Raw genomic sequence first — 72,089 nt, 5'->3', positions numbered from 1 at the left:
GCAGAGTTCAGCAGCCCCCACGGCCATCCTCACAGCTCCAGAAGAAACCACAATCTCCCTTCCCAATTTATTTCTTGCCAGTCAAAGCCTAAGGCCTGTATTTAAATGCTGTACTCTAGATTTCCACACAGATGAAATCCCCCCAACTCCAGAGGCAGCTGCTCCATTGCCAGCTGAAGGAAAACAACCATGGCAGCGGCTGACAGATGATTACTCCATTCCCAGCTGGAAGAAAAAAGGGTCTCTGACTAAACCAAGCTACGAAATGAATCAGAGGAAGGTCAGCTAAGTGGGAAAAGTCAGTTTGATAGGAAAAATGTAACTGATCCTGTCATTAAGAAATGGGGAACATTCCTGATGACAAAGTATTGCCTAGGGCGTCACAAGGGCTTGGTTCAAACCCTGGGTGCATCTTCCTAACATAAGGGCCTCTCCAAATCCTCATCATGGAAGTATGTATCATGGATCAGTATGTATCCATGTTTTCTCAGCTTGGCTTGGATCTTGCTGAGCCTGGAGGAAACTCCAAAACACAGCAGGAAATACTGCCCTAGTACAGAAGCAGTCCAAAGTTGCATTAGATTACAACTAAAGGGTGATTCCACAGCAACACAGGAAATGTTTTATTATATATAAATGTTGAAACCAATAGGCTACAATACTTATTTTTAAATAGAAATCATGTTTCAAAAAATTGTATTTGTTTTAGCATTATTGGAGCACTAAATGTACATCAAGACACTGTTACAAACATAATGCATGCAGTCACACCTGGTTTCACCTACAAGTTTCCTATTTGAGACCCATAAGAAATCCATCCAAAAGCCCACAAGAAAACATTTTATAGTAGAGCTGGAAAATAAGAGAAGTGTAAGAATCACCTAGGCCTTCCTTGGAATCAGCACAATTCAGAGGAGTCAGAAGCAAATCAGATTACAAACTCAAGCCCTGTGCTGGGCCTAGAAACAAATAGTATTGAACAAAAAAAATCCAAAAAAAACCACCACCACCACAAAAAAAAAAATCCACCAGACCAAAACCAAACCAACACACAACCCCTCCCCCAAAAAAACACACCAAAAAACCCCAACAGCTTTGAATATTTATACCTCCAAGATAGAGGATAAAAGGAAAAAGCTCTCCACTTATTTTCTCTACTTTAAAAGATTTAAAAGATCTTAGATGATAAGGTTACACCTGAAATGGCCTGTTATTTATCATTTCCAACAGGTTACACAAATCCTCAGCCTAGTGTTTCTGATGACAATTCTGCTCTGCCACTCAGAAGAAAAGCTAAAGCACCAAAATAACCAGACATTCTATAAGTGTCAAGGAGTGCTCTAAATCAGGAAGAGAGCAAATATTTAGACTTGGTCCACAATCCTCTGCCTCAATAGCAATTTTACTAAGGATGGAGAACAGAAATATTTTTCTCCTCTTTAATAGGAAAGCAAGTAACAGAAATAACTTCTTAAAAGCACACCTTCAAATTTCTTCAACTTTTTAGCTTCCCTCAAAATCCAGCCAGTAGTTCAAGGGAAGAACTCTGTTCCTACAGTGAGCAACACAGCTGAGTGAGACCAAAACAGACCTAAAGAGCTCTGGAGCACTAACTCAAGAAAGTCCTGTTTATTCCTCCTGGAGAGGGTGAGTGTGCTTGTACATTGTGAGGTGATACCAAAGAACTTTTGCAGACTTCTGCAGCATGCTGCTGCTTTCACAGAAGATAAAATGAGTGTAGGGACTGCTCAGGGGTACAGGACCCTCCTGTGGCTCTTTCTGGGCTGGGGCAGGAGGGGAGATATTGCCTCAAGAAGAGTAGGAGACTTAAAAGTGCACCTAGGGATTGTAAAAAACTTGCTATGGAGCATTCAGGTGAAGGGCTCTGGAATCTACCCAGAGGAAAAAGGATACAAACAAGCGAGCTATGAAAAAGCTTCAGGAGGGAAATTCACATCTTATTAGACATCAGAGAGCCATAGAAGAGAACCTCAGGCTGCTGTGGGATCAGCAGAGCTTACCTTAGGTTCTCAGTAGGAAAATTCTGTCAGAAAAATATAGTCTAAAATTTGGCCTGGAAAGTAGTCAAATTGGAGAGAGTAAATAAAAGCATCAAGTGTCACAGTCTGACCTAAAATACCAGGAGTATGAAAATATTTGTTTTATAGAAGAGCTATTATATACTTTAGTTAAGGTTTTCAGAGTTATTTACCTCAAATGCCTTCTTTACATGTACTTAAGTAATAATTAAATCTCAGTACTGTGTAGAAAAATGCAGGTGCCTTACAATTTTCTGTGTGCATAATTACAATTATTTCTAGACCAAAATGGTAGCTGTGGATATGAATGCAATGTTTCAGCATTAAGTTTAATATCAGCAGGCAGGAGAGTAATTAGTTAATGGGCATGCAGAGTTTTACTAAGAGGATGAAAGCATTAATTGTTATTTCTTATATTTTAAATTGCTCTAATAGGCAGGGTCCTCCCAGAGTACATCTAAAGATTTATTTCTATTCAGGTATTGTTTTATACATGGAAATTCAGGCTTGAAATTAGATGTTGCCCAGGGAATTGGTAATGACTATTATTCTCATTTTTCTTTTCCTTGAGAAGTAAATCCCATACTCTTAAGAAGTAACTCACAAAAGGCATTAATGATTCTGCACTAGAGTTGTCAGCAAATGCACAAATTTGCCTAATTCAGCAGCGATTTCCAAGTGAGTCTTTATTAAAATGTCCCTGACCACCATATAAGTAGAAACATTCTGCCTATTACAAATGACAGGAATTTTCTTTTGGTACCAGAAATTTACAGAATTAACCAAATTCAGAGGAAGGTTCCTCAAAAACTTAGTTTCATGCACAGACAGAGCACACAGACTGGCAGCATAGCTTCAGACATGTCACAGGGGGACAAAAAGGGAGCTGGATCTTCTCGATGTCAGAAGCCATTTTCTGTTTCATTAGCCCCATACACTCAGCAGAAATTAAATGGTGCCAATGCAGAGCCAGCAGGAAGAGAGGTTTCCAGAGAATGAAAAGCAGGAAAACTCCCCCATGAGGCATGATGGGATGTCATTCTCATCCACATCACTTTAGGTGAAAGCAGAGCTGCTGGCATTCAGGTTTTGGAGTTATTCTAAATGTCGCAGTGTCCAGCTCATTAGGAGAATATGCTGAGCCTCAGGGGCATTTGTCAGGAGCAGGGATGTCCTTCTCACCCAACAGCATCTTAGAGCCCACAGACAGAGCTCCCTCCAGGCTCTGCAGCTTCCACAGCCCCAGGCTGAGCCCAGCACTCAGCAGGAGCTCTGCTGCTGACACAGCAAGAGTTGGTGCCCAGAGAGAGCTGAAACCAAAGTCAGAGCTCTGCCCCTCACCAAAGTCACTGTTACCACAAGACACCTCCCAGAGAGGAGCCTCAGATGCACCAACCCCTGCCAAGCAAAGAGGTTTTTCTGGGAGCAGCCCAGGTGACCCCTGCCAGGAAATTCAGGTCCCCCCCCTCTGGCCCCAGCTGACCCTGTACAAGGAAAATGATGCTGACTTCCAGAACCCCAGCTGCATTTGGAGTACAAACTGTTTTCCCTGGCATAGCTGCAGTATTCAAGGGGGAAGGTACAATGCTTGTTATCCAGCTGCCAGAACAAGTATTTCCACCAGCAGAGCGTGAAAGGAGTTGTTCAAGACAAGGTACTACATCCATTATTTATGTTTTGCATCACCAGTCTTATTAGTAAATATATACAAACTGAAGGGGTTTTTAATCCTCTCTCAGAGGTTATTAAGTATTCCCTATGATATTTCTCATATGAATCTAGTAAGGTATATAGACAGCTACTGATTCATACTTGCTGAAGACTTCACCATTGTCACCTAATTATTGTTTGTACTAATTAAAATACTGTATGCAGATAATGTCAACACTAAATGACAGCAGATTGAAAGCATCTAAGCAATTCATCACGTCACTAAAATATGCAGGCATGTTTCTCAGCACTAGAACATCTCCTTTCTAATTTAGAGGTGAATTAAGCATTGCTGCAAGTTTGTGACTCAAAGATAATTGCAAGACACTTTTCCTGGCTTCTTGTGTTTTCAATTTGTGATTACTGCAAGAAGTTTAATAGCAGCTGTAATTCTCTGTGCCGCCCCAGAAGTCCCCGAGGGACAGGCCACAACACCAGTTTCTCAGAAGTAACCCATTACACTTGCTTGCTATAAAGATCAGAATGTAAAATAAATTTGAAATAGAATGTAATTAAGAACTCTTTTGCCAAGAACCATTTCCCTTCAGGACATTATTCAGAAAGTCTGAGTGTTTTGATGAAAACAAGACCAATCCCCTGGCCAAGTAGCAAGGGCTACCTCTCATGACAATTACTTTCTTAAAAATTAAGAAGCCCTATCAACTGTCTGCTCACTGTAGGCTAGGCTGAAACACGATGTTTTCAAAGTTGCTTAATGTTGAGTCACATTGCTTAGCTCACAAGAGACAAGTACCTAAATTCCCCATGAGGTAGGTTAAAATAAGCAAAGACAAATAGGCTTTTCAGAACACAGTCCATTGGCCAATTTCTCATACTGAAGGCTAGAAAAAAAATAAAATGGTTTGCTGTTCTGAGGGTTTGTTTTTTCCCCAAGTTGTACCTGCAGTGCTAAACAGACTTGAGCAGGCACGTCCAGTCACTTCAGAAGGGAAAAAAAGCCCTCTATTCAGTGATATGGTTGAGACCCATTAGCAAACAGCAGAAGCAAGACAGTGGTACTGCATTTTTGAACACCTATAACAAACCCATACCACCAGGGTCAAAGCATAGCTGATGTAATTTCATCCTATTGCAATCAAAGCCAGCAAGTAACTTCATCAAAACCAAGGCAGTGTGAGAAAATTGTATCAGAATTCCCTCAGACTCAGAAGTTCCTAATGCAACTTTGTACTGTACACCCAGACCATGGGTCTTAATGTCAATTAAATGTGGGGAGAACATCCACACCATCCCTGAATATGACCAGTACTGAATCCCCTCAGCTTTGAAGCAAGCCAACACAATGTGTTGGAAGTACCTGTGAAGGATCTGTCCCTCTGCCTGCACACCCTACTGACACAAACTGGGCAGTACCCAGTGCTGGACCCAGACTATTCCAGTGGTGATCATCTCTCCTCAGACAGAGAGCTGCATTGTCAGAAGTAGTCAAAGGATTTTAAACATCATCCCTGACCTTCACAGTGAACCTCCAAACAGTCAATGCTGCCAAGTGCTAGGAGAGAATTCCTGATCACCTTCCAACAAGCTCTTCAGTGACCCTTCATCTTATTCCTTCCCACAGAGTCACCCCAGTAGCCTGAAATTCTTTAATTTCTTTAATTTCTTTAAAGTTCATAACTCCCTTAAACACACAGTAAAGTTTTGTCATACATTAAAAACCACATACCCCAGGGCCCTGCCATCAGAGTATCTCAATAACAATAGATCTCTTGTGAATCAGATGAAAGAGACTAAAAAATGAACAAGCAAAAGCTGCTCTCAAAGTCAAGGCAAACACATTTTTAGGGCATGAAAACAAGAATGGGAATACGGAGTCCCCAGCAGAGGACTACAACAGAATTATATATCAAACAGCCCATCAGTGCAGGCAGATCATGAACGTCACTGCCAGCACCACACACTGCCCCAGCTCTGAGCAAACCCCCTAAAGCATACTTGTATTCAAGCAGATTCTGCATCTCCCCAGAACACTATCAGACACAAGAAAGCTGAAGGGCCCCAAAGACACAAATCTAAGCCATAAATCTGAAGCTTGATGTTATACAAGAGCAATTCCAGATGAGAAACAAAATAGCACAGACTCAACAACAAGGAAGGAAGATCAATAGGGCAGGCTGTTTTAAAGTAAAATAAAAACATTACAGAGCACAATGAGTTATTTTCATGTTTCTTCAGCCCAGTCTTCACATCAGCTCAGCAGGTCAGAGCAGAACTCTGAGTCATTTCATGGTCTTTGTCTGACAGGGCACACGATGCATCCTTTACACAGCACCTTTTACAAGGGGAAGGAAATCTGTAACAGTCCTGCAAAGGGCTCCAACAGCTTGCAGGCAACTGTCACATTTGCTTTAAGTATAGGCAAGACCATCTCCCGAAATCAAAACGACTGTTCCAGAGAAAAATAATCCTATCCAGCAATGCTGCACCTTGGAATTCACAGAGAACAGAGGGAACTGACATTTCTTATCACCAAAGCAATGAAGCCAATGTGAGAGTTTGTACTGTCCCAGTCAGATTTGCAAGGCTCCACTTGTCTTTGGAATGGCCTGAATGCCTGCAGGAATACACAACACCCTAAGGAGATTTTTTTAAATTTATTTTTGTATGAGCACTAAGGACAGTTTTTGAAACACTGGAGTTTAATAGTGGTTATTTGGACATGCCTGAGCAGAATTTGTGCCCAGAATTCCACAGCCACTTTGGGGGCACTCAGTTGAGCCTAGCAATCACAAGAAGCACAAGATGCAGGGTGGATACCAGTAAGTCATCATTATGCTGAGTTGTCTAAAGGCATTGGAACAGAGACCCACTGCTGAGCCAAGAGCCAATACTCTGTTTGGAGATACTCTTACAGATTGTCTTCTCCCTGTTCAGCCAGGCCTCATGGGTCACCACCAGTAAGTTTTTCATAGGCCTCTTGATGCCTCACAGCCCTTTAAGGAGGATCATTAAAATACTTCAGAATGCTTTAACCTATATTGTAAGAGTAAAACACTGGGAAAAAAAAAAAAGAAACCACCCCTTCCTCTTTGTGAAAGAGCATAGGTGTCATGTAGATAAACCAGAATAGGCACAGACCCACAGTGTGGGACAAGGGGGAAGAGTTCCAGAGTGATCCTTTATAGAGATATGGGAGGACATGTCCCCCAGCAGCTCTGCAAGCCCCCTCTTGATCAGATGTAAATATCTGCCAAGCTTCCTGTGCAGGTCCAACAGCCACACCCACACACATTCACTTCTTCATGCAGCACACTTGTTTATAGCTATTGCTGAGCATTTACCTGTTTGCTCAACTTTTCAAAGCTGGGTTGCTGAATAAGGTCTTCACCCAGTGAGAGACCATTATTCACACAGCAGTGTTTGTTAGAAACCAAAACAATATATTATTCATACAGTTATTCCATTCAGTCAACCTCACTCTTCCAATAGCTCATTTTTCCTACTTAGTCTAGCACAGCATTTTCCTGAAATTGGGCATAAGGCTGAGATTTTTTGATTTATTTTTTGAGGCTACTTGACACTTACTAGACTAAAAGAAGCCCTACCACATACACACTCACAAAAAAGCCTTATTTCCCTCCACTCTCACTGCATTATCCTCCAACTCTTTGAGGAATAGCCACTCCCTACTGAGTAATAACTCCATTTATCACCACCTGCAGAGAACCCTGCATCAGGATTTGGCTCTGTGATGCAGCAACCCACAGTCTGCTCTGAAGGCTACAGAGGAGTGCAAATACATGTACTGTACCCACTATTTAACATATCACCTTTCACCTGTAAATTGTCTGAAAATTCAAACTGAACTGATACGAAAGATGTTTATTACATTTTCCTAAACTAAAATTTGGGTACTTCTCATATTTCAGTTAAACCAAAACCTCTGGCTGCTGTTATGACCATCATGCCAATAAAACCAAGTGTTCAGTTAGCTATGAATTCCTGATTCAAAAACACATGGACAGGAAAGCAAAGCATCATTTAAAATACACGAGGGAAAAAAACAATTAATAGCATAACATCCAAAATTTGTACCTCTATTACACTGCAGGTTTTCTATCACCAAATAGTCCACCACTAATTAAGCAATCGGCACTAAATGAATTCTACCTTCACTTTTTGAAAAGAAGTCTGAGGCATTCTTTGCTCACCATGTCCTACAAAGCTCAACTTAATCTGTTTTACAACCCTTACTCTGAAATTAGAGTAAATTTCAGCCTGCCAAGTTCAGGGAACAGCACATGACACAAGGAACCGTGTTAACCTCCAGGTGAGAGTTCATCCTGTCTCTTCCAAGCAAAGGTTTCAATCAAAACCAAAGTACAAATCCAACAGTCACACCAAGGATAGAACAACTCTTGCAGTCCCTGTCACAACCCCCAGGCAGAGAGAATAAAAGGATGTGGGAGAGCAAGAAGTTCCTATGACATTCCTACCATGTGCTTTACAAATAGACAATTTTATTCATTACTTTTATTAAAAATCCAACATTTCCTTCCAGAAGCAATGATGCAGCCTCCTAAGAGGAGGATTCAAAACATCTAATCCTGGATGCCAACCCACATAGCTTTGAGAAAAGCTCATAATCTCCTCTGCAGTTGCACTTTACTAAGACTCAGAACTACTTCAGTGAATCTTGGTATAAACACTCTTATTAGAATTAGTTGTTGTTTTTTTTGGTATAAACACTCTTATTAGAATTAGTTGTTGTTTTTTTTTCCAGAGGAAAGCCTTGAGTCACTGCACGTTTTAATCACTATTTTGGAACTGTGCAGAGAGGCAGGCAGTAATGTAACAAGAAAATGCTTACGTTAAACAGACCATGAAGAGCACCTGGAGACAAATAGGTTTTGGTTGCAGAATCTCTTCCACATTAAGAAACAAAATACAATGCTCCAAATCTCTGCCACATTTGCCTAGAGCCCTGTTACAACATCTCCTGCAGGAGAGTTAGCCCCCAGTAAATGTGATGTAAAGCAAGAACCACACCTTCTGCAGAAGTTACTGTTGTAAGGAAAGAAGAAGTGAACTAGATCACCTCTATTCAGCAGGGTAGGAAGCCTGTACCCGTATCTGGAGTTTTGCTGAAGACTATTTTGACACAGAATAAAGAACTCCCAAAGCAGCCCTTTAAAGGGATCCCATGGTAAGAGCTAGTACCTAATTTTCCTCAGGACTAATGATGAATGAGCTGTAGTTCACCACGGTCACCTCACCAAGGCACAGGTCTTAGACACATGCCGTTCAACCAAAGAGCTTCAATACTTTCAGAAATTAGTAGATACTAAGAGCAATCAGAACTACAATATATTTACATACCTAATCTTCAGGCACACTCCAGCCAATTTCTGAATTCCTCTTCTCTTGCCTCAGCAGAATCCTGAAAATGACTTGCCCTTAACAATACCTCGCTGAAAGAGCACCTTCTTCCCACAAAGCCCCAGAAAGAAAACACAACTCCCTCACAACTCCCAGCTCAGCTTCTTCCTTCAGCTTTTATCTTTCTCAGTGAACTGGCTGATTAAGCCTGCAACTCAGCTTCACCTGGAGCAAATGAAGAAGTTCTCATATTGCAAGTGTGAGCAGTGAATCACACAAATCATGCAAAATTGGTAAAACATGTGTCTTTTTACAGAATGAAGGAAAAAATGCACTGGAAGGTGATCTTAGTAGAAAATAACTGGGACAGCCAAAGTTAATGTCTGTAGCACTTAAGATGCATGAGTTAGGTATGGATGTGCCCTTCCTAACAGGTACAGGATTGACTGAGTTTTACTAAAGGGAAAGAAGTTCCCAGAGCAGCCGATCACTCAAAAACTGGCACAAGAAAACTTTGTATGTTCTTTCTCTGCAGGAAAGATGTTATTTTAATGAAGTTAGCAGCTAAATCAGAGCAATGTGACAAAACCAGTTGATCAGATGGAATTTATAAGCTCAATAAGAATAGCTCAGGTCAGGTAGTCTGATGATATTTTTGACATTAAGGTCCAGGCATAAAAGACAGGAGATAAGGAGTGGGGAAGTTCTGATTCAGCCTGTAAATCCTTATTCTCCAGGTTTCCTTCCAACAGCTGGCTATTCACATTTAGCTGCATGTTTCTTTTTATGTGCCATGAACAGGTTTTTTAAGAAGAAACATTTTGGCTGTCCTTCTGAATCCACTGCAGAAAACAAGCTTTTTCACAGACTTTCCTGGATCTTAGTCCAGAATAAAGAAGGAGGATTTCTGAGCTGTCTTTAACTCTCCTTGAAACCCTTTGAAAGTGATTCAGTTTTTCTGGGACCCTTCCCTGAACTCATGCCCCATCTGCTGCCTGTGGCATCTCAGAGTAAAGGTCAGGTTCCCCACCTGTAAAAGTGGCAGTGGGTCTTTTTCTCTCATCTCCTACCTAAAAGATGTTTTCTTTTTTCCTTGCAAATTTATTTATACAGTAAAGAACAGCTCAAGCATTTCCATATTAGACTGAACTTGGTTTTGGTTGGGACTGATCTCCAAGTATTAAGCACAGAAGATCACACTGTAACAATAGAACCCTAAAGTCCCCACTCGCCCCCAAACTACAGTTACCAATTTTGCTCCTCTACACTCAGCCAACACAACTCTTTTTTTCAGCTAACTTCCACTTTAAGTGTTCCCTGTGCTTACGGAGGAGCTTTCCCCTACTTCTTTCATTCAGCTTCATGTGCCTTTGGTTGAGGTTATCTAATGGGGTAGTTAAATGTTTCCTCTTTGTCTCTTAGCCAGAATTAACTCTGTTCCATACAGAGTATTTTCTTGGATTAATTAAAGGGAAAGAGGAAACTACACAGTAATTTTATTGCTGTTTTCTACTGAATAGCATTTCGCATTCCAGATGTTGTCTGACAAATGTGGAGAGACACAAAACAGAATTGATAATAAATATGAATTTGTTTGTATTGCTGCAATACTAACACCAGTGCTGTCAGTTAGGAAAGTCATGACAGACTATGCATTGCTACAGGAATTTGGCTTTGTTTTGTTGTTACTGCTGCTGAAATAAAACAGGGTGCACTGTTTTGACGACGTAACAGAAATGCATCAAGTTGTCCACATGTTGCTTTAAGTATCATGGACAAAGCTTCAGTCACCTTTCCTCCCCACACTATTTTCTAATGGTAACTAAAATGATTGTTTTTTCTTTCCCAGTAAAGTGTGAAATTGTTTTCAAAACTAATTAGCAAAATGTGCAGGGAGTAAGAATTAGTACAACAATTGACATCACAAAACCCCTAGAAGTCCACAAGAGAATGGATTTTGAAACAAATCACCTAAATCTTCATAAGATCTTAAGCCCAAAGAGGCAGAGAAAATTACCACAGAGATTTAGTGTGAGCTCCTATTAAAGTATTGTCATACGTGGGAATATACTGTAATTAAATGAAAAGTAAACAGAATCTTTCTTTGCTTTGCAATGATAATAAATAGCCTGTGGTCACAAAGCTGCGCAGTCTAAACCTCCAGCACCTGGAGATTTCTCCTTCTTAGAAAATAAGAGGAAGCTCAGAGACACTTTCAACACCTGCAGGCAAACAGCAAAAACGTGTATTTCTCCATCCTGCTAATACAGATCTTATCATTTGGGCTTGGAGCAAAGTGGAGCTCTCCAACTGCCCAGGAATTCCAAGGAAGCAACTGGGCAAAGAGATGTTCTGTTAGATGTGCTTTGGCACTAAATAAGCCATAGAAGAAAGAGCTGTATTTTTGATGTGCAATCTCTCACTAAAAATTAAATTGAGTTTTAGTGTGAAAAACAATGAAATAAACAAAAATCCCAAATACATTTCTCTTCCTTTCAATCTTTTGTCCAGCTTTTTTTTTTTTTTTTTTTTTTTTTTTTTTTTTTTTTTTTTTTTAGTGTGGAGCTGTCAGTTTTTTAATTAGTTTACTAGTTTTCTGCTTCATGAGTCAAGTGTTTCTTTGATTATTTCATTTTCTTTCCCTAAGAGACTTCAGAAACTTTCTATTCTTCCCAGGTACTATAGGTGTCCCCAGTACAGAGGCACATGCTTGACTTTCTGCTGTAATTGAAGAGTGCTCCACTGACCCAAATCAGCTTCCCAGAGCCCACCTGAAAATTCAAATACTGCCAAACATTTGGTAAAATCCCATCCTGAAGTGGCTTCATCAAAGCACCCACACTTCACCTTAAAGGAAGAACAGGAGAGCACAAATTACTTGGTCAGGGCAGTTCCCTGCTGTGGGATGTCAGAACTTCCCCTGAGGGATGCTGGAGGCGGCCAGGTGAATGTTTCTTTGGCTAAGAAATGTTCAGCAACTGATTTATTTCCCCAGAGTTTGGAAACCTTGAGAATATCTCTTTCTTTAATCCTGATTCTCAGCTGCTCCATTGTTCACCATTCCGAGGGATCCATAGCAAACTCACAGTGAGGTCCGAGTGCTGGTTGCTGCCTTTCCCTCCACAGTACTCAGGAGCACTTGCTCCACAGCATTTCAGCCCAAAAAGTGAAAAACGGGCAGGAGCAGTCAGCCATCCAAGAAAACACTGGAGAAACTGTTTTGTGGATGACTTCACATCTGGGGCAGGGCAGCAAAGGGCATGTCAGAAAGACTGCACTGGAGACAAAGCCAGGAGATTCTTCCAAGGGTTTGACTCAGGACACAGGCTCCTGACAGGGAGCTGCAGGTGCAGCCAGGGGCCAGGTCACAGTGACAGCCCTGCCTGAGCTGGTGAGGGTCTCCTGGACCATGGGCAGGGTGGGAGCAGCTGGGCAGGGACACACAGGGCCACTGATGCCCTCCCGGGCTGCCAGTGTCACTCATCCTGCATTTGAAGGATTACATTTGCAAATGTTAACTCTGGTAGAAAAGCCAACAAAAAATAAACTTCAGTTTTATGATCTCAGCAGCTTTCTGGGCTCTCCTTCAGCTACATGAACACTTGCTGGATTAAACTTTTTTCAGTTTGTTTTGGTTTTTTCAAAAATATTGCTAGGCAATTATCTTCAGTACCAGATTAGGTGATCCAGCTAACAGTTCTCAAACTCTGGAAGTCTTCCTTGCTCATCATTAGCACTCAATTCATCAGCTGACTCAATTATGGCTTGTAAGTACTTTTGGATGAATTATGTCTTGTGAGGTATTTTGAGCTGTTTGAATCATTGTACATAAATTTCTTGATCTTAAATTGTAAAACATCAGAGAATTGGACCCACAGAAATGCTTTATTCTACCTTTTTTATACTGTTTGTATAATTTACATGGCTTCTTACAATCCCTAGCTGGACTGAAATGCATATTCCAAAGTAACTGTGTCCCATTATCAGGTAATTAAGCCATAATTATATCCCTGACACCTTTAAAATTTTCTCTCAGAAATGGAAGGTCAATCCAAACTATGCTGACTTTCTTTTTCCCTTTCTTACACCAGGGTTCTAGCCAAAAACTTCTTTAAGATTTACAAAGATTTCCTTAGAGCTGGCAGATCTGTATGAGCCAGAGGTTAGAAGCTGGATTTCATTTTTTACCTCTGACTTTCCAGGCATCCTCAGGCCTCTCTACCATCCCTCAAATCACTGACTTCATTTACCAGTCACATGGAGTTACGTTTGCCACTCATATTCATTTCCCATCACATGGGAAAAAGAGATTCAGCAATATTTTGCAAAGATCTGTAGAACATTTTTCAAACCTGAGATACACAAATGAAAGAGGAGATATTATTAATCAGTTTTAATTGTCCTATTCTTGTGCAAAAAAAGAAAGTTGTCAGCTACAGGGATGATTTTGTACAGTTCATCGCAGTCTGTTTGCTTTTTTTAAATTGTTCATCAGTGTTTGGATGGAGAAAATTCCTGTCTATCTCTGTGGCTTTAATACTATAAGATTGCCTAAAAAAAGAGCTACACCAAAGAAAATTCTCTTTGGTATGAGCAGACAAATTTCATGCATCCAAACAACTCACTTTTTTAAATGTCCTATTTGGAGTCTGCCATTGGTGGCATGATCCACGCAAGGGCAGCTGAATTTTTCTGCTCCTAGATTTTCTGGAAGTAGAAAATCTTTATTTTTTATAACTAGCAAAAAGAAACAATTCTATTTTTAAACCCTCAAATGACAGAAGATCAATATGAAATCTGCAGAAGTACAGTCTTTTGCAATTTTGAAAAAAGCTTTTTATCAGAAGAAGTTCAAAGAACGCGTCCTGGACCAGCTATTAGAACATGCTTTAGCTTGGAGAATAAAGTCCATGATATTTGCCAAGTTTTCCTGGGATTTATTCTGCAGTTTGCATTGTGCAACGAGTGATTCTGAGCGTCACATTTCTCATTGCAGCAGCCCCCACCAGTGGGAACCAGACAAGACACAATCTGTTCACTCCCATCTTCAAAGCAGGAGTCACAACAAACATGCAATATTCCCACTTCACATGGAAGGAGCTGGAGCATTTTAATTAACCATTATTGTGGGCATTTAAGTAGATTTCACGAAAGCTACAAGAGAGTTGCCAGTAGGTGCCTAAATACCCCCAAAATGAGTTCTCATTCAAAAGCTTATATGAAATGTGACCCTAATAATTGTCCCACTGATTTTAGGGCATTGATACTCACTGATTTCCCAGCTGGGGCCAGACTTTGCAGATCACAGTCACCCCCACAAACTTTTTGCTCTGTGTAGACACAGCCAGCACTGCAGACAAGGTGGTCTTGGGCTGAAGGAGGTCTCTGAGCACAGCTGATGTTAGAAATAGAATGTTTGGCCCTTGGATAAAATCACATAGCAGCCAACCAAAGGGACGTGTGTAGCCCAGAGCAGCAGAAAAGAGCTATTAAAAGATAATTGACTAATTAATTAATTGAAGGCTTCTGGAACATGAAAGACATGAAATTGAAGACTTGAAGGCTCCACTGAAGATCTGTAAGTGCCGTGTCTTTGCAGCTATGAAAGCAAAGCATTCCATATCCACATGAAGGAGCACCTCCTCCTTCTTGCTGGCTGCTGGAATTCTCCTCTCCCGGGAGATCCTGCCAGTGCTCACCCCTGAGAGCTTGTGATGAGCTCTGGCAGTTTCAATATCAATCAAGCAGGATGTTCAAAGCCACATAAGGCATTTACAGGCCCAAATTCCGTTAATTGTAGAAGGAACTGAGTGCTCCAAAACCTTAGGGACCATTGAGCATTTTACCCTCATTTTCATGTCTAAGATTTCCTTTAAAGGAAAGCTTTTGGTAAGAGATGCCGTGGGGATAGCACTGATTTGCAGCTCTTGCTGAACTGATTACAACAAGCAATGAGTTAATGAGTTTTCTTTGTGGTTTCTTACTCCTGTGTGTAGTGGTGATTTTTTATCACTTCTAAGCTCTCCATTGGAGGTGACAGCTGCAAGGTGGGGTGAAGAAAGACAATCTGTGCAAAATGTGCTTGCAGAAGCTAAGGCATAAAAGTTTAAATCACTTGCTTATGACAAGCAGAAGGACTCTGTGGCTAAGGTTTACTGACTCTCTGACACAGCAGTTTATCACTCCTGGCCATTCTGTCTCTCTGCTTGCTTCTACCAGGGAAAGTGCTACTAGAAATGGGACAAATGACAGCACAAGCTCACACACATATTTTATTACTAAAATAATGGGCCCACGGCACTACTACAACCTTCAGATGTTTATCCTGATGATTCAAGAACACTTTCAAGCCTCAGATTTTATTTCAGCTTGTGCTAAAGATGGGGATTAGCCAGGTAAACATCATTTGCCAGGTCAGTCGTAGGAGATTTCACAGGAATTTAGTCTGTGATACTCTTGTCTGTCCCAGTGCAGATGCAGAGAGATGACTCCTACATAAAGTAGGTCTTTCTGAATTGCTGTACAATCTGGCACACCACAGAGACTCACTGGAGGGCTCCTGAAGTACAGGTCTGTACAAAGAAATCTTAGGTACAAAGCTCTGTTCAGTAGTGCTCTGCCTCCCCTCCAACCCTGTGGTCCCTCTCCAGGGTAACCTTCCCTCTGCCTGCAGGGACAGAGCACATTTTTGGTGCCAGCAGTCACAGAGCTTGCTAAAGAACACAGCTTCTGCAGGATTCAGTTAAGTGGTTTTTAATATTCTACAGGAGACCAAACTCAGGATGGGGTTTGAAGCATTTGTTAACCTTAGCAGATGGGTATTGGAAGGGCAGAAATCTCCTCCTGTCACCTTCCTTGTCCAGGTGACAGGAAATCTGCTCCCATGTCTTTCCTCTCAGGGTCATTTCCCTTGCTGCTTTCAGACAGTTTCATACATGAGCAATACTGAAAGAAAAAAATGTGAAAGTCCTTTCTTAAAACTTCTAAACTGGGATTTACTACAGAACAAGGTAACAAGAAAACTCCATCTTTCTGCCACACAAGCCCTTCCTCAGGGAAAAGGGTTCAGGCACCTTCAGTGTCCTGGGTGGTTTTCAGAGCTCTCCACGTGAAAAATTGCAGTCATTGAACATGTCAGTTCAGTGGTCAAGCCATGAAGGAACCCAAGAGCCTAATTCCTGAATTAGTAGGGAGAAAAGTCTCTTCTAGGCTTTTAGGACAGTGCAAAGATCATGCACTCACAGTGCTGCGGCCTGACACCAGGCAGAGATGGGATCCTGGATCCACACTGACAATCTGCTCTTGGGAAGGAGGACAGGCACTTCTGCAGCCTGTTAGGACAGAGGGAAATAAAAGGAAGAAACAACAACCTGTTTCTAAATTTTAACTTTAATTTTTGAAGGAAAAGTCCTCATTTTGAAAGTCTTAATTTCTTCCCTGAAGCTGGCAGCAGCTTTCTGAAAGCAGAAATGTAACCTAGCCCAGGTCCATGGGGTCAGAGTACACCCTGCCAAGGAGGGGTTAGGAGGGTCTCTCTGCTCCTGCACCAGACAGACACCACACACAGGGCACATCCACACTACCCAAATCTCACCATGGAGCAGGAGCTGATTCCTGTTATGTTTTCTTTGATGGAGTGAGTCTTGCTGCCTACCGCTACCTATATCCTTCTCTGTCATAGAAGTGAGGGGTAATACTGACATTTGCTCAGAAATTATCCCACAGCAGGAAAAATCATCCTGACACAGAGTGTGATGCAGTGCCTCCCAACTAAAAGGCAGCCTGTGAGCACAGTTGACAATCCCAGCTGGTGGATGGGGTCTGCCGCTTGGGACCCAGAGAGCCACAGCTACCCCAAAGGATGTCTCGCTAGAAACAGCTCCTTGGGGGGTCAGGGCTCTCCTCAGCTGGACAGAGGGGCTTCTCAGCATCGGGCAGAGCAGTGATTTTTCAGCTCAGTGATTTCAGCTCAGTGCTCTTAGCTCATGCCCTTGTGAGTTAGCCCCTCTTTTAGCTGGCCGTGGTGAGAGAGAGAGAGGTCTCGTATGGAATTTCCGCAGGTGGTACTTTATTGAGAGGGTACCAGCGAAAGGGATCCAGGGATGAGGAACCTCTGCCGACCAGAGGAAACCCAGGGGTTTTTATGGGACACCAGGGTGGGAGGAAAAGGGTACAGAACCAATCAATTGTAACAGATCTACATAAAATCCCGAGGGGGCTTGTGGGTCTCCAGCCAGGTCGCCGAGGCTAGGAGGTTTGTCTTTGTCTTAGGTGCTCTGGCTGAAGTTGCGAAATTCTTCCTTGACTCCTCAGCTTGGCTCCCTCCAGGGCAGAGCAGCCGGGGCTCCGCCCACCTCCACAGTTGACCATCAGAAAAAATAATCTTTACAACATAATTTGGTATCAGAAACAATAAACAATAAATTATACCTCTATATAGACCACCAAAAGGCCTAGTCCATACTGAATATCTCTTTCACACACACTGATAGATACTCCAGCATCTAATCCAAACCAGCAGCTGCAGAGCAGGAAGAGCAGTTGAAAGAGAACAGGGGGAGATAGAGTTGTAAAATATCAAGTGGATATAGAAGTAGAGCTCTCCTGCACATTCCTTGTGAAAGGAATGAGATAATCTAGTCAATGCGAATTGGAAACCCTCTGCAAGCTGGTCAGAGGAAATGCCTCTCCGTGCAGGAGCAATTAATGCAAACACTAATGAGCCTTTGAAAGTCATTGATGCTGCACCACCGAGGGATACAGACCACACAATAAAAGCTATCCTGCATTTCAGTCCGTGTTCTCAGGCATGAACTTGGAGATCTGGAAATTAATTTGTAAGGGAAGTTATTCAACTGTGAGGATTTTTTGATGTATGTCTTAGCCCATGCCCCAAGCTGCTGTCAGGGGCAGGATGGCACTGACATGGTTTTCTCCCAGCAGGACAAATCCTGTATTTTGACACTCCACAGAAAGAAAAGAGTCATGTTAAGGGTTCCGTTTATTAACTCTACAATATCACAGATAATTCACTTTATTTCAGCTCTGCTGAGTAAATGAAAATCCTAGGTTCTTCCCCTCTGGAAACCTAATTCCCTCAAGTACTTTGGAGAGGTACTCTGCTGAATTAAAATCCTCCCCAGGGAGATTTTGTAAGTAGAGTAACAGTGCTTAAAGATGACTGCCAGGCTGCCCATGCCATCCAAAGTCCTTCTGGAACTATTTAAAACAAGCAGAGTGGAGAGGTTGAAGTGAGGAAAATGTGAGAGTTGTGCAAGTGTGCAAGTATGTGGCAACCTTTCTGAGAGAAAAAGAGGGTGCTGATTACCTGAGTCAAGAATTCATTTCTAACACAGCAGAAACAACAAGCTTGCTTTTTAATGTGTGATAAGAAGAAACAAAGCTATAAGGAAACTCTGATCACAATTTTATGATAGGTTCTGTAAGAAATTCACTAATGAAAGGGCATTGAAAACACATTATTGAAGTTTTGTGGTAGAGATTCAAGAGACTGAATCCAAGAGCTGGAGCAGAATCTAACACAATTTAATGAATTCATAAAATGTTTTACAGGATCTCATGAGCAAGAGCCTGCAAATTTGGAGCCTGAAGCAAATTTTTTTACAGTTCACATATATAAGAACAGAACCAGAGGTTTTTAAAGGCAATGTTGACACATTTTTAACTACATGTGATGCTCAAAATAAAAAAAACAAAGAGGGGAAAGAAATCAAAGAATTTCTGGGGTACTCTGAGTACGTCTGTTTTGTGTTATTTTACCTGGCAGCCAAACCATTAATTGAAACAAAGACAAATTGTAAGTCACTGGCAAAATCCTCCTTCATGTCACTGGAAATTTATAGTGCTCTTCACAAACTCCTTCGGATGAGGACAAAATTATAACCTGACTGAGCTGCTCCCAGCACTCTGTTGTTACCATTTGTTTCTTTGCAATGTACTGACACACTCCTTTTCTCCTGACTGGAAGGGCAAGAGAGTGGTGCTTATTAAGTGTTATTTATTTCAGTATTTTATTGTGGCATTTCTTATAAAAGTAAAAATTATAAACAATGCAAAAGCTAAAAAGAGGCATACAGATTCTATAGAGGAGGAAGACAGAGCAATCTACCTTATAATTAACTTTGTTTTCATTTATTTAGTCAAGTTTCGTTATTTTTCCTTTACAAATATTATATCTAGGAAAACAACTGCTGTAAAATGAAATACATTAAAGTAGTGTCAATCCTCTTGTTTCACAAGACAACCACTATTGGGTTATCGTGCTGAGAAGACGGAGAATTGATTGAACTGGGACCATTTAAATAAAAATAAAATCACTTTCACCTCCTTCATCCTGCATCAGTCTTCATGCATTGTGCCTTGCATGAGCTAATAACAGATTCATTGCAGCCATGCTGTAACTGATTGCTGTAACTTTGCATATTTTCCCCATGTGTATGAAGAAGTAGCACTGAGGCTCTCAGGATTAACAGATCTATGCCTTGAATTACTTCTCATTTCCATTCAAAGTCCATGCAATTTTTAACACTGGCTCTTCAAAAGAAAGCAAGTCAGAAAATTCACAGTAGATTAAAACTCAGAGGGGGTGAATTCATATGTGGTGAAGAAAGGAAATACAATAAGAAAACTGGTTTCACTTTTACATTTTTAAAAACGCAGAGCAATCACGACCTTACAGTGATCATAATTCTCACACCAACACAAAACTAAGTGTCTCAAAGGCTGTCCATGTCCCTTAATTTGTCTGAGGACAGCCTGGAGATCTAAACCAGAGACTCCACAGGTCTGTTCCAGTTCCCAACAGGAGCAAAATAATGGAATCAATTAGGTTGGGAGGGACCACTGGAAGTCAGGTAGCCTGACACTCCCCACCAGCCTTGAGAGAGGGCCAGCTTAGTCCAGGCTGCTCAGACCTTGTCCAGTCTGGTGTTTGACCCCTCCACAGGCAGAGACCCACCAGCCTCTCTGTGTCCTTGCTACAGGATTTCACTGCCCTCACTGGGGATATTTTCCTTGGTATCTGACAGCAATTTTCCTCCTTGCAGCTTGTGTCTGTTGCCTCTGTACTCACTGAAATTTTAGAACATTTCAGGTTGTCTTGGTGTATCTGGCATATCACATAAAGTAATTCCCTGGATTTTCCAATACAATATTTTACACTTTTATCATGGTCTGTTGTTGTCTTCTTAGAAACCATTTATCCAGAGTGGTTGCAGAAGACACAGCTGGAGAAGTCCAGATGTGAAATCCAGAAATCCAGTACCTTTCTCGGGCATTTGAGAAAGAAAGTGAGAATAATTGCAATAGGGTAAGAGAAATTTGAGTAAATATCTGATGCTTCTCTGAATTCATTAAATGCCAGTCTGTACTATGATTTAGGTGTTTTAATTACTCAGAGTTCAAGCCCGAGTTCTTCAGCTGGCTGTGGTAAGTGATTTATCTAACACATGGTATGTAATTGGCCCGCAGTTTGCTCTTACCTCATCTCTTTGGGTGAGCCTCTGTGATGCTGAGGAATAATCCCGAAATTCCTTCCCAAAGAAGCAGCATCCGCTGCATACTGATATCACTGTGCTGGCAGTCCTTTAAACCTCTCTGTTCTGCTGCCTGAGGAGGTTCACACATCATGCCTGGCCTCACCATCCTGCGCCCAGCTCCACACTACTCCATGGAGTTCCCTTAACTCCTGAACTACCCCAGCATCTCCACCCTCCTGCACCAGCCCTCTCTTCCAGCAGTTCCTGGTGGCAGCCATCAATAACATCCTAGGAGAGAGAGAAGGGATGAGGATTTTATGAGCATTTTCCCTTTGGGTTCATTCCTTTCTGAAACCCTACTCTTAGATGAAGTTTACCCAGGGAGACAAGGTTTTTCCACGAAGAAGAAGAAGAGGAGAAGAGGAGGAAGAGAGGTCTTCATGCCCCAACACTGCTTTTTTGCAAGGGTGGAAAGATATAGTCCTGTTGCCTCATTGTCTCTCCTACTCAGAAGTTTCAAGTGTGTGTTAGGTTCTTATTCACTGAACTGGTCAGTTAATGGTGTCTCAAATTGTTAAGCAGTTTCTGAATCCTCTCTTCTGATGGATGAGGCAATTCTGTCTTTACGTAATTCAGAGGAGCCACATGGGACTTAATTAATATTTATAAAGCATTCAGGATGCTCAGTTGAAAAGGGTGATGATATAAAAGCTCTATAAAAACACTCACAATTTTTCAAATTCTCTGATGTTGCAGGTCAAATTAAAGACTCGTTTTTCCCCTTCATTTTCCAGCAGCAATTGTGTCCCCTATGGGTTGTGTGGATACAGTCAGTGCCCAGAAGCCAGTAACACAGGGAATTTAAAGAGTGGATAACCTATTTATACTTGTAAGGGATGGCAGGGCACAAACAGCAACACCAATGAAAAGCTGTTTCTTGTGAATCTGTGCTCTGTCTCCTGTAACCACCACCTCACCAGACAGCTTCTCACAGCCCTTTGAGGTCTGCCACAGGCACAGGGAGGTTCAGGGAGGGGCTGGGCAGTGTAAGCAGTTCAGCCACTATCTGCTGCATCTGGAGAGGGCGACTGAGCTGAACAGCGTTGTGATGGCAGGAGAGCTCCTCAGAACATCTGCAATCACCCTGGCTTCTGTGAGTTGGCTGAAAACTGTCTGGAACAGAAGACAGACATCCCAGCTGTCTGAAGAACCTCATTTCTTAAAATTGCCAAGCACAACCACGAGCAGATCAGACCAGACTGAGGCTCTTGAGGCCTCTCAATGATGTCAGGCTTCTTTCTACTGCTGCCTCACTTGCAAACAGCCCTTGGTGCCAGCAGAGGAATAAAGCATTGTTTAACTGAAGCTGGAGAAGAGTGGGAACTGTCCCACCCTGCTGCAGGGCACCACCAAAGAGATGCAGTGGGGATCACAGTGACAACAGCAAAGGCACTGGACTGGAAGAGATGTGTTACAGCTGGCAAACAATCATCAGTCACAGAAACATCAGAGCCCACAGGGAAACGTGTTTATTTTTCAGATCGCATCTATCACACAGAGGAAAATTATAGAGGAAGAGAATGTGTTGTGTGTGTGTTTGCATCTCCACTCAGCTGTGCTGAAAAGGGGAAATCATCAAGCCCATGGAGTTGTCTAATGTGAAATGATCTAATGGCATGTGACATAATTCAGCAAGTAACCTGGGGCTCTCTGCCCCCACAGGCAGCCTCTGCTGACATCCTCCAGCCCCTCAGGAAAGGCTTCCTGAGGCTCTCAGGGCTCCTTGGGATGTGGCTGCTTGTTCCCCACAGCCACCTGCTGTTGTTTGATCCAAGAGCTGCTCCCACGCCTCATGAGGAGATGAGGGGTGGCATGAGCTGCTTCTAAGACAGAAAGGTGGAACTTGGTTTATTTGACATACAATGCTTCCTGCAGACATTCAAATGATGTCCCTGCTCTGCCTCAAGTCAAGGGATCACTGGACCAAGCTCCCAAACCATGGTGCCTCAGCAGCACACTCTGATGGAAGTGTGGGACATAGGTAGGCCCATCTTGCCTTCACTTTCCTCCCCTGGTGCCAGCTCCAGCAGGTGTCTGGCCCAGGAACATGCTGGCAGTGACTAGTGGTGCTTCATAGGGAGCTGAACCGGGACTTTGATGTGCCTGGAAAACAATCAGAAAGAAAAAAGGATGGAGGGGGTGAAGGTGCCAAATTTCATTCAGCTGTGTGAAACCTCAAGCCGGCTGCCTAGGAACAGGGGACACAGCACTGGGGAGGAACTAAGGAGGGAGAGGGAAGGGGAAAGAGCAGGATTTGTTGGGTTCAACAGTCTTGTCAAGACACGCACGTGAGTGACATCCCCTGAGGTGCACAAAGCCACCTGGACACTGGGACAAAGATGCTCAGCAGGGCCCCAGCTGTCTCCCAGGAGCTGTGCAGCAGTGAACAGCACTGACCCTCCTACCTGAAGGATTTCTTAAATTCAGGAGACTCCTCAGTTCTCATTGAGGGCAGGTTCAAATCTGCTTTGCACTAGAGGGAGCATCAGGAGGTTTTAAGTAAAAAACCTCTGTGTGCTGATGTATTAGCATGCTCACTGGTGTTTTAATTACTTCTTTCTGAGATACTTGAGATCAAGAAGGTTATCCTCACTAGGAAAAGCCTGCAGAATACTTTAAAATTAAATTAGTGCTTGTAACTCTTTGCAGAATATTTATGGAGATTATCTGATACTGGGATAACACCTTGCACCCATCCTCAAAGTCTTGGAGTTGCCCTGCAGCATCAGAGGAAGGTTTTAATCTAAAGGGGGATAAACTGAGCTGATAATGCTGCCAATCCCTCTCCTTTTCACCTGCCTTGCAGAAGATGCAGTTCTCTGCCTCTCACAGCTGCAAGGGTTATTTGTTTACGTGGTGTAAGAGGAGGGGGTGTGATACAGATCTTCAACCCAGAACTCTGGTCTTGCATTTGGGATACCAAACCATGCTCAGGTTTGGTCTTGGAGTGATGGTTTCATTTCTTTACAATGCCTGTCTGCACCACAGAGTGCAGGAAGATGGGTGAAGAGCCTGAAGACGAGTAAACTCCACAGGGTATTTCAAGGTGGTGTTTGTGTCAGGTGCAGAACACAGCCCAACTCCTGCAAACTATAAAAATCAGTTACAGCAGCAGATAAAACCGACTGCAAATGAAGTGCTTCCTATGTCTAGCAAATACTGCAGCTGGCTGCCAAGGAAATGATGTTTTGTTTCTAATGGGCAGTCCGGGGACTGAGGTTTGGGAATGGTGGTCTCTGAGAGAGAACTGCAGCTGTAAATGGAACTCCACCACCATCTGCTGGACACACTGGGGATGGAGCTGGGCTCGTCTGTGTTTTGCTGTGAGCAAAATGACAACACTTCTCTGGAGAAAATAAGTATAAAATGCAAAGTCTTTAATCCTGTTTTACAGGCATCGGGAATTTTTTCTACCCATGAAAATAAGCGGCAACTACCTATCTCCTTTGGAAAGTCTGTTTATTTCAGTTTATGGTAGCTGTGAGAGACCTGAGACACAACCTGTAAAAGTACACCCTGAATGTTAAAGCAGGCAAACAGTGGGGAAAGAGTGTTTTCTCAGGCAATTTAAAGAGATTTAAAGAGAACCCCTTTATGCTCTTTACACAGCAGTGAGCAGCCAGGCTCTGTGTTAACCCCTTGTGTGAGAACGAGTTGGGAGAAAGAAATCAGTGTACCAGGGAGGACAGAGGACATTGCTGTGGTCACACAGCAGCAACAGCTAGAACTGAAGAAAGAAAGAGACTGCACTGAAGAAGAAATCACCCTGAGCTATTGGACCAGGAGTCTCTCTGTGTGCCAGTTACCTTCAGGAGGTCCTGCACACCCAGGATTTCCTGCACAAGCTCACCTTCCAACTTAGCTGAATCTGAAGCCCAGCATGACACACCAGGCTACTGCAGCAGAAACGTCTCAGGCTTGCTGCATCATTTAGATCTGATTCTTTAATAGATTAAGAATTGAGGCTTTAATAAGAGATAAGGGAGCTTCGGACTGCTGTGCTCAGACTAATCTTTTAATGATTGAAAGTGATAGAAAAGCTGCTCCAATTCCTTATCTAGCATTTTCCTTTGAATTATTAATAACCAATTTGTACTTAATTTACTTAGTTTAGAAAATTAACTGCATGTGTCACTGATTCCAACATTTTTCACTTTTACTGCCTTCTGTGTTGACAGAGGGATAACTTCATATAACCCAATTAAAAGACAAAAACACACGCCCAACCTCCTGCCCTGGTTTGCTCTCCCAGCTCTCGACAGTACATCCAGAAATACCAGCTTTTAATAGTTCTGTGCTTCTAGATTTCTGTAAACTACAACTTGGGTTAATGATTACAGCTGGTAAAGGAATGGAATTCTCCTAATATCCAAACCAGTTTTACTAGACTCTTGGACAAGAAGAAACATTTTGGAGTAAAAGGGACAGAATCTGCAGGGTTTGAGGGAAGAATGCCAGAGTTTTAAAGCCCAGTACCACAATTAACTCATATCATATCTAACTACTACAAAAATGTAAACACAAAACGTGTTTAAACTTCCTCATCTCCTGAAAAAAGGAACATTCATTTTATTACATGCAATGGTTTTTTGGGGGGGATTAAAAACCATTTTTTTAAAGATAAACTAAGGAAACTGGAGGCTATAAATGGCCAGCCAGCCAGTGAGACAAACAGAGAGATTTGCAGGCAAAGGTTCAGAACTATGACAATTTAGTTTAATGAAGGGGAAATATAAACACAGAAAAAGGCTCTTACTGCCTTCTGACAGGTAGCAGTTTAATTGGCCTTCCCCATCCTGCAGAGACAAGAGGAAGTGTGATTTAAAAAGAGCTGAACACCATGGTTAAAATTAGGCTTCAGCTAAATTTAAAAATCCCCATACATTAACACAGCCATAAGGTCAGCCCCTGAAACTTTCCACAGATATACAAAATGTTTAACTGGGAACCAAACCTCAGCCCTTCCTCAGCCTCATCTGAAGAGGGACACCAAATCAAAGGTTGTGACACTGGTTTTACAGACACAGGTACAGACACAGCAGCCCTCACCCAGCACAGAGCTCTCTGGAAGAGGCTGTACTTTTGGCAGGATTCTGGAAACTCTCCCAATGAAAATGCATTTCAAGAGTGCAACTGTCAATTCTGTGGCATTTATAAATGCTGTTTTCTTTGTGTAGATACAATCACTGGAGCCTGAACTCCTGAGCTAATGCAATAGTCAAGCCAGCAGTAAACCCAAAGCTCAGGAAATATCACTAGGCTTTTGGTATTTCCAAAGCAGTGCCGGAGTTAAACTGTAAACTGTTAACAGATTTCAGAGTTAATTTGTAATTTATTATTATTAGCCAGGAAAACTCTGGAAGATGAAAATATCTAAGGGCAGGATTCCCCACCCTTTTTCCAGTCACCAGGGATTTTACTACTGGCAGAGGTAGGAGACTCCTACACCTCTCTCTATGAAAGGCTCACACAACACATAAGACAATGTCATGTCTGATTTCTTCCCCAGTCCTTTCCTGCTTCCTGGCACCCTGTCTGGGATTTTTTTTTTACTAGCAGAAACGTTAAGAAAACATTTTTACAGAACAACCTTAATAAGACCCTCATATATTTTACTCCTCAACAAATACAAGGACAAGAATTATATAATTCATACTACAGCTGCTCCTGATCTCAAAGAATCAGCCAGACCACCAGCCAAAGCAGCCAGACCAAGTTGTTTCTGTACAAACCCATTTCTACTCTGCCCAGGAAAGATGCCCAGACCAGGAGGGCAGAGCTTCACCTGACTGTTCTGCTCACCACCACATAGCAAGGTCCAACCAACAGGGACAGAGAGCCAGTGTTTCCCAGGAAAAGGAAACATCAGCCCTCCCAGGCCATCTATCTCAGCACTTCTCTTTGCTCACAGCAAAAAGTGTTTACATTATCGACCCTGTTTTTTTCAGTGCAACTGGAGACTAAATTCACTACTTTTATCCAATCTGGGTACTCCCATAGGCAGGGGATAATCCATATTCTTTTCTTCTCCCTACGTGGGGCTGAGGGGAAGACATTTTTTCCCCTTCCCTCATGCCTGCAGCATCGTTCAAACAGAACTCCTCAAACAGAACATGGTATCCCAGCTGAGACCTCATGGACTGGAAAGTTTTGCCCTGTTTGTCATTCATGTGCAGGAGTAAGGGGATCATTACATGATACCTGCCCTTCCATGGCAGCAGGACCCTTCTAAGTCACGTTCTGCTTGTGGTCTGCCAGGAAATCGGAGTTTTCTCCAAAGAATTGCTGCACAGCTGGTTTATTTCCTCTCCTGTGCCTGTACATCAGTCGGTCTTCTCTCAGATGCAATGCACTGTACTCCCCTGGCTGGAATAGCTTTCGTCTTTTTCCTTTCAGATCTTTCTGATACTTATCATTATCCCTGAGATCATGATATCCTCTACTGGACTACCTGCTGTCCCAGATCTTGTTACCTACAAATGTAAAAGAGCAAATTCTCTTCCATTTCCAAGGTCACTAATGGAGATACCGAACAGACAGGACTCAGAACAGATCTAAAATCATGTCCACTGCTAATAGTAATCCTTCAACTCCAAAATTCTTCCATTCTGGCTGGGACTTGCGTTTCAAGGAGAGGAAAAAATCTACTTTGTATCTGCACAAATGCAGTTCCTCAAATTACTTTCTAATGAAAATAGAAAAGAGCATCAGAAGTGACATGTCTAAGGCCATGCACGGTTCAGTGAATTTTGAGCCTAATTTACATCATCTGATCTCCATATCTGGGTTTCCTCACCTCTCAGTGTCTGTCACTCTAGAAAAAACATTTGAGCCAAGACATTGCAAACACTATCAGTTTAACAATCAACATTATTACTGAGCTGGAGAACAACTTTTTCACACAAATTACTCACAGCAATTACACTGTGTGTCTTTTACTGAAATTTTGCATTGCATAATTACATGCACATAGATTAGTGTAACTAATAGACACTCGGCAATTCATTAAATAGCTTTTGTTTCTCTAACTGTCAATGCTTTATGATAGATGAATGCTGAAAATCTTTTTGGGGTTTATGGTCTCTCAGGCCTGAACTCTGGCACAACACACAGTGATGAACATTTCCTACACGTTTCTTCAGAAAAGACAGCATGTCCCTTATTCTAAAGATAGCATCGATTATGGTAATGTCTTTTGGATAATTTCATTAACAGGTTGGCCAACTTACAGGAGAATAAATGAGGACTATAAATCTCATCCAGCACTGCTAAACAAAAGTAACATCTATAAAGACTGAAAAGAAAGTATTTCAAGCAGCAACTCGGATCAATGTGGCTCTTACCTTGAAAACACAGGGCTACTGAAAACACGATGTACCATAAGGGAACAAAGCCGAGAGCTCAAACGATCCTTCTAAATTAGCCTGACAAGCTTTTATTATATAAAAACTGAATTAAGCAAAAACTAGAGATAAGTGTTTATCTGACATTTGGGATTTCAAAAGACTGAGAAATAGGAAGACACTTACAGAAAAAACATGTAAGGTCATCACCAAAAAGAATTGGGTTTAATTCAAGCTACTGACAATAATTGAATTCTAAGTTTCCTGCTTCAGCCTAGAGTTGTCAATTAATTGAGCCTTGCTTGCATGTGAACATTGCTAGAGGCCTCTTACAGAATCAGCTGATTATAACTTTTTTTCCTGAAGAGTGAAGCAGCAACCCTCCTTCTCAATTTAGGTAATGATCATCTATGCAAGTTTTATTATATTAAAGCCCCATTCCAATTAATTCACATTTGCCAGATGCTGTCACAATTGCTGACAGGTGTTTATTACACTCCAGGTCAGCTTGACATCACCATAAGAAGGGAGTCTACAGCATCAGAACCATCCCAGGTTCCTGAACAAACACCCCCTGAGGAGAGAGGAACTGCAAAAGAACTCCATGTACAAGAACCCTGTGGGCATGGGGGAACAGAGAGGCAAAACGGCACCTCCACTTTGCAACAAAACAGTGGGTCAGGAGCTGGGACGTCACCTCAACCAGCTTTTTAAGAGTCTCTGCTCTAGCACATACACTGGTAGAGATACATCTACAATGAGAAATTTTAATGGTTTAATTTCAGAAACTACTTGCAGTGGGATAAAGTTATTGAATGAAATTATCTCAGAGAGTTATTTTAAAAACACACACATGCACAAAAAAAAAAAAAACACACAAACAAACAAAAAAAAAACCACTAGAAGAGCTTGTTAAATGTCATATTAGCAAACAGTTTAATTTATTAAAATGACTCCAGTACACCTCTGTGCTTCTACAAGAGACACGCATTACACATAACAGGTAAAACACAGTAACATCCTCCAGTCAGCAGCTCCCCAGAAACATGAAAACAAGTCTCTTACATCATCTCCCAGCTCAACCTTCTTCCAGGTGGTGCTTGGGGCACTTCTCTGAGGAGCAGGCAGGCAGCTGAATGCAGGTGTGAGTCTGATCCCTGATCAGAGGTGGTGAGCACAGCCCTGTGCTGCCCAGAGCCGGCAGGGAACACACAGATTGCCATTCCACACTTCCACCACTCTACCAACAGGACTCTACCCACAGCATGGGTGTGGAGGGGTGAAGTTTCTCACAGCATGAAAGACACTGGCCCAAAAAGGTTTGCACACCTGAGTATTATGCTCATAAGAATTACGAGATTCGTGTCAGTCTTTTATAAAGTCTTAAAATACAGTCGTGGTAATTCAGGGCCAGTCCTTTCTCTTTTACTGGTTAACTTTACTGAAATCAACTCGACCTGGAATTCTAACAGCAAAGCAAACATGAAAAGTTAATAAAATCAGAAGACACTGAAGGTGTAAATACAGTGCAAGTGTTGGTTTTAGTCTTTTTGACTGTTACAGCCTGATAATTTTACATTCTGTGCTTTAATTTCAGGGAAAAGCATGGATGTGTGTCAGAACATACACACGAGCATATATACATGTATACATACACACTTGCTGCAGAATGCAAGGGCTTCCAGTGGCATATGATTCATAGTACCAATCTATCACATGCAGGTTGGGTTTTTTCCCATACAAAACCAAAACAGTTTTAGAGGTGCACCTCCCCCTGCATACATAAGTAGCCATTAATGTGTATTCACATGCATTATTACCCACTCATTGATTTATGTTAACCAGATTTAATTTTTAATTTTTTTTAATGTAAGCCATAAATTATTTTAGTTGCAATACCTAGCCAGAACACTCCAGTGACCACAGTACTCCTGGGTTTTATGGTAACTAATACCTCCATTGGCAAAACATACTTAATAAAATTACTCAAGTTTTGTTTGCTTCATATTGCTTCATTTTTAAAAATTCATTTTTGTGTACAATCTTTGCTGTTAGTACACTTCAGATTTGCTGAAGTGCAGTAAACTATGAGAGCTTGTTATTCAGAAGCACCTAGACTTTTTTTGATATTAAATGGAAGCCATCAGCAACAAACATTGTATGGAGAATTCATCAGGTGAATGAACAGTGCACATCAGTCAGTATGAGATGAAACTGTTTTCCAAACAGCTGGTAGCCTTCACAAAACAAATTATGTGTGATGTGGTCAGTCCTGCTGAGACAGCAGAAGGACATAAGAACACAAGCGACTCAAGGGTCAGTGTTTATCCATATTAATGTAGCTTTGGTTCAGAAATTCTTTAAGTGTTGTAGAGCACCTGGTTTAGTGACAAAACACATGCATCTCACAGTGCTAACAGTATAATGCTAATAAACTATAAACTGCAGCTTTCAAATATTAATAGCATTTAATAAAAAAATTTACAGATATTTTCTTGTTGACAAATGTGCAGTACAAATGCAAGCTCCTTGGCCACAAACCCTAATTGTGTGTGCATCAGTCTTGTGCTGGCCTAACAGTGCAAGTGCTGGGATTCAAGTATGCTTTTCCATGTTTGTGTTAAGCAACAGAGATTACATGATGACATTTGGGGGATTTTCTGCTCACAAGGCCAGGATGTGAGAATCAAGCAAAGCAATGCAGCAAAGGAAATGCTGTATTTCCCTCATCTAAAGGCATAAAGGAGAGAAAACACATTTCACAAGCAAACCAGCTTCACATACCACCAAGTTATTGCTTCAGCTATATCAGCTGTACTAAAATACAGGACTACAGGTTGCAATCTAATCTGCCCTCACATGAAGAGAAGGTGAAATCTACAGTGCAAGTCCTCCATGAAAAAGGATCAAATTGCAACACCAGAGTCCTGTTTCATAGGACAGAATTTATTCATCATTCAGTTTTGCCTATGAATTAATTTTTTGTAGGTCAGTTAGATCACAGTCAAAAGTACATTGTTTACATTTCTGTGTTTCCAGAGGTACTACTTCATGCCAATTCAGGTCTGCTCAAAAACAGAATATAATATGGACACTTGTTTCCAAAAAGCTGACAAAATTATCGCTGAAATTTTACGTCCAAAATTAAAACTTATTTCACCAAATCAAGTCTTTACTCCACTTAAGAAAATCTGACAGCCTATTAATTAAAAAAAAATTAAAACAAAACAAAACAAAAAACCCAAACAAAAACCTGAACTGATCAGGCTTTTTTCAATTAAATAATAATCTAAGATTTTACAAGATATTCACATTCAGGCAACTGTCTCCTGACTCATCTGACAGATGCCATAATAAAAACAAGAACACTACTCTCACATTCTTCCTGACAGCAGTGATTAGTGCAATTTATCACTGCACTACAGTTTTAATAGTGCAAGGTGTGCCTGCTGACATTTCTCACAATCACCTGCTACATGATCCTTATTCTCAAATGTCTGTACCTGTAATTTTCATTAGAATTTTGGCATTTATGTTAACACTTAAGAAAAACTATGGCTTTATCCATGAAATATATAGCCTACCTAAGCAAAATTTTTAAACCATTTATTTAAAACAATAAAACTGAATTGGAATGAAAATTACTTGGTTAAGCCATAAACTGTGCTGCCACTAAACTCAAGATCTCAGGGTTAGCTACAAAACACCAATATGTGTACTTGTGCATCTGTTACAGTCTTTAAAAGTTCATTTAAAATGTAACACTGATAAAACTTTTTTTACCTCTAATTCTAATAATTCATCTTATTTTTTGCAACATGTTTGATTACTTGTATCGAAAGTGTCATCTGAGATTCGCTGTATTACAACAGGACTGGGACTGTAAGAAACCCATAAATGCACATGTAAGAAGGCACTTGTCTTCCAGTAGTTCAAGTCAGAGAAGGCCTTACCCAGACAGTGGCACCTTACACTTTGAAGGATTAGCAAATGTCCCCAGGCTTTGCCACAGTCTCAGAAGCTGTCCTCGTGTCCCTGGACAAAGGTGCTGTGTGTGGTCTATAACACCATGAAGCTCATGACGAATTCCAGTAGTTTCTGCCGGTTGCTCTGAGGTAGGAACGTAGTGCCGAGTTCCAAAATGATGTCTTTCCTCTGCTGAGTCTGCTTGAAAACCTGAAGCACAGTGTGAACACATGTAAGCATCACCCTGTTAAAGGAATCTCCTTTCTTCTGAGATTTAAATGTTATGGTCTATGCTGTTTTCCCTCCTTTACAAGACTTCTTTCTTTTCGTTTCTTGAGGGCTTAGATGGCAATGCCTTTTAGGTATTATTAGAATTCACTCAAGGTTGAAGCCCTTCAGGGGTTATACAAGAGAAGAAATTGAAAAATAAGTACAGTAGGTGATAAACAGCCAAATCTTAACAGTGAGGGACAAAACAAGCAATCAAAGGCATCCAATTGAAAGTGTAAGCACTAAAAACAAGAATTCAGATCTATGCTATAACAGATACTCAGCAAACATTACCTAGTCCCACTTTTCATTCTAGTTTATCCTGCTGTTGGAAAATGAGATTCAATATGTGCTTTCCTCACAGCTATTCAGAGTCTAGGAAGATACTTTTACTAGGCCAACTATTGTTGGATTATTCAATATATCAGAATTTAAAGGCAAAGACTTCAAAACCCATACACAGCAATGTTTTGCCTAAATGTCAGTATTTCCAAAATTTTAACGCTGTGTCTTATCTAGCATTCAGGAAGCCATGCCAGTCTGATGAAAGAAAGCACTTCACTTGCAAAATCTAGATGTGTGATTTATAATTCAAAATACTAGTGGTAAAGTACAAAATTGAATGTTTATCCTAAAGAACACTTGTACCCTCATGGTGAGCACTGAAGGTGTATAAGGATGGTTCTTCTGGAGCATCAATCATTGCTAAGCCAAAATTCAATAACTAATGCTTTCTTAAAGATTTAAGTAGACTTCAAAATTAAATTTAGCTGTTACTGAGCACAGAACATGCTCTCAGCCTTTCAATATGGAGTAGAACAGAGGAACTTTATTTGCTGTGAATAAAGATGTCTGGTCACCCAGCCATCCAGACAAGCCTCCCCAGGGGCAAAAAGTGTCCTGTTCTGCAGCTTGTGCTCTCTGTTACAGCCCTCAGCCTGAAGGAAACCAAAATGCTCCAAACCCACAATACATTTCCACAGATACATTCACTGATTTTAAACTGACACTGGACAGATTCCTTGAAATGTCCAAATAGTGCTCATTATTGATGTGAAACTTGAGAGTCACCAGCTCTGAGCACCAAACACTTACTCCAATTTCCTTGAAGACTTTTACTGCATTTTTCACGTGACTGTAGGTAGCACTCTCAGCTGCAAGAGAGAAAAAACCCAGAGATAAACAAACCAAAGCTCAATTTGGGCTACCTTGTGGTAGAAAGAACAGAATGAATCAAACCCAGTTCCAAAACCAGTTTAACATACCATACACAGCAACATTCTTCTCCGTCCTGCTTATTAAGTGCCTGTGTAGCTTCTGAATATATTCAGACTCTAGAACAGGACCACTAAAATTGTGCACAAAGATGACAGCAGAGCTGTATGCCTCCAGCAACGGTCCCAGTAACCTCTGCAGGAAAGTGATGTACTGCTGGTGCTCTTGAGACTGGCTCACCTAAGAAAAGGCAGCAAAAGGTTTAGTGGCAGAGACCAGTGGAAACCTGATAGAACCTGCAAGGCATGACATGGTGAAACAGCAACCAAAATAAAAACAAAAGCACAAAAACTTGTACAGAAACAAGCGTGGGAGCATAGCAAAAAAAGAGGTTTATCATGAGGACAAAACAGGCACTGAACAACAGACCAATGCTATTTCTCCCTCCTCCAGAGTATTACTATTTTCTCAAGATAAAATTAAAGACATCACACTGATCTGCAGCCAACAGAAAGGCTGCCCTGCATTCACAGGGATGGACAGAAGTTTTCAAGTGTTAACAAGAGATCCTAAGGCGTGTTTGTGTCAGCTCTGAGGAAACTAGTAATGTATTTAAAATCAACATAAGCAATATGTGAAGTGAAATATAGGGTGAATATAAATAACAGCTGGATGTGTCCTTTTTAGACTGCATGTAAAGAATAAAACCAAGATACTTGAGGCTTTATCAATTTCCAGGACTCCAACCATTGCTCTTCCACCTCTCTGTAAAGATTATGTTTCTTCAGCTGTTTTCCTCATGGGAAGGAGACAAATGGACCGTACAAAAATACTAACTAAAACTAATTGCAACCCCCCCCCCCCCCACACACACACCCCAAAATTATTAGTACCTGTCCTGAATAAGTGAAGTAATTTATATCTCTCACAAGAGGGTTTAGCATCAGTAGCCTAAGGCAAATATTACCTTCAGGTAGCAATCTCTCTGCTCCTCTCCAAAATCACTGTCTTCATCTTCCTCATCACTTCTCCAAGATAATGGCTCAGGGAGTTTTTTATTCCATTGCTGTTCTGTAAGACTGGGGCTAACATCCTCCTGATCATCCTGCTTAAATTTCAAAAGCAAGGTGGTAAATAGGTAAAACTCCAAACCCAGGGAAGCAATAGGTATATTTTATAACCTCATCTGACTTAATCAATGCATTTATTAACCACTATTTAATGGAAGCAATTGAGTCTCAATTATAGGCAGCATCGAGAAAAGGAGAGAGAAGAGACATTTGGAAAAAAAAAACCTGTTTTTTTTTCCTTTTTTCTTATTTGGTGCTTAAAGGTTTGTTTACTGGGCACAAAAAAGAAGTTTATGAAGCAAAGATATGCTGAACCAGCTGCCTCTACTCCTAAGGTTTTCTTTGCACTGTGCACCTCTGGCAAACTGCACCACAGAGTGACTCTCCCACAGCCCTGAAACTGCAAGCTGAGGAGTTTTACAGTCATTCTGAGATCAAGGCAAAGCAATTAAAGAATGACAAAAGGTCTAGACTCCTGACTCCAGTAGAGTAGAAAATGAAAACCCATTTACCCATGCTACACTTGAAAGGGCTCCAATAATAAAATAAATCGCAAGTTTCACGACACTAGAAAAATAGGTGTCTGCCTTAGGAGCCTTACTGGTAAAATGAAATTACACACAGAGTCATGAAGCATCACAGGCTGACTGTACCCAACCGTCTCCGACACTTAGGAACAGAGGAATGAAGCAGCCTCAGTCCTGGGCACATCGTTACAAGCTTTCAGTAACAACATATACTTAGAACAAGTCTCACAACTAAGGAGCATAAACCACCTATAACAGAGTACACTACTCCCACAGTATCTCTGCCACTTTACCTCAGCCACCAGGAGAATGCCATACTGGATCAGCCTTTCCACAGACTCATGGCAAACTTGATAGATCATCTGGCAAGGCTGCACAACATAAAAGGAATGCAATGAAAAAGTCACATCCATTACAGCACCATCACTCCCTGTTCAGTATGAATGTTCTACATACAGCAGTATTATTTCTTTTATGCAAGCTGTTAAACTTTTATCAGCATAATCCCAATGCACCACTCTTGTGTTTATCCTGGCAGACATTAAAAAAAATTATAGTGAAATAGGGCATTTAAAACACGTCCAAGATTTTTCTGAAATGCATTACCAGTGGTAGAAAGCCACATTAAATATTGTCCCTTTTTAATAGCCTCTAACCAAATTTTACTCTATTAACAATTCTGGAATAAAATCATAGTAAAATCAAAATTATTGAAACTCGTAAAAGTAATCTATTTGGAATTTTTAAAAAACTACAATTTCAAGAAATTCTCTTACAGGTTTGAAACTGAATAAAAAAATCCAACCTCTTTTACATTATTCATAATCATTTAGGAAATATTTTCTTAGTGAAAAAATAATAATCAATTATTAACTCTGAAAGCAGAAGGATTATATTACTAAAGAACTCCAGCATATGAGCTAACATTACTACCCAGAAAAAAATACTGAATTTGGCTTATGCTTCCATAAAAATGCTTAAGTCAAATATGAGTGCAATTATAAGAACTCATTCAAGAATCTCTAGAATTTTAAGTAACTTCTACACATAAGGAAAAAAAAAAACATCTAGCACTTAAAATTGAAAGTATGCTGTGTCTGAAAAGTGAGGTAACATCAGCTCTTGTCAGTGTTTTGTAACAACGAAAACTGAACTCAGGCCATGTTTAAAATTGCCACTAAGCACTAGGTGTGGCACATGAGTACTGCACTCCTATGCAAATAAGGGATATCTTTAGAATATGGAACCTTACTTCCCAACATAATTTTAATTACCTGTGCAAATTCATAGGAGCTGGGTACTCACAAAGACTCCTGTTTCTTTAGGTTAAAAAAAAAATAGTTTGGGCAGAATGCAAATACAGCTGTGATGATCTAATGACAACAATGATAGAATATATTAGAGAAGCTGCTCTCTCAGCTTCCCACAACTCAAGGTGGGCTTCTTAATGCTGCCTTTCTCAGGAAAGGCCTAAAACACAGCAGAAATGTCTCAGGCTTAACTCCATCACTCACTTTAGCACTTGCAAGAGCAGCAGGTGGCACTCAGTGTGTGACAACCACTGACACCCACTCCCATCACTGACAGTGAATGGATCAGAGCTGTGACACTAAAATGCACCCTGTAATTTTAAAGTAACAAGTGGAACAAAAACTGGACAATTAATGCAATTGCTTACCAAAGATACAGTGAATTCATTAGAAAGCAAGTAGCACAAGCTGGCAGCTTTTCGGACCAGGTGTTCTTGACTGATTAAACCATGGGAAGCACCACTGGTACCATTTCTGTATCTCCTGCTCTGAATTGCATGAAGACTGCAGGCTGGAGCAGAAACAAACACAGGCAAAGTTTTGTTTCTCAAAGAGCTTTATGGCAAAGCAAACACCAAACTTCCGTTTTGTCCACTTCTGGGGCTAAAAGCAGCCAAATGTTGCAAATGCCATTCAAGAATAAAGAGAGACTTAACCACTATTTTGTGTCCAGTAACATCAGATCAAAACAAAATCTCATTAAAATACACCAGCACAGGTTTTGCCATGTTGGCTCAAAACTCTGATAGTGCCTGGCCTATGACAGTGACCAATACACAAACACTTCCAAGAAAGATAAAGGAGGAAGGGAAAGAAGAATGGAAACATTCTTCAAACAAAATACAAGTTTGCTTTTAAACTGTTTGTTAAGGTAAATGGGTATTGAAACAGGAACCAAAAAGCATATTAAAGTAAATAACACAAGAAACTGATGGGCATTTTTGTGCAGATACCCTGACTTCAAGGGTTACAAGAAAGTCTTTCCCTGATAAACTCCAAAACATACCAATAACAGCCTCTTTAATGAAGACATGAAGTATTCCATTGCTGTAGAAGTTCAGTTCAAAGACAGCAGGTATTGTGATGCTGGGAGTGACGAAGAACTCATTGTTTCTGCTCGTGCTTGTGATATTTACACAGTTCCCCAACAAGTGGATGGCATGCATGACAACATCATCTGAGTTCCCTGAAAATCCCAAGTCAAAGTCACGGGCTAGGACCTCCTCCTTCATGGAGAAGAAATCTTCTACCAGTCTGGAAAGATCAGTTCCCTAGAAATAAACACAGAATCACACAGTTAAACAATTTTTCTGCACAGGAGTCTATCAGCAAACCAAATAATCAGGTATATATCAAACACAATACACTAACTGTCAATAATCCAAAGCAGAACAGTTGTATCAGAAAAACTGATTTTCACTGAGGTTTTGATGTAGTAGATCCACATGTTTGAATTACGTGCAATTATATTTTACAGTCATGGAACTATTTGGGAATGCAAGGTTTTTCTTTGTTTCTTGGTTTATTTCACAGCCTGCAGAGACCTGAATATCTCAAGATACCTCAAGACCACGTCAGAGGTATCATATTTCCATTACCTATGCTATAAAGTGAATGTTCAATTAGCTGGGAATATTGCACTTAACCAAACTAAACAATTAGTTTGGAACATGAGGAAAAGCCTTTCCTCAGGAACCTCCTTTCCTTGTTTTCCATCAAGATGGAGTCAGATTACATTGTAAAATGCTTCTTTGATTCCACCATTCTAGGAAATTGGAAAGACTGGGCTGATGAGATTGGTGACACCTCCTCCACAAGCATGATTATACAACTGACCAATATTTTTCCATTTGTTCTCAATTTATGTGCAATAAAAGCTTCAGACTTGAAGAATTTTAGAAAAATGGCTGAACAAAGTTGTAGGAGAAAAAAAAATCTTCCAACCCTCATGCACAAGACTTCAGGTAAACATTAGTATCAGTCTGCCACTGTGAAACAGTATTTTCGAACTGAAGAGCAGCAAAATCAATTTGGAAATTAATGGAATAGTTTCTAGAGTATTCAATAGTGAATGTATTTTGAGATCTAAAAGACAACTAAAGCCAACTCTAATACAATAAATGAAACCCATATAATCTTTAAAAAAAGCAGAACATTTTGAATTACGAAGATCTATTTCCACATAAGCATTTATTATCATCCTATCAATATTGGCTTGTGTTCAAGCATCCACTGCTAACTAAAATAGCAGCACCCAGACTATCTGAGATCCACTTTAATTTAAATGCATCTTTCTTCTTTTTAATCAGTATCATGCAATATTAAAATCCATACTTTTTTTTTTTTTTTTTCAGTAAGTCAACAAGGCCAAAGCAATGTTTCACTATTTAAGCAGCACAGAAGCCTTACCTGCCTGTGTCTGTACAGCAACAAGCAGGCAACAATGTGGGTAGACATCACAGCACAGGACTTGTCAGCAGCTAGAGGTGAACAAGATAAATTTGTTAAGCACCTGAGACATTCAGAACACCATTACAAATAAAAGAGTACCCAGTATTAAAAAAATAGTAACAGTTACATGGGCACAGAACTGTACCCACTGAATAAAATACAACGTATATTATGTCTGTCTAGAAACAGTATTAAAATAATCAAAGTAACTTGGACTAAGAAGACTGAATAAAGCCTAAATATTTACTCAGGTAAGTACTGTTTTCTGTGTATCTCTGGTACCACAAACCACAGATCTACTGACTGAAGCATATACCTATAAAACCAGGCAACTGGTCCATGCAGCTAGATGAGTTCATGCATGACCTTAAATAATGCCATTAAGGCACTCCAATAGCTCCTTACATGAAGAGACAGGCAATGAGTGTATCAATAAGACAATCAAGCACTTCAGAGTACAGACAGTTTAGTGTATTAGTTCAACAAACAGAACAACCTTCTACTTGATCAGAAAGAGAGTTTATTAAACTTTGTAGAGGAAGGAGGGAGAAAAAGAATGGAGAATTGTTAAGATTATGTAAGTCGTGAAATGATCACCTGAATGGAGACAATTAGGAAGTGTGACATTACCACACAGAAAATTCATGCTGTCAGCAAAACCAAACAGGCAGCTGTCAGCACCTGCCCCAAAAGGTGCCCCTGCCCATGGCAGAGGGGTTGAAATGAGATGATCTTTAAGGTCCCTTCCTATCCACACCATTCTATGATTCTGTGGCAGTGATACCCTTCAACACTTACTGAACAAAATGTGCTCAGCCAAGTTGGATATCAGCTCTCTTCTGAAGGGCTCGCTGGTGATATCCCTGGAGTTGGGCAGGGAGGCCTCTGCACCTTCATCCACAGTATCATTAGGTCTGAATACAGAATAAAAATTAACATGATGACATTTAGATTCTGATCAAAATGTAAAATAATATAAACTGATTTTTTTATATATATACACACTAACTGAACCACAGCACAAAATACCATTACAGTCTGGTAAAGGCAGAAAATGCTATCAGCAAAAAGCTCTAGCAACTTTTCCTGATTATTTCTTTGCACAGCATTTTTTTTGGTAGTCTTATCCATGATAAGACTCATATCTTTGCCGTAACACCAATTGCTCTTTTTTGTTCACACAAATATGGACAACAGTAGAAAAAGGAAATTTTCCTAGAAGACAGACCCCAGTCTCTTTACAAACTAGAAATAGTCTTTTGCATGGATTTGCAACTTTCTAAAGGTACAGGACTGACTTTGTCTCCACCAGGATCACACAGGTTTGTGTAAGTCCTGAAAATATCAACTAAAATGTGTATCTATGCAACAAATTCAGAACTAACCCTTGAGCAGTTGAGCAGTTCTGACAGTCACCTCCTTGAAAACAAGGAGTACTCACTCACAGGTCCTATTTGCTTGGGAATTATTCCAAAAATCTTATGAAATGTTTGTGAGGTCCAAAGCAAATCCTTTACTTTTCACTAAGCATTTCATTTTTCCCCCTAAATTATTCCGTAAAATCTATACACAAACCAACAGAGTTTACTAAAATAAAAAAAAAGAGTCTACTTGAATTTATTTGAACGAGAGCTCATCAGGAGGAATGTAACTCTTATAATAAATTGCACAGTTATAACTGCCTAAAAGTTTTGCACTTTTCTATAAACAATTAGATTATCCATGGAGAGCTCAAGCACTGCTTGGAATTTAATGCAGAACACTAAAAAGATAAACAAACAAATCCCAACCTGTCCTCCCTTTCAGCAGCACCCCAAAAAAATCTCTACCTTGATGGAAGTATAGCTGGTAATAAAGCTTGTTCCAAAGAAAGAGGAGCAGGCACAGGTTTTTGGCTTTGGCTGTTTACATACTCCTGTTAAAAAAAGACTCATTATTTTTTGTGCTTTTTCCGCCTTATTCTTGCAATCAACTGATAATGCTATTACAGGAAAAAGGCAATTATTCAAAAATGCAACTGATTAAAAATAGCTCACACTAAAAAAGCAGTAATAAGGTCAGAGATATCAAAAGTTTTCAACAGCTTATTCCCTTTTGACTTTATTTGATGCAAAAAGCAGACTTCCCACAGCAAGGAATCTGTACACCATAAAAAAACTTGCAATGAAAACAACACATAACCTCTGTCAGCACCCTGCTGTGAACAACTCCTTTGAGATGAGTTCCACAATTAAATTAATGAGAACTGCCTCATTAACATGAGTGAGAGCAAAGCCTAGCACCCATTCAGAACCAACATGGAGACTGTAATTATTGCTTACTCCTGCCTCATTCAAATGCCAGAATAGAGAACTTCTCCTAGGGAAAACAGTGGTGTACAAAACTCCAGTTGCAAGACACAAACTAAAGCCCCCAGGAAGCAGGCAGGGTACTGCATGCTTGGAATTCCTGAATCCCGAATTTCTCAAAAGCCAAACTCCACTCCTTATAGGTTAAAATTTACACTGTTCTGTTTTCAGGACACTGTGTTCCCTCAGTTTCTGTAAAGAATGGGAAACTAAAGAGCCACTTAACCTGCTGGTCAGGAAAACAGTTCCCTCCCAGGAAAGCTGCTTAAAAGACTTCCACAGCCTCTCCACTCTCTTCTGCATCCAAGCCTGTGCTCATAGAACTACAGATGCCCAGAATTAACCCCCGAAGCTCATCTGCTCTAGAAAAACCTGCAGTGGTACAACTACAGTTACACTTCTGCAGATCTGAGCTAAGGCACACTTCAACAATTTATATCATTTATCACCATTCACATAATATGGAACACAGGTACAAATGAGACCTGACAGAGGCTGCTGGGAAGGTACAGAGTAATCAGCATTTCACTAGATTAAGAGAGCAGATAACCCTCTTTTCCTTACACTGATCCAAGAAGAGTTGTTAACTCCCTACCAAGAATAGCCCAAGCCTTCTCCTTTGGAAGTGAATCAGTATCTTTCCCTACTCCACTAATTATAATGCAGTGCAGCCGGTCACAATAATTTCATGCTGTGGTAACTGAACCCTCCAAGGCTCTCCAACCCTACTGCTTTTTCTGAGAGAAGTAGGGCAGAAAGAAGAACACCTAATTAATTTGAATAATGTTCTAGTGAGTTGCTGTTGCAGTGTTTAATCTTATTAAAGTCACACTAAAAATAAGGTATACTGTGGCAGAATACAGATTGGTGAAATGTAGATTAGTACCAGCAGCTTCTGCAAAGAGATCAGACAAAATTCAGAGTAAATGCAGGTACTGTCACACTACCCCATTCCCTGAAAAACTACAGAACAGTATATGGTGAAGTACTGTAGGTAACAGTAGTGAACTAATAATGACTAATGACTTTATAAGAATACACAGATTTTTATGATATATTACCCATGACACTTTTATAGCTACTAATTTGCTTAGCAATTTTAAAAATCCAGCGAGATAAATGCCCTTCCTTAACTATTGCAGATGTCATTAAATTAAACTGGGAAACAGCATTCAGCTTTCTTCACCTCCAAATGTCTCTACAATGTAAAGAATTACTAGACAGCATAAGGATCATTTTAAAGATTGTTCATTAAACAAAGAACCCCACCAGTATGAATACGCAGACCATTTCAAAAGTAATGTATCAACTCCGAGAATATTTCAGCTTAATACAAATGTGTTCAAAGACTCATACATTCATCAAAAACAGGGATACTTTTGTCCTGTCAGAATGGACTGTAGCACATAATGCTAGTGACGATAACCCACAAAGAGAAAATTGAAATAAATGTGTCCCACTATTGAAAGACCAAAAATGTCAAACCTTCAAGAAGATCTTCAAGATACCAAACTTACTTTTAAGGAAAATGGTTGTGCAAAATCTACTCTGACACACCCATAATTCTTCCGCAGCATCCTGAAGACTCCTCTAGCTATACCCCAAAGACTTTCATTCTTCTTGGGCTTGCCCTAGAAAACATAGGTGGTTGTTTTGCTTTTCTTCCACTTTGCAATTAAAAGGTTATGTTTAAAATTAAAGTGCATGCAACAGCAGACAAAGCAAGGCCAAAGCTTTTGACACACCTTGTAACTTCAAGTAAATCTAGAGAGCTATTTTTCTCCATGGATAGCCCCTTGAACATATTACTTGCCACGTCATGAATTTGCATTTAGAAGTGTGTCACCTGCACCTCAGCACTCCCCATGAGAAACGTTTTGTGATTCATGGCTCAACACAAACCCTGTGTCCATGGAACAGAGGACTAGTACAACCTTTCACTATGTAACATGTTTTCCTGCACATAAGCAGAAAATCCCCTAGGCAAAACAAGTTGTTGGATTGCTCTTACCAGCTGCTCACTGTTATAGTGACCTTCAATTATGCGATCATAGGAGATTCCCACAGGTATAATTAGGACATCAGGAGTGGCATTTGAGAAGAGAGCATCCACCACCACAGACAGAAGACCTGCTCTAGCTCCAGATGTCTTTCCACTTCGAGACCTTGTGCCTTCCAAGAATATTTCTAGAAACTGCTGCTGTCTTAACAATTCTTCTATGTGCTAAATACAAAATGATTGGCAAGAGAACAGATAAGTATCTAATTATATTCGCAAACATATGTATAATAACGTACAATTGTTTTTCAAATATATTATCAGCAACCATTTCCTTTTAAAAGCATTGGAAGATCATGAGTCGGCATGAGTACTTGTGGGAAAAAAACCCAGTAATTAATGAATGCCTGACACAATCCCAGACCTATCTGGAACTGAATTTGCCTGAATATACAAGCAGTATAATGACATTTGTTCAAAAAGCATCCTTAGCAATGCTTGATCCAGTTCATTCCCATTCAGCTTTCCTTCTGGTTCCCCAGCACATCCCATCTTCCAAGATGCAAAAACAGCTACTACACTGAATGGCATGAATGATTACATCAACCCATCATGAACAGAGACTTCCATTGTGTTAAGTGAATCAGTGTAGAGATGCCTCACAACAAAAGACATCAGTGAAATAAGCCAAGTTAACTCAGAGAGCATTAATTCCACATTCTTCAATAAGGATTATGCAAGGTGGATATCTGCCAATCCTCAAAGGGGCAGAGCATGCAATTTTATTCGTTCTGTAAATTCAAACCTTCTTAAAAAACAAACCCTCTTTTTGCAACATGAAACTCAAGACAAATTCAAAGCAATAAATACATCTCCAGAGTGATGGAACTCCCTTTCCCACTTGCCACCCGAGTGAAAAGCTACCTAGAGAAAGGCAGACAAGAAATACACACCACGTAGAGCAAAGCTCTGTACAGGAAATCCTTACGGCCATCAGGGTTCTGATCCAGCTTCCGACGGATGAAAAATCCTCCCAGCTTGCGGATCAATGTGCTGCACACCAGAGGAGGATTATACTCATTGATTTCAGTTTGCAAGAAACTACTGCATCTCCAACAAATAATTCCTTGCACACAACAGGGGCTCAAATAACTGAAATTCTTACAGATTAAACTGTATTACACTACTTGCACATGATGGGACTACACAAATATTTCTCTATTTCCCTTATGAACAGGCTTCTTTACACTGTCTTGCTTCATTTCACTGCCTTGACAGGCCACTGGCCAGGAGATCCTTTTACATTGAGATGCTGGTGACCCATATAAATTAACCTGAGCTTGCCCCTGTCTGTGCTGTGCTGCAGATGGCATGGTCAGCATGACCATGGTGTGCTGCACACTCCCCTCACCTGCAGAACCAGCTCAGCCAGCTGATTTTAACACAGCAAACAGCAGGCAGCTCCCACTAGGCACCAGCAATTACACCACCTGCATGGTTCTGCTTTTATCTCATAGTAGGAAGAAGTTCTCATGGGGACATCCCCTCTGCTTGACAGAAGCAATGATGAATAGGTTTTCTTGCAAGAAAATCCCTTACTGGCTCAAAAGAGCAAACAGGAGTACCCCTTTCTGCAGACAGGGTGCTATGTACTGAATGCTAGAGAACTCAGGGTGCCCAGTGCCTAAAGTAATGTCATCTGAAGATCATCTATGCTAAACTCTCTTTATTCTGCTGGCCCTAAGAACTAGCATTTTAATTGATAATTTATATGAATGCCTTTCTGACTGGGATTATTACAGACCAGCACCTACTGGTGTAAAACACCCTTGAGGTCAAGGTATTCCCCCCTTCTTTCCTCATCATTTCCTATAATATCCAGTGGATTTTTAGATATCAAATATGCCCAAATTCTGTCTCAAAGGCAAAGTATTACCTAAAATACCTCAGGTTCTTCTGCTACCAGAAATATAATTTAAACACAGACTCAAGTGGAATACTTTTGCACAAAGTATTATTCACTCAGTACTGCTGCTGCTCATTAGCCAGCTCACTAAACTGCATGAAGAGTTGTCCATTCACAACTCTTTCTCCCATATCATCCTTCCTAAGTCACCTTCCCACTCTGAGACCTCAAAAAAGGAATATCCTTTCTCCTTACCCTACTAAGGTTGTAACAGAGCTTTTCAGGAGGATGTTGTGATACTCCCTCTCTGAACATGTCACAGGAACCAAAGAAGTTCTACATGATGGCCCAATAACAGCCAGATAATTTTACACTTGGACATTTTGTGCAATAGGTCAGATCCCACCACCTCAGTCTTTCCGAATAAGAAGAGGTTATTACCTGAAGATGGGGATGTTGAGATTGTTCCCTGCAGCTATGTAGGGTGCTTTGATATTATGGCAGAAAAGAATGAACGTAAGAAGCAGGTAGTCAATGTGGGATTTGTGAACAGGCAAAAAGATAAGAGGCAAATTCATCTGTGGTGGGGAGAGAAGGAAAAAAGAAACAAGTCAGTTGATAAGAAACACGGACTATTACTCCTTTTCTTAAATACACTGTTGAGATTGCTAATATCATCTGAACTGATGGTATTTTCCAGTTACCATAATTGAGTTTGTTTACTCCTGGTTTTCCTTCAGCTGGGACAATTTAGAGAACATTTTAGTCAACTTGTCTGTAGTCTTAGTTTTCATGGACAGTAGTTTTCAATTGTATCCATTACATTAACAATGATTATTACTCCCAGTTTCTTCAGACTCACAGTGTTGAGAAACTAATCAAACAATTAAAGAGACATGGAAAAATCCTCACTGTCACCAAAGTACTGGTATTTCTATTAGATATTAGCAAGGATTTATGAATAGTGGGTTTCCCAAACACAGTATTAAAAAAAAAAAAAAAAAAAAAAAAAAAAAAAAAAAACAAAAAAAACCAAAAAAAACAACAAACCCAGAAAAGAACAAGGACTTCATTTGTTGAATTTATCTAATCAATATTTCTAAGGTAAATTCTGCAAGAAGAGTTAATTAATTTGGGTGTTAAGAAAATGGTAGCATTTAGGAGTTTGTTTGACCAATTTCAATAAATATTGAAAAACTAGAAAGAGATTGCTAGTAAGAAATGAGAAAGATTTTTTTCTTAAAAGTTTTTAATCCAAATGAAAGTAAAAGTGAAAAATTCTGACTAGATCTACTAATTTTTGCCAGCTGCCTCAAAAAACCCAGCAATGATGTTGGATGTAGGTTATCTGAGATAATAATTCAGCCTGATAGTTATAATTTGATCCTGAATCAAAGGTAAAGCCAGAGTTCACATAGTATTTTAGGTTACACAACTCTAGGAGCATATATTTAATTAAGAACACCTTTTCATAGCATTCTTTTTGTACTTCAGATACAAAACCATTCTACCTACAATTACATTTCATACAGACTTAGCAGAACTCTCACATAAAGAGAAGTGCTGCAAACATCATTAGAAACTACTTCAGAAATCTAAACTACTGGATTTTCCCACCCTCTCTTACCTCTGTTGCTGCTTTGACCATTTCTATTTGACCTCTGTGGATCTGGATATTCCAGAAGAAGCTGTTAAACAACTTCAGTAACACCCAGCCAGTCAACCTAAGGAAAAACAAACACAACTCAAAAAGCTTCATTTACTTCTGCCTCTGTTTTATATTGCTTCTGTATGACTAAAGGCAAAGCCAGTTCATCTGATAATTTATATTCAAACAAAATTACTATAAAATCCAGTTGCTAAGCAAGGTTTTGCCTATGGTTAGTAGCTACATTTCAGCCTCCAGCAGTTACGACACAAATCTTGTATCAACCTCAGCGAAGGCAGTGAACTAGGAACATGACAGACAAAATCATCCTTAGCAGTAAATGCAACACACCACAGGAGAAGATTTAATCTAAAGTAAGACTCTCCCTGAGATATCTATATCTAAAATTATAATATTGAATAGACTAATGGAAAAATTGTCTTTCAGTCTATGATACTGCAGACAGCTGCTCTTGCCCACATGAGCCTGAAACAACAAATGATGCCAGTACTGGTCGAAGCGTTAGCACCAAAACTAGTTTTGGGAGAAAAGGAAAAGTTTGTATTGACTCTTATGATAAGATATATTCCTTGGAAAAGCAGAGGATTTCTGCTGCATCTGCAAATGAAGAATAACTACTATTTTATTAGCCAATATTAAAAAGGGGATTTTTATGAAAAATGTATTTTTAGAATAACTATTATTTCTGCATCGTGTGTTACAAGCTCTGCTGGTATTATGCAGAAAGGACTTGTCCATCCTTCCACTCACTGACAATATCAATGAGACATTTCTCTTACCTGATTAAAGCAGGTGACACATTTGCTACCATTTCCTGGAGAATTTTCCTCGCTTTTTTCTTCACTTTGTTGATAGCTTTAGGATCCGTCTGAACAAAACTACCTGGAGTACTTGGTTCAGAAGCTTCATCTATAATAGCCTTCTGGACTCTAACATTAAAAAGTAAAGTTTATGAGACAGCTCCACAACAGAAGAGTCCAAGACAAAGAAATAAGAGCTTGGAATGAGCTATGTATTATTACAGGAGTAACTTGCAAACATAAAAAGCATCCACACTGAACTTTTGTGTGCTCCAAATGCATTCAATTTACTTCAGTTTTATAAGCTCTAATTTAAGAGGCAGGTGGTGACTGAATGGGCTCAAAGGTGACTACATGAAACAGCATGTACACATTTCACACACTAAGTGACTGCCAGTTTTCTGAAATGGTTAATACAGTTGAAAATTCAGGGGGAACAGGTACAATCTCTCTTTTTTTTTTTTAATGTTTTCTTTGTCCTGCCGCAGTAATTTCACTTAATTCATTAGATAGATTTATGCAGTTGCTATTTTGTATTTCTAGATTATTGTTGCTCTTGAATTCTCAGTTTTACCAAGTCTAACAAAATTTTTAAGGGCTATTTCCCCCTTTAAAACATACCCAAGAGACAGTAAGTGGCTTTAACACACCATGACTGTAGCACAATGCAGTCAGCTTTACATTTCAAAAGCAACACTATCATCTTCAGATGGGACTCAAGCTTTAAAAATTCAGGAGAATTAGGAATGTTAATGTAGGCAGTGTGTGCCCTCTGACAAAAGCAGCCTCAAGAAGCAATCATGTGGTTGAATTTCTTTGTGTCCAAGGAAAACTGATACATGAACAACTGATCAGGGGCTCAAGATGCCATTTAAAATGAGAAATATGAAACAGAAAACAATCTCCACAAAGTTAAGGCTGGGTACTTCATTCTATAGTCTTTTTCTATTTTTGCTGCACTCTCCAGGTGTACACTCAGGGTACTCCAAAATGCTGCTTTCCTATTATTTTTGAAACACTGACAATTTCTCATGACTGCAGAATGACTTCAATGGTAATAATTTACATGAATTAAACAGAAGTTTGAAGAGCTCTCATGTAGCAATTTATTTTTCTGCATATTGTCTGCTGTTACCCCACTACACACCATTCATTTAGAGACTTGTAATCCTTAAACTCCCTCTTTTACTATTCCAACAGAAATTGCAAGTTACATTCCAGAAAGGCTGTGCTAAAGATAATGCATTTTCCACTATTTAAACAGTCTGATCTTCAAAACTTGCAGTTTCTAAATTAAGGCATATTTTAATGTACTGATAATCTAAAAAATAGTTAATTTTGTGTCATCTTACCTGCTGCTATTCAGCACATTTTCTGTCAGATTCTTGGCAAACATACCCTTATGAACATCCCTCTCTTGCACAAAAAGGACATAACAAAAGCGTCTCGCAAGCCACCCTCTGTACCTACAAAAACATGAAGGGTATTTCAGTGTGATCCTCAAAACATTTTGCTGCCAAAAAAATAGCATTATAAACAATTAAAAATACAATTAAATAGCAAAAGTAAGTAAGATTTTACAAATGGCTGCCTAAAAGCTTCTGTATCTTCTAGTAAATTGCCAGTATCTTCATGTTATGGATGAAACAACTGATGCATAGAACAAAACATCGGGGGTCTGCATCTCCTCAATTCAGGGTGACACTGGCCTTAAAACATCCACAGAACCACAGGAACGTAGTGAACAAACCAAGATATACATTTTATCTCTCCCCTGGAACAAACTCGCCAGTTCAGTGAGGCCAAAAGAAGTGATAGTGTCGATTTCCAATTTGGTGCCCCTTTCCACTGAGGAAAGTAAATGCCCAGATAAAAGGTTTGTCAACTTCAAGGAGCACCAAGTCCTCTCGGGAAAGCTGCTCACGTAAGCGCAGAGTAAACTCTCACAAACACTTTAGAAAATATGTTTGCATTAGCCATCAAAACTAAACTCACTTTTTTAGTTAGCTTTTCTTCCTTTATAGTGTTTTCAACCACCCAGTCCTATGTGTCTTCTCCACACCTTCTCCTAGCCAAGTTTTAGCAAGAGTATATCCACAAAATAATCAGTAAGTCTCACTACAAATTCAAGTGTTTAAGGTAACTTATAAAGGCAATCTCTTCTTTTTAAATTAACCCTGTCCTCTACTCAATCATACAAGCAGAAATCATCCGAGAAAACGTTATTTGGAATATCAAACACCAGAGAAGATGCATGTGACAAGGAATGGCTTACACCCCATCCTTCTCCCACAGTGGATATTCCTCACTATTCCTCTCCTCACCTCGCTCATTTACCAGGCCAGCAGTGAACAAACCATCCCTTACACAAACCGAACACCTGGGATCCCCAAACAGCAGAGCTGATGTGATGGGGCAGAATTAACGTCTGGATGAAAAATTAAATTCTGGCAATTCCTAAGGCCAGAGCAATATGTTTTATGCAAATCCCTGTCCTGAGGCCTGCTGGTGTACTGCCTGGCTGCTGCTCCAGTGAGTATCCCAAACGGAACCGTAGGTGACAAAGGTCATGCTGGTTTCCATGCTGGAGCCCCGCCAACGCCTCACCCGTTGTCATCACTCGAGTTACTGATCTTGGCTGTTAAACCTCCCTACCACATTTCAGTACATTTATACATGGGTTAGAAACAGTGAGGAAAGATGAGACAGAATTTTTACACTGCAAAAGGCCAAAGCCCTTGAGTGCACTGTAATTAAGATGGGTGCACACGCACGAGCCATGGGCACAGAGTGACACAGAATAATTACACAAATATTCAGAACAACTATTTGTGCTGTCAGAGAAGACTGGTAACTCTGTTTTAATTGTTTCTTTCCTTTATCCCCTTCTCTTTGGAGTCTGAGAGCATTACTGACTTTTCTAGAAAGTAAAGATGCTTCTTTCTGACAGTATTTTTTGGTAACTGTGAACATAGCAGAACAGCACACAGCTATTTGCAGGGATCTGCAAGGTATGAAAGGCTTCTACATTCATTTTACAGCTTAGACATAATGTAGTTTAATTAGAAAAATCTGTTTTCTGGTCATGTAGCAATGATAGAAGACAAATGACAGAGAATGGACCAGTCAAGAGACACTAAAAACTGGCAGTTGTACCTCAGATAAAGGCTGTCAATACAGTTACAGGAAGCTGGCAGTTTGAGAGAACACCTCTTGCTTTCCGAGGCCAGGAAATTGTGACTGTCTTTTGCCTCATGAGACCTCAGAACTTCATCAAAATTGTCCATTTTCACACTATAATGACACTGTACTTCTCACTATTCTGAGCTAGATGCGTTTATTTCAGAATAATCCATTAACTCATATTTTTTTCCTCTTATATTTCCATTTCAAGTAACTATGACCATTCAAAACCATTCAAGCATCAGATTTTTGAAACTAATTTTAAAAAAGTTAAATGGTATTTCCGTTACTTTTCTGTATTCCAAACTACAGCTCAACTCTTAAAACCCCACAATTAATTCAAATATAATAAAGAACAGCCTCTAACATTAGCTTTCTCCCTCTCAAGCACACACAATGCTGCCTTTCTTTCACTCAGACACTTTGGCTCATTTCTTTCAGGCTGCTGGCCTCTCTTTGTTTGCTCTGACTCTTCAACAAACACTGCAGGACATGCTTATGCTAATGATTACTGAAAAAAAAAAACTTAGCAAGCATTATTAACTTTTCAAAGCACAGAATATTTTTGTGCAATTCCAGTGTCTTCATCCCAGAACACAAGATATGATTCCAACAGCGCAAACTCACATCTTCTTTTATAAGATTTTTTTCATGTATACCACACTTTCCAGAAGTTGCACTCTGCTGCTGAGGCAGAGAAGAGACAGATTCATAAGACATATTCAAGCTTAATTGCTATAAGTAGTAATAGTGAACATCTAAATTGTGAGCCAGATCTGCTCAGTGAATTCAAGTGCAGCCTGAAGTCATTCTGCATAAGGGAATAAATTGGGTCCCCTCAATATTATGCTACAGATGCTGCCATATGCACAAAAGGAGAAAGAATTTTTTTTGTGAAGAAATTCTGGGTATGTGTGAAACAGGTTTGACCCTGCATTCCTTACCTATAAACCCAAAGGACTTTATCCATTCCCAAATACACACAGATTTAACAAGCACGTTACTGAAGTCAGCACCAAATTTCTGCATTTTAGGACACCATATATCGACTCAGTCGAAACAATAATAGAGATTTCACTGTCATAAAATCAGAACACTTTGAATTTGAAAAGTAAAAGAAACACTTGTTACATTACCTCGTATGTGTTTCATTGATGTATATGACATTACGTAGACCCAAAGAAGGAATACTAGAATTGAAGAAGTTATCCTGTAAAACCAAGAAAAAAACAGATTGATGGACTATTCCATTACATAAAAATAGTTTTGTCTGTTACATTCATCATAACATATAGGATAATGCAATGTTTTTCATTTGTACTCTAAGCAAAGCCAAAACCAGAGAAGTATTGAACCTGCCTATACAGCACACAAACTTCTAAAATGAAAATGGAATTCTAATCACTATTTCCAAGTCCAGTGCTTTCAAAGCATTCTCTAGGCTTTACTGGGTGGTTGTACTGGTTACACTCTTCAAGCCACATTTCAACAGATTCTGATGTAATATAAACCAGGACTTGTCATAACAGAGAACTCATCTTTGAGACAGAACTTTATTAAGCCACACTTAGTGAGCATTAGTGTAACGAGGAGAATTTGACGCTCAGCCTGTAGCACCCAGTTTGCCAGCAGATCAAGCATCATGTAACAACAGCCCAAGGGTCAGGATATCCATCCATGGTTAGGTGGCAAATCTCCACATTCCTGCTCTGCCTGAGCAACAAACTCAGTCCAGCCTTGCACAGCCTTATTATAGACTCCACATGCCAAGGTATTAACTGAGATGAGTTTAGGAGCACTTTCACAACAAATATTCCTGATCGGGAAACATAAATTCTACTCTTCCACAGTGCAAGTGAATACCTTGACCAAAAAGATTATTTCCTTCTACCAAATGATACATAATTATAAAACTGGTACCTTGCCAGAAGTGAACTACAGCTAAAATTACTGGAACTGTACATGTCAAAGAAGACAAAAAAAAAAAGAACAGCAAAGTAGAAAGATGGTCATCAGCAACAGCAGAGCTGCAGAACAGCCTCAGAAACAATTCTACAATGGGGGTCAGGTAAGAGTCATTTGTTTGTATTTTGTTTAGGACACACCATTTGCCACAAAATTAAAATATATGACTGTCCTATGTTATTTGCAAATGAGGTAGAAATTATGTGCTACAGTGAGAGTAGAGAGTTTTCTGCTCCCTGCTAAAGCACAACTGTGCTGTACAATCAACCAATTGTTGCGCTAATATCTTAAGAGGAAACTTTAATGTTAAACTAATTTATTTGACTACACACTGGTGATTTTTTGTGGCTCTTATAAGCTGATGACATGTTCTGGCAAAGAGAAGCAAAAGGACTTGTTCTTGGTCTCCCAAACAATCAGCAACAAAGTTCAATAGCACTGAATGCCAGTCTATACCAGTCTATGCCAATGCTCTAAGTGTCAGGTTAAACCTCACTACAAAACTCATCCTCAAGTGGTATTGTCATACTTTAGCTTTCCTTATTTAACTCTTCTCCAATCCTGTGTCAGGCAGAACATGTGGTTCTGTGAGACCAACTGAGCCAATACAGGATCTCTCTGCTGGCACAAAGAAGAAGTCCAGCTCCCACATCCTGGCCTTTCCTGCTGATCTCTACACCTCACCTCTTAACTTAACAGCACCTCTAGCATTCATTACACCCTTTAATGTGCCAACTTCATGCAGACAAGACAAAAAACTAAACTAATAAAGCAGGTAGTTTTCTGCATGGTTAGTGAACTTGATAAGCCCTCAGGAGAGCAGGAAGGAAAACAAGAGGGAGAAGCAAGACTTCCCACTCTCACCACTGGCAAGTTGTTAATTTGGTCAGCACACAGGAAATTTGCCTCACTCATTCCTTTTCCTTAAGAAAAATAATGAAAAAGGCAGCTCCAACAAAACTATTTGGAATCTCCTGAGAGGATTATCTTTGTTACTGTCTGTGCAAGTATGGTATTTTTCTCCTTACAGAAGAGCTTAATAGGTCATGCCCCTTTCTTAAGTGGGATCTCAGGATAGTTAATTAGTCCCTTATTAAACAGACAAAATACAGAACAAAATTTTTATTTTTAAAGCATAATTCCCAGTTTGAGAGGGATAGCCTAATTACTAACAGGCTAATTACTAAATGTATAAAGAAAGCCCTAAGCTGAGGAGTCACACACACCTTTTCCTAAGTCAAAACACCTGACTTGTCCGTTTGAAATAGTCTCAGTTTATCTAATTGTTTGTCTTGTTCCCCAGATCATACACAGCCTTCACAGTACATCTGGATTTCTATACCACATTCTTATGTCACTGCTGCAATTTTCTGTTCTGGCAGAGGAACAAAGTGAAATAACAACTTCTCTTTGGTCAGAGAAGCAAATTTTCCCTCTAGCCCAGCCAATGAAGGTGTAACTGACTGCAATCTAAAGCCCAGGGTGTACACATAGCCAAATTACATGATAAACTGGTTGCAAACTCTATTGTGCCATTTTGCATCTTGAGCTTACAGAAAGCCTGCCCAATGCAGTTCAATAAAGTTCACATTTGAAATCAGCTTGCACAACCTCTCTAGAGCCACCACCTTGACACTGTTCCCAGCAGACAAATATCCCCACTATCAGGGCTGGCAGTCCTTGTATCCAGGCTGGGCAGAGAGGCAAGGAATCAGCCAGGTGTAGAAAATTAACTTGTTCTCCCAAGCACAGGACTGAGCAAGTTGCAAAGGAAGCATATTGCTCAGCTTCCAAACTGTATTTATCCTGTGGTTAGAGAATGAAAGTGTCCTAAAAACAAACTTTCACACTTTGATATGCTCCAAATTCCCATTAATTATCTAACACACCAGATAATTTTGCTATCCCATTTCTTAGTAATAATTTTGAGGAGCTGGAAAGTTCTGTGCATGGAGTAAGTCTACACTGATGAGAGGCGGGAGACTAAGCATCAAAATAGGTGTGTGCCATCCTTTAATTCCACGACAAATTAAATGTAACCACAAACAACAGGGAAAAACCACAGAACTTTCTGAAGTAAAAACACTGCGACCTTAATTCTGAAAGCAAGGAAACTATTGCAACTTCATTACGCTGCAACTATGCATTATTGTCAAACATAATCCATCCCATAATCGCCTTACCCGGCTCTGGGGAGTGCATACATAGCAGCATCGCCCCACAAACGGCCTTTTCCTGCTCAGCAGAGCCTCCTTCCATCTTAAAGTGGCCGATCGGAACAGAGTGGGACGAGAGTTACACTCCCCCTGCAGAACAAAAGACCACTGTGTAAACAGGCACAAACGTGTTCTGCTGTGTATGGGAAAGCTTTGAGGAAGAGGAGTTGCCAGACATGCACAAAAAAATTATCCCTCGGTTATGTAAAGCACAATTTTTTTCCGATGTTTTCCTAAAGTTTAAAAAAATAAAAGCAAAATCTCGGTGTTGTACTTACGTATCTAAGCACTGCTGCATGGGCTGACACATAAAATTTTGAAAGGAATGATAACTGTAATTAAGAAACACCAAAGAAACTACCAGCTGAGAAAACGGAAGGAATTTAACATCACAATACATTCTCCACAATGTAAGGGTGCTTGCAATATGAGCAATGTATTCTAGGGTTCAACTGAATATCACCCTGTAAAATTGCAAGATTCAATGTATCCAAAATATTAACTCCATGGACTCTGCAGGCACTTTCAGCAGTTTCATGCAGAGTGATAGGAAAAAGGAACTCCTGTGCCTTCTCCAAAGTTACACTGTCTATCTGAAGATTACATAACTAAAAAAAAATCCAGAGTGACTGCATTCACAGAACTCACTCTCTACGTTAAGACATAATGTAAAAATTGTAGTTAAGTGTATTTTCAAAGACCTTGATTGTTTCCATTAAAGTCTACTGAATTATTGCTTACCTGAGAATGAGAATGGGTTGCCATTTTTAAACCACGTATTTTACTGAAAGTTACTTCCAGTATTAAAAGAGAAGTTACAGAAATAAACCAAACCAAAAATGTTGTTTAAAATAGAAGTCTTAAGTGGCAGAGCAACAGGGTAGAACCAAGACTGGAATACACAAATACAGATCACTGCATACTCAGTCCAGTGAGAAACTCCCAGGAAGTCAAAAGCAATGCTGAAGATGCTTAAAAACTAAATTGTGCATGTATCACATTTGGCAAGCAGCATGAGCTGGCAAATATTCCAAGGCTAACTCTTCCACCTGAAATAAACAAGTATCAAGATACTAAGCCTGCCACAATCCCTCTTTTATCACCTCCTTTAATGCTAACTCCAAAACAAACCAGCTCTGTAATAATGTCTTCTTCCTTCTGCTTGCCTCCAAGTCCTGACGTACCACTCCAGCATTTTCTTACAAAATATCCTTTCTGTCTCCTCTGACTTGCCTGCCCTTATTCCACTTTCTCACAGACCTCCTGGTTACTGCAGCTCCATGGAACCTCCATCTAGCTAGATAGAAATCCCAGCTGCCAAGACATCTGCCCTTTCCCTCAACTCTGACCATGTTCCAAATTCTTCTGTAGCAAGTTCAAACCCCTCCTCTCCAGATCCATGTCTAATTCCTCCTGACCTATGCTGCTATACCAGCTACCACCACTCCAGTCCCCATGTGGCTCTTTTGGCTCCACCCAGACCACTCTGCTCACTGATCCTTTGTCCCCTCCAAATCCCAAGACTCACTCAATGGAGGACACAGACTTCAAATAGGCTCCTTATTTATATCCATCTTTTTTTTTCTGCCTCCTGGACTGCATGGAAAGCTTTACCTTCAATTGCCTATATGACTGTGCAACTTCAGCATCAAGCTCCTTTTCACCTGCACACTTCATACTACATCACCCAGCAGAGCAATAAGCTTCCTATTTGACTTAGATTGGCTACTCCAGAATGGGATTCTGTACTTTTACTGCTATATAAAATGATTAGCAACATCACACCAGAAGACTGTAAGACTGTCAATGGAGTTTGACAGGACTATCCTTTTCTAGCAACATTGGTCTTCAGCACAGAATTGAACTGCTGCTTCCTCCTTATATTTATTGCAAGTTAAATTAAAACCAAACTGTATCATGCATGTGAGATGTAATTCCTTATCTTCCTTCTTCATAACAATAAAAAGTTCACCTTCAACTTGAAGAAATAATAAGATAAATACAGGCAGTAATATTCCCAGTTTTTACTTACCCACTCTTCACTGGAATGCTTACATCTACTGATGCTGCAATCTGCTGAGGTGGACAAATAGGAAACATCTATTGTTCCAAGGGATAAAGCAGTTTCATCCATGACACAGGAATTGAACTGAAGATCACAAACTGCAAAATAACAACATATGCATTATATATATTTGTTTTATCTGTATATTCATTTATTTACATGCACGCAATATTTATATGCATGCACAGAAACACACATCTGATTTCAGTAATAGGCACCTGGCAATAAATTAGCACACTGGTATTTTTTCACCCTTCAGTAAAAGTTCAGCTCCAAAGACACTTCCTTGCAGCTAAAAATCAGCATGATTTTAATATGCTAAAAGCAGCACATTATACTTCCAAAAACACAGCCCACCAATCAGCTTACTGCATGCTTTTCTCTCCCTGCTCTTCTTCCCGTAACAGGTCACTACAGTCCCTTTGTAATTTTCCACTGTTCTTTACTGCATGGTTTAAACCCTGCAGCTGTAAGGATACACACGTCTGGCACTACCATAAGTTTACTATTCTCTTGCACTCTGTGACTTTGCTCTTTCATAATTTCCTTCTCAAGGACACCTATGATCTACAAAAACTGTCACTAATGTTCCCATCTAATCCTATCTCACAGTATATTTTATGTGTCTGGTCTAGCTGTAGTCCAACCAGTTTGCAAATTCCTTGGGAAGAAGGAGTGCTCTATAAAAAAGCACACCTCTAAATGTGAACGAACTGCTGGATAGGTGACATTTTGGTCTTGTGGGATAAAAGAAGAGCAAAGAAATCCAAACTTGAATTATTACTTTGAAATGGAAGTTTTGTAGCTCGTATAATGAGCACAGTAAATAATTCTCCCTTGGCCAAAGAAAAAAGAGAGGGCAAACATCCTAAAACAATTTAGTGTTGTACAGTGTATTTGCAAAAGACTACAAATTAAATTGCTTTGTTATTGAAAGCCACTGAAACAGGAATCCCAGCATTTTCACCAAAAGAAACTGTAAAGAGGCAATTCCTCCTCTTCCATCTGTCACTGCAAGGAAACTTCTATCATGGCCAAGCTGTGGGCCATCGGGAATGAGACTGTTCCCACCCAGCACGCTAAGCCAACATCTACAACAGCAAGACCTAAAACTTTAGTCCAACGTTTTTGCCTTTTTTAGTGCCGTCCCCAAGTTGCCACGAACCCACCCCGTAATAGCTGCGGGCAGAGAGCTCCCATTCCACTACAAACCGGAGCCCGAGCCACTAATAGCCATGCAGACCATGCATATCCTTGCACAGCCTAAGTACCTAAATCATCCCTTTATCTTCGCTGGCACCTACATTCAATCCGCCTTTCATTTAAATTAGTCCTCAGGCAAATGACTATCTAACCCTCCCAATAAATAAAAAAAAAAAATGCCTAGAAACCTCAAACGCTGGAACTGAAACGCGTTCCCCTCGTGCTCAAGGTGACCTTGGCTGCACCGGTATATACAAAAGATGAACTTTAAAAAAATACGCAATTACAAGCCCGTCTGAGCAAGCAGCAGCAGCCGCATACGTACCTGTGAGCCAAGCCGCCCCCGAGCGCCCGCTCCCCCGCTGCGGCGCTGCGCTGTTCACCTGCCGGCCACCGCCATCCCCGGCTCCAGCAGCGCTCCGGGCTCACCAGGGCTCCCTGGGCAGCGCTCCGGGTCCTGCCCCGCCGATCACCAGACCTGCTATAAATAAAACCGCGGCGCTGAGCGCGGTGGGGGGTGCGCAGCGCCCCGGGCACCGCCGATGCCAAGGGGCCGCCCCGCGCCTCCCCGGCCGCCGCGAGGGGCGGGCGCCGGCCGCGGGCAGCCGCCGGCCCCCGGAGCCCCGCGGTGTGACGGCCGAGGCTCCCCTGACCCACCTGGCCCCGCGCCCGCCGCCCGGCCCGCGCTGCCCCTCAGGCGGCCCGAGCTCCCCGCACCGCCGCCGCCGCTCACGCCGGCCGCCCCTCCCGCCACGCGGCGGCCGCTGCGCTGCCCCGCCCCGCCGCCGGGGGCAGCACCGCCCGCTCGGCCCGGCCCGCGCCGCCCCCGGCCCCGCCCGCCCCGGGGCGCTGCGCTCCGCCGGGCTCCGAACGGCGCCGCGCCGCACGGCCGCCGGGCCCGGGCCGCGCTCACCGCCGCTCCGCAGCCGCCACAGCCCTCCCGCCGGGCCCGCGGCGGCGCCGCGCCTGACGCGACTTCCTGAGCGCCCGGCGCTGCCCTCACGGCCCGGCCGCCGCCTGGTTCCACTGCCGCTGCCGCCGCCCCCCTCCCCGGCCCAGAGCGACTCACGGCCGTTCGGCTCTCAAATCTGAGCCGCTAAACACGAAAACGCAGAAAAAGTGATTTGAAATTGCGTGTAAATGGGTCTGCGGCGACTCAGAGTTGCCGCTGAGAACAATTGCGGAAATTTCGGGACAGGTATCGATCTATCTTCCCGGCCTTGCTGCAGTGCCAGTTTGCCTTTTACTGAGCGCAAAAGTAAATGTTGATTGAGATTGCTGCATGTAACCAAACAAGGGCGAGAATATTTTTTGGCTTTGGCATTCTTGGGCTATTTAAAGACGGTTTCTCTGTGGTTTGAGTTACAGCCCAGCAGGAAAGCTCATGCCTACATTTTTTTCTTTGAATGTCCAAATCACAGCAGTGCAATACAGGAATAAAGGAACAAAACAAAAGATACCGTTTATATTTATGCAAATACTCTGCTTAGAGATTTAAGTAGCACGAAGTGTTAGTTTTCCCCTTAAGCTCTTCCTTCTAGACGTTGTTTTGAAATTATTACAAATGAGAATTGTAAAGTAAGAATTACAGCTGCCTTTCACACATAAAAGAAAATGCATGAGATGTGATAGACAGAAATATAACTGCTGCATGCATAGGGGAACTGCCCTAGTTCCCACAACTGAGTGCCTCCAGGGAATACCACGGGAGTATTAGAGCTGATAGTTTACAAAGAGCATTTTGCAGTTTATGGGTCAAGGAAAAACATTTTGTTGCAATGTGCATGTTGGAATAAAAGACACCTAATTTTCAAATTTAAAAATACAGTAAGATATGAGCTAGTGAAATGTACAACTCATATAAGGTTTGTATTTCTGTGCAAAAGCAGTTCAGTATTTGTGCATATCAAATAGTTTTCTAAAACATCACATTTTATATAAAGAAAGGACAGTCTGTAATTGTATTTCTTAGACCATATTCACATACTAAATTTTTCATCCAGTTTTCTCATAATCTGGGGCAGGAACTTCAAATTTGTGAGTTATGCTGAAGGAGAGCTGGTGAAGTAGTGCCAAACACCCACTTTCTAGCTCTGGTCTTGCAAAGGAACTGAATGTCTGACCACTTCTAAAATACAAGCCCTTAGCTGTCCAGCTTTATAACAAAGCTTCTGACTTGACCTCAACTTTTTCTTAGAGTGATTTGTTGAAGGTCAGTTGGGAAAAAGGGGGCAGATTCTGCTTTCAGCTGCCTCCGCTGCAGCTAAGAGCAGATTTGTAGCTGCTTCGCTGAACAGAACCGAGCCAAGAGGCCGTAAATGTTTCACCGACAATCACAGTGCTACTGTCACATCAGTGCTCCCTGTCACTACACCCTCCCCTCGGCTTTGCTTGCTCAGTGAGCATCTCATTGCCTTAGCGGAGGTCAGAGAAGGAAACGCCTTCTTTGATCTGGTGACCAGCAGCAGGGCCACATCCCACACTCCGGGCTGTGTGGTGTTTGACCCAGGGGTGTTGGAAGCATCGATAGGGGAAGCTCTGAACTCCGCTCAGAAAAGTGAAATCCAGTGTTACACCCCGTGTTTTTGTACCTCCCTTTGTATAAGGAGTTGATCACAGAAGCAAAGTCTCAATAAAGTGCTGCAGCCCACATCCTGATCATTGCTTCTAGCATGAGTCTATGTGCAGTGAGGGGAGTCAGAGCTTGAATCATCTTAGAAATCACATTGGAGGAGATGATTCAAGAGCTGGATTAACATGAAAGCTGAATATAACAGAAATGGCAATGAACGCTTATATATCGAGTCTAAGAAAATGCAGGAAACATAAGGGCATTAAAATTCTTAATAATGTCAAATAATTTAATTGTTTCACTGCATTTGTGTTGTTATTTGGGAACTTCTTAGGAGGTACCATATAAAAGACCCACAATACTGCTTACACACAATTTAACCTTCTCTAGGTGTGGAATCACACTGATTTTTTTTTTTTCCATTTCCACTTAGAAAAACAGGGGATCAAAGAGGGCAATTGTTTTCAGTGTGCTATGGTGTAACTCAGAGCAAACTCTCAGCCCCTGAGTGTAAAGCCAACTTGACTGCTTTGCTTCCTTCCATCCATAAAAGATGAACTATAGTACACTTAAAACATAACATGGAGATATTTTTTTTTATTGTACACTGTTATACTGGTATATTTTTTTCTGGTTGCAAAAGAGTTATTTTTGTGATATAACTAACACAAAAATCAGAAGAAAAGCCTCAGTGGCTTTATCATAATCTTGTGCAGTCTCTATAGGGTCGGATTTTAGTATCATTTATGAGAAACTGCTTAGGCTATTGTTTTAAAACTGTAACTTTATAACTGTTATAATACTGTTAGGTATTGTTTTGAAAGAGATAGTAAATAGATACAGTGTTTTACTTAAACATAGTGGTTCTGTGTAATAATGAAAGAATGTTTCTTGTATGAGCGAAGAGCAGTTTTCCCATTTTTCTAGCCTTAAAACATTCTTGGCTTATTGTAAAATAAATCCAGAGGTAATTTCATCACTCATTTGAAAAGGATCCTGAATTAGTCTAATGGGAATTGCAGCTTAGCAAGATCTTTTTACACTTGTATAAATCCTCAGGCTTAGTAGTAAAATCTCATTTCAGTATTGAAAGCTTGATGGTGATGTTGTGTTGCCATGGAATCAAGCAAATGGGAAAAATTTTGGAATGCCCTGAAGGGACAGACTTTCAGAGCTGCATGTGCTCCAAAAAGCCCAAATACTGCTGAGTTTCACTTCCAGAGAAGGGAGATTCTATCCTGCTTCCATTGAAGCCAATGGGAGGCTTGCCACTGATCTCAGTAGGAGCAGGAGCATGCCTGAATTTTGCAATCCATCTTTTTAAAGTCCTTAAACTGAAGTGTTTGCCGTGCCAATGAGTCCGGGGAGGTGATTTGCATATGATGGCAAATGAGCAGAACCCTGCCTTTGTGTGAACAAGCTGCTGACCACATTCGTGCATAGCAGCCTGCAGAGGAGAAAGAGCTGGCAGGACTCTTTTTTTCTAAAATAATGATTAGTCCTTCGTGTGTTTAAATTCCTCATGAAGCTTCCAGTGGAGTTCAACAAAGTACCTGTTTGCTGGACAATTCTGTGCAGAGGAGGAGGGAGCAGGGACAAGGGGACTTCTTTTTACATCGGCTCTACCATGGGTCTGTTCTCTGAGCTCATTTCCAGCGATTCCCATGATGTCACTTTTAGTAATGGAGACATGTTTACAAAAGAGGACACAGCATCCTCTTTAAAAAGAAACTTTCAACTTGGGGAGCGTTTCCTAACAAAAGTTAGGAAACCAAAAACTGTGTGAGGAGGGAATAAAGAACAAGACAAAGGTTCTTTGTTTGCAGTGACCGAACTTGACCTCACATGACTATGAACAATAATGAATATGCAGTTTGGCACTGGCAGAACTCAGTCTCAGCAGCATTGCCTTTGGTATACAATATATCAAGAGCATCTGAGAGTGGCAAGTGGCCACAAAATGGGCTGATAAGATTGTATGTAAAAATGGTTTGGGTATACTTTATATCTCCTTTCAAGACAAATGATTTTTTCTTTTCTATTTCATCCCCCTTATCTGGAGACCAAATACAAAATTCATTAAGAGTACAGTGACTCTCTCCTATGTATTATATTGTGTTTCTGTAATTTTTTAAAAGATAAGGGCATTTTAGCCCAAGCTGCTCCTAGCTTTTCTCTTGAACTTAGTACTCGCATTAGAAGAAAAAAGGCTTTTGTTCTAACGGAAAGATCCAGTATAACTAACTGGGTTAAAACCAGTATAACTAACTTTTACACTTCCAAACTTAGCACCATTTTTCTATCAAAAAATTACACGCACACTTGTGTTTTGTACAATCAGAAAATCCTAAGTATCCAAAGGTATCTTCCAGCATTTTAAATTTAGCAATGCAGAATTGCAGAATTTGGAACACGATTCTCCCATACCTGTGTCTTGAGCAATTTTCTGCCATAACAATGCAGGCTTCCCCCTGCCTGCTGTGAGCAAGGGGGATGTGTTATAGTATAGCTGGTTACACTTTACCAGTTTTGTTTCTTGAGGATATTTGCAAAGTTGACATTCTATCCAAGAGAAGAGCTGATTTTATGTGAAAAACAACAGATGAAGCAATCAATTCACTGCATGTAGGCCCCGAATACTGTTGGATATTCCAAATTATTATCCATTTGTAACTCATTAAGAATTGGTATGTGTGGGGGATTCTGGTGTTTATAGCATACATTGCATTTGCAGGTATTTCAAGTTTCACTAATAACTTTATTGTCAAGCCCAATACATTTGTACTTGCTCACTTCTCTGCAAAAAGTAAAGACTTTCTTCTCATCTAGTTCCCTCTCCAGGAATCCAGAACTGCTTTCCACCCTTCCAAAAAAGAAACCAAGGAATATAATAGAAAACAGAGAAATCTTAAGAACTAAGGGCATTATGGGCCATTTTGAAAAAAATGGCATCTCATAGAAAAATCACAAAATCATGATCTTATCAAATTTGCTGTGACTTATCCTTTAGTCGTAGAACTGTGAATTGTTCTAGAATAACACAACCCCTAATTATTATGAGGTTCTAGGCAAGTGTTTGATCAGTATCTCAAAAGGAGGCACTTTTTCTCTGCTCTGTTGTGCAGCTGTTGGCTTTAGAAGGACTTGTCACATCTTGTAAAGTACTGAAGATTTGGGAAGTTGGGATCACAGACAGCTCTTTCAACAACAGTGCACAAGAGACTTGGCAACAGATTGTGTGACCCAGGTGTCGAATCACATGATATCCCACCCCTCCCCTCATTTTCAGCTATTTGGGGCCATAATCAAGGCACTGTTGGGTGGGACACTGGACGAGTCTTAATGCCTCGTGAAAGACACAGGAGCTGATGGTTGGGAAAATTTCACAGAATTTTGGAGACATCTCCTGAAACAACTTGAGAGAGTTATGAAAGTGCCTGGGCATCAGTTCTGCTCTGATGCAATGGTCCTAATGCAGTCTGCCATATATTCCAATGAAGGATTTACACTCCCAATATTTTCCAATCCCTTATATGATTATCTCTTATAGATGAACAGAGAGACACCTCCAAAGGGCAACACCCCTGCTCCCCAGTTTATCCAAGCAAACAAAATGGATTTGCTGGTTTTTGGCTTTGCAGAAAGCACAAAGGAATGCAAAATCTCCATAGATGTCTAGATGTATTTCCTATTTGTGAGTCAGTCTCACTAAAAAGTAGGTCTTCAGGCTTCAGTTTACCATAGGTATATAGAATTAATTTTATGTAACTGAAATTTTATCTGTGAACACAATCCACAAAAAGTAAACTATAGATGTTGTCTCAGCATGACAAAATTAACTTAGAACCCTAACAAAAAGCAGTTTTTTTGCTTTTGGCCTTCTCTCTGCATTAATCTGTCTACACCAGCTGTTACATTCCAATTCTGATACTCAAATCATGTTGAGCAATTTTCCCACAGTGTGTTTCCCAAACAAAGGCATTTTTCCCACTCCCACTTATGTGTCTCTTGCATGTGGGAACTGCAGAAAAATGTCCTTAAGCCCTAAGACCCAGCCAACCATTGAACTTGTATTGCAGTGCTAGATTTCAAAAACTTTGGGTGATCATTTGACCAAAACGATACCAATTGACCCAGCAAAAGCATACTTTTTCAGTTACTAAATTACAGATATTCAACTCATACAATGATAAAATCTTACACGTGGTTTTTTTCACTGTTTGAAGCATAACCTAATACTTTCCTAAGCACCTTATACCTTCATGAGAACAGAAATCTTTTTATTTTTATACCCTAGACTCTTAAATTGCCTAGTTACTGCAGGATATTCACCTGAAGTGACAGAGGCCTTGAAAAGGGTATTATCTCTTTCTGGGAGATGATGTTTTTGTAGGTCCTGTCTTTCCCCTTTATAAAACAACAGAACATATTACTAACTTGGATTTCACACATGACCAGCCATTGCTTTAGGAAAATTACATGGGTGACAGCATGACAGGCTGGATGCATAAAGCTGTTTGTGAGCTAAGTCACCCCACAGCTCTTTCAGATTTAAGATAATGAAGGGTCATACATGCCTACTTTATTCTTTCTGCACTTTCCCCTTTCATTATTCCCACAGGATGAATTATTCCCACAGGATGAATAAAGCAAGAGTGGTTTCTGGAGGGTTCTTGTTTATTTTACCTTTACCTACAAAGAGACTAAATATTTCCTGAAGCAAAGTACCCCAGGCTGTAGGACAGCAATGTTATTGAGGCAGGTCTTTTGAGGGAGAGAAGTGACTGGTGCCTTTGTCATCAACTTAACCTGAGGTACAAGCAAAGATTATACCAGATTTTGACTTTAAAAGCCCTATCTTTCAGAAACACAAAGTTACAAAGAAAAAAACATTTCATCCAGCATAAAAAAATTGAGCAAATTTGAGCACCTGTTTATCAGCATAAATTACTGAAAGCGTCACAGTAGTTCAGGTAAACTACAACTGGTGTTAACAGGCAATAGAACTCAGGTTGAAAGACAAGAAGAGGAGCCTCCTGAAGCCACATTGTCTTATTTCTTCTGAGGAAAAACATTAGCAAACTGTAGATAACCACCTCTGCATTTTGTGACTGAACTTTTAATTAACATTATGGATTGACTATACTGATGTAATTTTATCATAGAATCTTAAGGGTTAGGAAGGAACCTTAAAGGTTATCTAGTCCCAAGCCCCCCTGCCATGGACAGGGCCATGTCCCAGTAGACCAAATTGCTCGAGGCCTTATCCAACCTGGCCTTGAACACTTCCAGGATTGGGGCATCTACAGCCCTTCCTTAGCATCCTGTTCCAGTATCTCACCACCCTCACGGTGAAGAACTTTTTCCTAATATCTAGCCAACGTTTCCCCTCTTTCAGTTTGGATATGATGATAGTAAATTATAAATGTTATATGTACATTCAGAAATCTGATTTAGTGGTCAGAATATACTGGGCATGCATCTGCCTCTGCCTCTTCCTTGCAAAAAGTTTTCCTCTCATCTTGAGCTACTGCAGTGTCTCTGAGATCAAAATGAGCTTCCACAATCAAGTTCAGTTGTGTTTTCCCCCCAGCCTTTTTCACAAAAGAACTTTCTGTGCATTTCACCTGTGACATTTCTCAGATCCATTTATGTGGATAGTTAAATGTTTAGTATTTCTTCTGTGACATATGTTTAGAATGTGGTAATTAAGTTAATGCATAAAAAATACTCAGAAAGCACCAGCCAGATTGGAAACTGGAGAAGGCTCCTGTGGAGTTAACAAGTAATTTCTGGAACAGTATTCCAAGAGAATTATGTTGCAAATATCAGCCCCAAGTCCCACCTACATCATGCCATCATCTGACCATTCCCCATTCAGTTTCAGCTCCTCTGGTAGAACTTTGGTATATATGGGCCAGGAGGTACCATCAGTAATCCTACCCAGTATGATGAAACATGGAGCAAAATTTCATAGCTTGTTTACCCAAGCAATACCTGCTACTAAAAATAACTTGGTTACTATATTTTAACTAATACCTTAAGGACTGGCATAGATATCTTATCTGCTTCTGATCAGCCTTCAAAATAAGAGCCAATATATTTTGAAATATTATTTATTTTCTAATCTAGGCATTTTTGAATCTCATAAAAAAGGCAGATGTGGAGAAACCGTCATCCATGTTTGTACTTACAAGTATTTGGAAGCAGAACAGTGCAGTTAGTCTGTGTGCCATTTTGCAACTTTGTGGTCAGTAGCATGATCAACTCTGTCTTTGCTTCTCTGGTTTTTGTATTTCTCTGGGGACTCTGTGTAAGATTTTTCCTGACCACAGATATATATGATATCCCTGTGGCCAGTTAATATTCAGAATTTTAAGAGGCTCCATACAAAGTAAGGTGCATTTTCAGAGGACCACACTAGAAAATACATCCTGGTGGAGCCCTCCAGTGAAGAAATGCCTTAAATGTAACTTGTGTTTGCTATGAGAATTCAAATGAATAATTTAGAAGTTTTTAAATTAAAGTTAGAGATAGCAAGGTGGTAATGTTATAGGTAAAAAATTTTAAATTCCAAGTCTGTCTACAATCCTTCTGATTTAGACTTCAACTTTCATTTTTGCTAAACTGAGATTCCTTTTCTCATCTCCATTCTCTTCAATTTCTTCCATTTTATGCTACATTCTGTATTTAATGCAGTGTCCGAGATATCTTTAGACTCTTTTTCCTCAGTACAGATCCTGACTTAGCCTAATTAAAATTAAATACAAGGAAGAGGGCTAAAACAGTAAACTTAGTAAAAAATAAATTAAAATACCCTCTTTTGAGTGTTGACTATGTCTTCTGATCTCTTCTCTATCTACATGTTATTTGTATTTCAGCTCATATAGCCTGAGATCTTTGGGGTAAAACCATAGCATGGCAAAAGCTAATGGAAAATCTCCCCCTCCTGACCAGGAAAGCTGGTGTATGGTACAAATATCACAAAACTTATGTACTCTATTACAGGACAACCACGTGCACCTTCTGAGCCCTACTTGAACCTATACTCTACACTTCTGTATTAACCAAGCACTTTACTTACACAGGGAGGACTTAATTAATGTAAAATTTATTCAGCCGAGAGTAACCTTTGAAACCACGCTCACACTATCAGCTGTGATTTGTGCAGGACACCTCATGAGCTGCAATCTATGCATTCTTACGTAACAGGCATTAAGAAGCAGTTACACAACTTAATGCAAACACCACTGGCAGATGAAAATCCACGGCACAGACAGGATCTTGAGTAATCATCAAAGCAGTGCCAGAAAGCAAATTCTACCTGCAGAAAACTCTTTTTTGGTGTTAAATTCATTTCCTGGGATGCTCTGTAGTTCTGTTGCTGGTAGTCTTAATAGTGTGCCACAAGGTGGATTTTCATTGTTAAGTTTTTATCCTTCAAAATCTATTAATACAAACTTTGACCAATGCTGCAAGAAAATGTGTGTGCAATTCAACTCATATCTTTACTGACTGCAATAATAAACTTTTGATCTAAAGCAAACAGGTGATTAGCAAACAGATACTTTTGTGCACTGAGGTTACCTGGGCCTCTCTCCTCCTGTCACTCCATTTTTCACTCACTGTTCAGACACTTAGAATTTGATGTCTGAGTGTGTCTTCACGATGCCAGGGCACTGCAACTTTCTCAAATTTAGTACAGAGGTAGAACATACTCCATTTTTTAGTGCACAAAGTGTATTAGTGTCCTTTCATTAAAGCTGGTAATTCAGACAATACTTTAATCTCAGAGATTAACTGAAGTTACAGGGTAGGTCTAAAGTCAGGCAGTTTTGGCTATCCACACTTCTATTCTATACTAAGAAATGGTATCTGTTATCTTTGCACCACCTTCAGAATATTTTCTAAAGTTGATGTAATTTCTTGATAAATATGTTTCATTTTTAATGAAAGGAGCATTCCAAGTCCCACTTTAGATTCTTCTTAGTGCAGAAGTTGAAGCGCTATACAAAGTATTATATGAGACAGACTCTGGTTCCTTTTACATCAATAGAGATTGGGATGGCTCCAGATTTCCACTGGTATAACATAGTAGATTTTTTTTCCTCAGCCAAGAAGAACAGGGATGGCAACACATAACTGTGTGGTCAGAAATTCTATTTGAAAGATGAGTAGTTTATCACAGTTTCACTGGGTGATACCTTTAGAAAACACTCAAGTATTTAAAATATCATCAGGCCTCAGATAAGACACAGGTGGTGTTTTTTAGTCTATGGCATTGCTTGCTTCTTTGACTAATGTGTTCATAACGGACAAAGAGGTGATGTTTTTGAATCAAATATCTTTAAACAGCAATAAAATAGTAATACTGGATAACCAAGATGGGCAGGATTGAGCTGCATTGAGGGGGATAGGAGTGCTGAATGAAGTTTGGGGTTTACCTTTTTCATAGCCTGATAAAAATCCACCCATCCAACTTTCCTTCTAACCCACCAGTCTATTTGCCCTGTTGAGTATCCTGTTTTAGTCTTCCACCTCTCCAAACACAATCACTTGGAAATGCTGAAATAAATACATTCACTCCCTGAAAAGTCTACCCAACAAAGCCCAAAGACCAGGTTTAGTAGACATCTGAAGACCTGAGTCTACCTTGTTCACCTTTTCCATTTCATTGCCACCTCTCTCAACAGAAAGAAAACATATTATTCCTTTGGGATTTTTTTGGTTAAAACATGCTAGTGGCAAAATATATCCCTCATCAGGGAGGTATGCAGTGATCTAGAGAGGGGAAATGATCCACCTGAAAAAAAGTCTTCATCAACCATCACACTGGTGCAGCTGCAGTGGCAGTGGAAGGTTGTGAGGAATAACTGAGGGAGGGGCAGGAACTGTGCAGAGTAGCAGAGCCATTAGAAGAAGTGTCTGTGGAGCTGTGCTCAGACAGTCACATCCCACCGCTTGTGAGGAGTAGCATTATTTCTTGTTATTGAAGGAGAGGGTAAATGTGGGAGAGGGAGAGCCCCAGAATGAAAACAGGTTTATTGAATAATGATGTCAAATTGTGGCTTTAAAAAGTACATAGTTTACATGATTATCCAGGTTAGGGCTTAGTTTTGTTTTCTGGGAATAAAAAAAGGAAAATATCTTAAATACTGATAACATATCTTTTCTTTCATTTAAATTCCCAGTTAAAAAAATAAATAAATAAAACCAGTTTGTTTGCATGCCAACAATTCAATTTACCAGAATATATTTGTATTAATTTCCTAATTGAAACTACATTGCATTTGTCAGAGCCCTTTAGGCCACATTAATGTCAATGGGATTAATCACCAAAGAATTATTTTCTTGATCAAGGTGTTTTCCTGAAGTATCGCTACAAGGTACATCCAATTCAGCCATGCTTGAGAACACTGTAATTGTGTTGGACAGGAACATGATTCTTTCTTTAATGAAATAGGTTTCCAAAGTGGTTTCTACCACCTACAGTTTGGAAACCAGTGTTTCCAAACTGTAGGTGGTAGAAACCACCTTACGATGGCTTCTTTCCTTGCCTACTATTGGCAAACTGCCATTTTATCTCTATATAATCAGTTAAACCTCTACTTACAAACTAAAGGAACTATGACTACAGAAAAATATCTGTGAAATGTGATGAAGCATTTATGTATCATCCTCTGACTTTCATATCTTATTTTTTTTAAATGTTTCTTTGTACTGGTTATTCCAGAACTGTCTGTCATCTACAACATCCTAATTGTATTGTTTTAACCAACAGGCACATACAAACATCATTCCACAGACTTATTTTTAATCAGGGATTTCTCATGCTCAATTAAAACATAACAAAAAAGGAGCACATTAAAAGATAACTGTAAACCAGGCAGTCCTTCTGAAAGAAATTAAGCTGCTCTACTTCACATATTGCTCCATTCTAAGACATCTGAGAAAGATTTATTTTCCAGTCTGCAAGTATCTTGAGCACTGTACAGACATCTCTAATTGTATTTTCATTTATGCAAAAAAATATGGCAAAATAACCAGTGCCTGCCAATCCTGCCACAAATGTGGTCATGAGAAAGGACATAAATAAAATCTACCTGGATAAAGAATGATTCGTGCATAGAGAGGAGGTACCCAGGAGAGGTGCCGGGGATGATCTCTGTCCCCTGCTATTTTATGTGTCTTGCTGAGGCATTTACAGCTCCCATTACTGTGAGGCCAGAATATATAAGGACATGCAGCTGTTCTTACAACACTCAAATGGGGTGGACAGATCACATGGGTTATCCTGGGTCAGAACTTTGAAGAAGATCATTGCACAAGCTTCACATGCTCTTGATGGGTAGAAGGTGTTTATTGACCATTCCTATATAAATCACCACCTAACCTCATTCCCAAAGCATTCAAGTGCTTCTCAAGCATTCATGCTAAAATAGCCAAGAAGTCCCATCTTGGAAGTGTTACTGGACGTGAACCAATGGCTGAAATTACTTGTAGCAACTTCTTTCACTGCAGGACAACTGCTCTTCTGCTATAGTTGTCAAGATAAATATAGTCCATAACAAGGCTTCTAAATGTCTATTTCTGTCAATCATTCTAATCATAGAGTGCTGAATAAGACTGTCTTTTCCCCATTGTCCATGTGGCCATAAAATTGAGTTAATTTCTGTTAGATGAAGATGTTGTTAAGCTACTCATGCCTCTAGGTTTTCACAGTTTGACTATCAGGTCATGCTTTAAGGCAACATTACACCTGAAACTAATTTGGAAGCAAAACATCCCTGTTTACATGAATGAAGAAGTCATCCCCAAACTATAAATATATGAATATGATCTTGTTAATTTACTGAAGCCAGCAGTGACATTTCTGTGTGGGACAGATGTTACCATCTACTCTGAGTGATGTAACTTGACTTTGATGACTGGATGTCACCTGGTAGCTTCTCCTGTACCCATTGCTGTTGGGCTGAGTAACACAGTAGTGTATAAATCCTATACATATGCTTTACCACAAGCGGAGGAATAGTGTTCTTTATGCAATTGTTTATGATTCCCAGTCAGAAATTTTTAGGGTTTTTATAATTATCTTTAGCTGTAAAATTGCAGAATACTTACCAGTCTGGTAGGATGTTGGATAAGATAATTAACTGTTATTCAGAGATGCTCTTTGATGAATGTTAAGTCCTGTAAGAAAGGCAAATATTTGATCCATTGACACTTGATTAATACAGATTAATTATGTCATCACTTCTGCAGCCTTTACAGCAAGAAATACGCAAGACTGGATTGCTCAATTAATAATAGGTTTGGATAACACCTGTCAATGAAAAGTAATGTGTTCTGTATGTTGACATATTT

The 72,089-nt window shown here is 40.3% G+C and overlaps 1 protein-coding gene across 2 annotated transcripts; it reads right to left on the bottom strand.

Annotated features, from left to right (window-relative positions):
* Nucleotides 1-30,019: 30,019 nt before the first annotated feature.
* On the bottom strand, nucleotides 30,020-58,608 carry GPAM (glycerol-3-phosphate acyltransferase, mitochondrial). Of its 2 annotated transcripts, none has more exons than XM_066323585.1 (21): nucleotides 58,479-58,608; nucleotides 56,918-57,048; nucleotides 54,853-54,975; nucleotides 51,841-51,914; nucleotides 48,874-48,987; nucleotides 47,501-47,650; nucleotides 46,680-46,776; nucleotides 45,494-45,630; nucleotides 44,100-44,199; nucleotides 43,159-43,371; nucleotides 42,665-42,778; nucleotides 40,629-40,714; nucleotides 39,598-39,713; nucleotides 38,758-38,828; nucleotides 37,355-37,619; nucleotides 36,717-36,859; nucleotides 35,332-35,409; nucleotides 34,409-34,549; nucleotides 33,492-33,681; nucleotides 33,322-33,380; nucleotides 30,020-32,166 (listed from the first exon to the last, which is right to left on the bottom strand). In XM_066323585.1, the coding sequence occupies exons 2-21, from the start codon at nucleotides 57,017-57,019 to the stop codon at nucleotides 32,050-32,052; spliced, it is 2,490 nt and encodes an 829-aa protein (XP_066179682.1). In that variant the 5' UTR covers nucleotides 57,020-57,048; nucleotides 58,479-58,608; the 3' UTR covers nucleotides 30,020-32,049. The 2 variants fall into 2 exon arrangements, with proteins under 2 accessions (XP_066179682.1, XP_066179683.1); XM_066323586.1 differs by having other exon boundaries at nucleotides 34,409-34,546; nucleotides 58,479-58,607.
* Between the last annotated feature and the right edge of the window lie 13,481 nt (nucleotides 58,609-72,089).

The sequence above is a fragment of the Sylvia atricapilla genome, chromosome 8 (genome assembly GCF_009819655.1).
Source record: "Sylvia atricapilla isolate bSylAtr1 chromosome 8, bSylAtr1.pri, whole genome shotgun sequence".
In the NCBI taxonomy this organism is placed as follows: domain Eukaryota; kingdom Metazoa; phylum Chordata; class Aves; order Passeriformes; family Sylviidae; genus Sylvia; species Sylvia atricapilla.
The sequence above is the reverse complement of the archived record's forward strand: the minus strand, read 5'-3'. Positions and strand labels throughout refer to the sequence as shown.

What these genes read in the sequence shown, in the direction of transcription:
- GPAM (XM_066323585.1), bottom strand. Translation starts at nt 57,019, where the DNA reads ATGGATGAAACTGCTTTATCCCTTGGAACAATAGATGTTTCCTATTTG. An exon ending in ACAGAGCTTTGCTCTACGTG is followed by an intron (nt 43,372 to 44,099) that starts GTGTGTATTTCT and finishes TTTTGTATTTAG; the next exon opens with CACATAGAAGAATTGTTAAG. An exon ending in GAAGAATGTTGCTGTGTATG is followed by an intron (nt 33,381 to 33,491) that starts GTATGTTAAACT and finishes TCTCTCTTGCAG; the next exon opens with CTGAGAGTGCTACCTACAGT.